The 60948-nt window shown below is 41.0% G+C and overlaps 2 protein-coding genes across 4 annotated transcripts; both read right to left on the reverse strand.

Annotated features, from left to right (window-relative positions):
• Positions 1-7567: 7567 nt before the first annotated feature.
• On the reverse strand, positions 7568-10092 carry LOC308411554 (suppressor of cytokine signaling 3-like). The gene is made up of 2 exons (XM_080905491.1): positions 9896-10092; positions 7568-9396 (listed from the first exon to the last, which is right to left on the reverse strand). Exon 2 carries the CDS (start codon positions 9262-9264, stop codon positions 8647-8649), a length of 618 nt encoding a protein of 205 aa, XP_080761617.1. The 5' UTR covers positions 9265-9396; positions 9896-10092; the 3' UTR covers positions 7568-8646.
• A 14945-nt stretch (positions 10093-25037) lies between these two features.
• Positions 25038-59638, reverse strand: cyth1a (cytohesin 1a). Of its 3 annotated transcripts, none has more exons than XM_080904493.1 (13): positions 59591-59638; positions 37462-37544; positions 35422-35486; positions 34098-34164; positions 33882-34000; positions 32877-32957; positions 32523-32635; positions 31284-31432; positions 31091-31202; positions 27459-27535; positions 27305-27373; positions 27006-27160; positions 25038-25808 (listed from the first exon to the last, which is right to left on the reverse strand). In XM_080904493.1, exons 4-13 carry the CDS (start codon positions 34155-34157, stop codon positions 25730-25732), a joined length of 1014 nt encoding a protein of 337 aa, XP_080760619.1. In that variant the 5' UTR covers positions 34158-34164; positions 35422-35486; positions 37462-37544; positions 59591-59638; the 3' UTR covers positions 25038-25729. The 3 variants fall into 3 exon arrangements, with proteins under 3 accessions (XP_080760619.1, XP_080760620.1, XP_080760621.1); XM_080904494.1 differs by lacking the exon at positions 59591-59638 and adding an exon at positions 50186-50435; XM_080904495.1 differs by lacking the exon at positions 59591-59638 and adding an exon at positions 45153-45410 and having other exon boundaries at positions 27459-27537; positions 31090-31202.
• Between the last annotated feature and the right edge of the window lie 1310 nt (positions 59639-60948).

Genomic DNA, 60948 nt, shown 5'->3' on the forward strand with positions numbered 1-60948 from the left:
CTACATGTCTTAACTAAGGATTCGGTGCTGTGGTGAGCGAGTATTCACAGCAGCGGTACAGTGTGAGCGAGATTGACTTAAAATGTCATGCAGTGGCCTTGGTTTTCATATAAAAGTTACATGCTGCTGCAATCTAATTAAGAGCACAACAATACATAATATAGAGCATACAAAGCATGCAAGCAAGTAATAAAAGTAGAGTGGGTGTGTGAATGTGTGTGTGTGTGTGTGTGCATAAAAATTTATCTGTGCATCTGTTACGTGCCTCTATAAAAAGTCAAGCTCATAGGAAATTACTGAGAAACGACAAGCCGGGCCGCATTTGTGTTGTGTGTCTGCCAGCTGTTATTTTCTGTTTGATATGGTACACCACAGACAGACAGACAACTGTAGGTGTGTTAGATTCTCCTTCGAGGTGTCATGTATGGTGTTGTCATTTAGAGAGCATTGTTGGTATTTGAGTTTGTGTGTTCACTACACAAGAACCATCAGAGGAAATCCCTGGAATAATAATAATGGAAGTACTGAGTACTTCTCTGGAAAAGGGCTTGGCAGCTCTTGCAAAACTATACAATTTCACTAGAAGAAGGAAGTTGCTGAGTGTTCTTCTCTATTTGGCATGTAAATCTGCTGACTTGGGTGGCAGAGTGGTATTTTGGGAGCACACAATGTTTTTATCAGTGCAATTATGAGAACTAAACCAAGACGTCACTTTTGTCTTTGAATATTAAAGAAGCGGCGCTGTCAGAGCCAGATGAGCGTGAGCAGCATGTGTACTCTGTTTTTACTTTTACAGAGTACAGACTGTACTGTACAGTGTAAGTGTTCATCTCTCATGCGATGACAGCTTGTGCTGCATTTACCAGCTATGTCTCAGTATGCGAACAAATTTCCTGACGCAACAAAGACACACCCAGTTTCAGTAAAAGGTGATATTATGTCATACAGCAAAAGTTGTCGTGCCACGTGTACATTATTTATAGAACAAATGACTATTGTTAAAGGGTTTCTCAGTAAGAAAAGACTAAAAGCTTAGAGTGTCGCGAGAGTAGTGTACAGTACCAAACTTTTAGGTGACCTCACCACATTTTTTCCATCTTACACACTCCATTAGGTGTTATTTGATTGCAGTTTGTGATGCTGTGTAAGTGTGCCTTGTGTTTTTCCATTCTGTAACTAATAAAGACTGTGTTTGCACAGTGTATGGAAGTGTCTTGTAAAGCACTGATATTCAACTTTGAGAGACACATCAGGCTTGTTACAGGGTGCTGCCTGGCCTGTCAGCACCCTCACTCGTAAAATTAAGGGGAAGGCTTTGTCTGCTGTTGGAACTCTTTCAGATGTAACCAAATCATTTTTCTTTTTAACTTCGGCTACTGGATGCTATAAAATAGGTCTGGTGTTGAGTTGTTGCGTGGTAACCATGGACAAGAAATATGTCATTTCATTCAGAGCCAGCTTACTGCTACAACAGAGCACAGATCTTTTCGTAGCAATGACTCAGAGGGTGTTTCCCAGCAGTGCAGGAGGACGTTTAAGGGATTTCTCTTCAGCTGACATTGTTTACATTCTGCACTCGCATGACAACATCAGCTAACTGTAACTTGGTACCTGGAAATAGAGAAAAGAAAGAAAAAGTATCGGTGATTTACCTGAACTGGAGGTGTTTCTGTAATTGATTGTGATCATTATTAAATGAAAGCAAAACCTCTTTTTATTCACACAGCATTCTCTCGGTCTCTCTCTGATTAGTTTTTATCACCCATAGAGTATCACATGAATTATGACCGGTGTGATTTGTCATCTTATTGCCCACCACTGACAGCTCCCTGTGCAGGTGTGTGGTAGCATGCACAGGCATGGCTTAATTCTGGCTGCTGTGTGACTCAAGTTGTCATTTTCACGACAAAAAAAGGACAAAGTCTGTGACTCGAATTAAATTACCAAGGAAATGTAAGAATTTCAGAGTGGCTTGTTGTACTTGTATGACTGGTTTCCAGTAAAACTGTAGACAGATTCTCACACTACCTGTGGAGCTATATTAGGAGTGACACGTTGTTGAGTCAAAGCGCTTCTCTATAACTCCATTTTAAGCATGACCACTACAATCGAAAGAACCACGTGTAGTGGTGGCTCCTCCCGGGAGGTGAACAAAAACAAAATCCCCCTAGACAACCACCTGAGCTTGACTTCATGCGTAAACTAACGCTAAGCTCAATCATCACCTTAAGTAAAATCACAAAATCTATTGGTTAAAACTGTGAAACCTGAAGTAAATCAATATAACTGCTTAGTCATGAATTTTGAATCTAAAAAGGCAATAATAAAGAGCCAGCAAGAGGTTACTGATGGCTATGAAAATGACAAACATGCCATCACTACATAACACTAGCAGAATAGCTTAATAAAGCTATAACTCAAAGGTTTATTACTGTAACTAAACCCTCGCTTATGTACTGATTACATAAAATCCAGGGCATGTGTTAAGAATGAAATGACTGCAGCCCTCAGAGAATGCTCGTATGCAAACCAACCAAAGTCAGTGAATGGTTTATAATCAAGGTCTAATTGTGAAGAATATTCTCGTGGGCTTCTTCAGAATTCCTTCCTAGAATCAAAGCAAAACAGGGAAACCTAAACCTTAACCTGCTGAAGCGACAGAGAGTTCCAGTTCTAGTAAAACCTGAATATACAAGTGCAGATTTACAGTATTTGGCAGTGCAGTAAAGCACATGAGAGTGGAGTGCTAACAGTAAGTCCAGAGGTTTGACGGAAGAAAAGAGCCAGCATACCAGGAGAAGAGACTCAGTGGAAGGGATTTGCGGGCTGCGATGAGTCATAGCTTCTCCCCGGTTGGTTTTGATACCTGGCATCTGGAGATCATTGGCAACAGCTCCATAGAAACGAGCAGTTATGGAATTGTAAACAGACTGAGAGAGTGGAGAGATGAGCGGGAAGCTAACTTTCACTGTTTCTCCACAGAGGCCTCCAGAGCTCCAGCTGAGCAGTCAGCTCGCTGTGTGTATGCGTGCTAAGGCCATGCAGGGAGGCAAAATGACAGCACAGATGCAGAATATAGTATTGAACCTCGAGCTGCACTCAGCAACCAGTGGGGGTATTGTTTTTATTTATTTGTTTCCTTTGTTTGTTTGTTTGTTTTTCATTTTTCTGCAAAATGTTCATTATTTTCTATTCTGTGTCAGCGAGACTGTGAAATCTGAACCTTTTTCTAGGTCTGCCTTGCTCAAGAGCAGAAGATAACTTTATCACAGGAAATGTACATTGTGTACTTTTTGATAGCAGTCTGAGTAGAACTCAGTGGCTTAACTTCTATAAACTCTCATTTGTTGCACAATCTGTACTTAGACAACTAGAGAACAATTCCCTGGGGAATAAGGTTTTTTTTATCACATTTATTTTCTTCCCCATGGGAACCCATAAATTATTTCAGTTCATGTCTCAACATCGCTTTGCTGGTCTCGAGTTCAGTGTGGATGTGTAAAAACACATGAAGTCATTTTTGCTTCAGGAAAACATTAAGCTCCACTACATGTCTGCTTGATGGTTCATCACTTCACTAGTTAGTTGGTTGAATAATATGAGACCATAATACTCTTAATAAAAATGTGTACGTTTAGCCAGTTGGGTTTCAGGGTCCAAGTATGCGTCCTGCTGTCCTGCTGCTTTGTTGTATCTAATTGGCGACAGTCATGCTTTTCCTGCCATGACGAATCAAACCGTGTGAGGAGAAAAGGGACTGCTAAGTTAAATAGCTTAGCAGCTGTGCAACGCACTGAATATTTCACCCCCCCCCCCCCCCCCCCCCACTCATCTCAGTGAGGGGAAACACAGGTGTTGTTACTTATTTTGGCTGATTTGACTTCTTCTTAGAACCAGATGAATAGGCTGGGTGTGATTAGCATATATTTAACTGCAACGTTCATTTTGGACATCTTTATATTTGTTAGTATGTGAGGTTTGGTGACACAGATGGTTGACATTGCCTTACATTGCATTTCAAGTATTAAATTAAAGAATTAAAGCCAGAATATGTGTGCAGGGCCTGTGCTACAAAGAGTATAACCCTAACCTACTAGCTACCCATTTTGATCATTTTTATCACACTGAGGAAATGATTATATCAGATTAAAGCTATTTTTTTAGCATCTCAGATTTAAAATGTGACAATATTTGGAATTCTATTAAGTAACAATAAAGTGTAAAGTAAGTTCAAAGTAAGCTTAATTTTCCATCCATTCACTTCTGCTTAAGATCTGTCATCCTTCTGTAGTATGGGATTAAAAAACCACAGCGCATGTATTCTGATTTATGCCATAAATGGCATTTTATATGTAACTATACACTACAACACAAATTTCAGTGAACACCAGGGGAATTTATTTAATTGATGTGGAAGTGTACACGTCACCTATAGCCCCCAGCTGAAGTACATACCTTCTTCAGACGATATGACATGTTGTCCCAGACAGTCCACAGTCGCTGATTTTTATCACTGGTTTAACAACAGAACACGTCATTCCTCTGTGATAACTCAGTCAGCATCAACATTGTGGACATTGTGTTCAGTGGAGTAGTTTTCTCAGGAACTAGTCTCATTTACCAGTGTACTACTTCAAATTAACATACTGTAAAGGTGGTGGCTGTGGCTCAGGAAACAGAACAGGTTTTCTACTAATTGGAAGGATGGTGGTTCGATCACTGGTTGTTCCAGTCTGTGTACCAAAGTATCCATGGACCTGATACTGAAACTCAAGTATTCACTGGAGTAGTGAATGGGAAAGCACTTCCACATAGCAAAAAAGTGCTTAGTTGACATGGTGTATAAGCGTTATATAAGAACCAGTCCATTTCCCACAATAGGGTAATACTAAAAAAGAATAATAAATAAGAACTATTTCCTGTTCAGTCGGATTATATTGTAATACATTTTATAAAAAGAGGATAAAACAGCTTGTTTAAGCAACACTAATGATGAATATGTTTCATTACATTATTTGTTAGTTTTAAGTTCCTCTTTATTGCACAAGATTTTTTTTTTTTTTTTAAAGAAATGTTGTCTTCCCACTATCTGTTTTTCTAGCGTTTTGTGTCAACTGTATAACAGGTTTGAATACAACTACAGACGACATACGGGTACTTCCTGTGAAAAAAAAAAAAGTTAATGTGGGAGCTGTAATGGTTTCAGATTGGTGCTTCAGACACAGCAGTTGCCTGGGGGTGTTGCCACTATGACAAATTTACGACTGTGTAAGAGCTTCAGAGCTCGTTCTCTAGAATCACATGACCATCACTACCAGAGAATTTCTCCCGAGCAGCACGCCAAGCCAGCGTGCTTTTAATAGGACTCTACAGAAGGTCAGGCTGGTTTCAGCTGCCATTCAAGACTGAAATATGCCACGGTCTTTTTAGACAGAAATACATTTTAATGTGTTAACTGCAGTTGTAATTATCAGACAATCAATGGCACATACCAACATGGACCACGGGTTTACTCTGGAAATTATTGTCTCATTTCTTTGTTGCTAAATATATTCGTGGTGATGGCAAAGGTTATGTTCCACACTCTGTATTAACTGTGCTAAAATGAATAAAACCAGAAAATTCAAATATAACATCTACAAACATTCCTTTTGACTGTTTTTGAATATTTGAAGGATTAAAGCCGGTTTCTGAATATTTTACACGTTCCCAGTCTAGTCATGCAGTTTTCTCCGAGATATTAAATTGCATTTCTAAGCAGTGGATGAACAGTGACATGATATCACATCAGTATTATTATTAAAAGTAGTAGTAGTATTAAGAGAAAAACTAAAACAGGGTTCTGTACATATACCACAGAGCACACATCACCTCAGTCACCCTTCATCTCTCTGACATCTCTGCACTCAGCTCCAGAGGCAGCGAGAAAACAGCAAAGTGCTGTTGAAGCAAGCAAAGTAGGAGCTGTAATTATGCTGCACATTGAGGTTATTGCACATTCCTGGTCATTTATCAAGTAGCTGGCTGCAATTGTGTATGTGTTCCTTGCTGTAGTCGCTCTTGATATTATGTAGCAGTATACACTGTAAGAGATGGTGTGGCCGTTTTTTCGTGTGGGTGGAAAAAAGCATCTTTTATCTTGCAATACATTCAAATATTTTTTTCATAAACATTTATCCAAGCGGGGATGCGATGGGCCTCAACCCTATCCTGGCTGCAAGGTTCCCCGGTGCAGGACCCGGGTCACAAAGAGAACACAAAGAGAGGGGTAGACGACAACTGATGAATCCGAATCATCTGATGGGGATATATTTAAGTCTCACTTCCTCAATGTTGATGTTCCTACTGACTTTGTATGTGTGTTTTTTCCCCCTTCTGATCTGATTAACTATGCATTAAAAAAATAGAGGTAGCAAAATACAGAACTGATCATAAATCATTGTTAATAATGCCAGGAAGGAAATAGATATGACTGTTGGTTACATAGCAGCAATGCTTGTGTTTAGGCCCATTTAAATCCTTTGTCAGCCGAGACAGCCTTCCTTTCCAAAGGAAAGATGGCCCCGGAGCTCAGGATGTGTTGCGCTCATAAATAACCAGCGCAAACAGAACTGCACAAGAAAGTCGATCTAATCTCTCGTGTTTGGGAGAATGGCTCACATCTTTCCTGTTTTGTTTTCAATCCTGCAGCCCTGTAGTACGGCTTGCTGACGCAAAACTGTTGTCTTAGAGCAGAAACGTTTCAGACACGCCGTGGTAAAACTTAAGAACTGACTGTTCTTAAGCGGGCTAGCGGCTTTCCACATTATTTCACGACTGACATCATATGAAACAGTGAATACGTCACCTCTCTGAATTTCTCTGTACTAAACTAAACCTCGCGTGTTGACTTATTTATACATTTGTGCGCAGGGTGTTGAGCATTTCTGAGAACCAGACAGAGAACACGAACACTCATCAGATCCATTCGTGTTATAAGCAGACTGCGGCATCATTATGTCTGTGCATGTGCGAGCGTGTTAAGTCACACCAACACCTACAAAGAATCCAGTGAGTCACGCAAGAATAAAGGACGCAGTCTGTACTTCTCTAGAAGACTAGATTGTTATACAGTTCTGGAGTATTTTGTGTGTGGCAGCTTCTCAGTTAGAGGAAGAAATACTCTTAGGAAATAACACTCAGAAATAACTTTTTTGTTTGAAGTTCAAACCAAGCATGCTGTCTTCTGGGGAAGCTAATCTTTTAAAAGAGAAAGTATAACGCCTTTTATATCTTTGTGTTTAATACATCAAAAAAGAAAAGAAAAAAATAGCGTCAGATATAGAGCTGTGGTTTCCCATCTCGGTTAAAGGTGGCGCTTGGTAAACTCTAAGTGGAAATCATGAGTAGAAATCTTGTGACCTGAATTATGTGGCAAGAAAACTAAACTACATGTGTATGTAACCCTAAGTTAAAGATCCAGGCGTGTCATGTCAGCTTTGTGTCCACCACAACTCCCCATCCACACACAGGTAAAGTAAAATAAAACAATGAGATGTCAGTTTTTAGAAAAAATATCACTCTTTATTATAAATTAGTGAAACGTTTGTACACATATAAATAAGTGCAAAGTTGTATCAGTCTGCTTGCTTCGTCAAACTTCTCAATTATCTTCAAGCATCCCCAGCAAGTGGTTGGGCTGGCAAAAATACATCTTTATGAAAGACGGCGCATACAAGCGCACACACACAAAAAAGATCAACCATTTCATTTTAGCTCATGGTTTTAAGGAAAATGATGTTGACATTCATTTGAATGCAGTAATGATCCTGCCTGTGCCACAAATACTAAGACACCGTTCAGCCAATAAAAGGGTGTCTTTGTATTTGCTTAACTTGGCAGTGGTGCTCCTTTCTCAAGTAAAATCTCTGAGGATTCAGTCTTGTTGACCTTCCAACAAACTGTGGTCTTGTTCTGGCAAAATTTGGCGTAAACATGTTCTATAAATCAAAAATATAAATGTCCACATTTTCCATTCTTTATACATCCCACACAAGCTGTTGCACAAATAAACCCAGAAAACCAATCAGTGTCCATTTATTTGTACTCTGGCTTTTTCCATTTATCGTCTGTGGATTTCCAGCGAACACTAGACCAGAAATCCCAGGATGCTAACACATCCAAGATTCTCATCCAGTAACAAAGCCAGTCCAGCTGTAATTGGTGGATCATTTTCTAAGGCTGATGTGTGAGCTAAACAGCCTCACAGTACACTGGTTAGCAGCAGCAGCGGTGGCAGAGGGAACCTATGTGTCACTGCACTGTAGACAGCTGGCTGTGAACCTCACTTCGGTTTTTACTAAGTTTCACGTCATCGGTGAGGCAGACGAAGATAGTGCCACCAGATCACAGCAGTGCTCTCGTTCTCTTGGCCCTCTTTGTGGATTGGTCCTCAATCCAGTGTCTTTTTAAATGTCTTTTTTGAGAACAACACACATCTTGTCAGTACACATGTGGTCCCCCTTCACAAGCTCAGTCCTGGGCTCGATTCTGTCGACTCTACTGCTTCATTACTCCTCAAATGCAGCTCCCGACTGTGTATAGGTGCTCTGAAACCAACCAGGTTTTTTCCATTACACTCTTAACACAGGGATCAGTCAAATGCCACTAGATAGGAGCGTCATACTCCTGGAGGAAGTCCTTCAAATTATGAGGAAGTTGGTCTCTTTTGGAAGAAATGTTCAAATGTCCATTGACGGTTTTCCTGCACAGGTGCTGCAAAGTGGACATGCAGCAGGAGAGAGGTCGGATGAGCTCCAGAGGGATCTTCTGCCCACTGCAGTAAATGTAGTAGATATTCCCACTTTGAATGTTCCCTTTATTCTGAGCCATGTAGAAATGAACCAGCTTGAGAACGCAGTCAAAGTGGGGAACAGACTGAACGTTCTTAGGGTCAGTTTGCAGGTAAAAAGAGTTTGAATCATATTGGATGCGAAGGTTCTTGGTGCCTGAGGCCGTTTTGACACTGAGGGTGAAAAGGTGTCGGTGGTCAGCGCTGTCACGGATCAGAAACGTGCCCACTTTCTCGGACGCCAGCATGGCATTGGCCTCCTTGCCGGTGATGGTGCTCCAGTAGAAGCCACTCTCCTGGAGCTTTTGAAAAGTGGACAGGACCATCTGATACTGAGTTTTCGAGGTGAAAGTTTTGTAATGGTAAGACAGCCGCATTTTGGAGTCCAAGGGGCTGCTACTCATCGCGGAGTCAAACTTGCTGTGAGTTACCATGGCGCTATGCCCGCTTTCTTGGCAGCTTGAGGAGCACCGGGTGCCGCACAGACAAAAGAAGAGGTGAGGTGGAGAGGGTTGTTTGAGTAGGCAAGAAGCGGTCTGTTTTCAGCCTTTGCCTGAATGAAACACCTGAAGTAAAGAAAGAAGAGGCTTGGGTTAAAACTCAGTTTTGATCACACAGACATTAAAATTCTGATTTAAACTTTAACTACAAATTCAACTTGAATACTCTTAAAACTCCCAGAGGCACTACTGGAAACTTTTTTTTCCTTCCATAACTGTATGTCATGTTTAAAACTTTGGGGCTACCCAGCCTTACTCTGCTCTCCCTGTTTGACTAATATCCTTCAGCTAACTTCCAGCCGTTTCGGGGAAACTTTGTGTATGAGTGTGTATGTGCGTATGTGTGTGTGTAATCTGCCCTCGGGATTGAGGCACCACGGTCAGTTCCAGTAAAGACAGCATAATATTCATTGCGCAATTTACATGCCACGGTCGGCTTCTCTAAACTGTTTGCCTCAGTTAGTTAAACACCCTTGACACCTTATTATATAACCCTTGGTTATATAATAAGGATTTTATGCTACAGAGAGAGAGTGCAAAAATGAGAAAAGAGACTGGTCCGTACCTGTGATGTTTCTCCAAAGTCGCTCTTTTAAGTTAAATCCAAAAGCTTGCTCAGATAGTGAGTTGTCCTGCCTCCTTTTGGGTGCTTGAGAAAAAACTTCAAAGTTTTTTTTTGTCTTGCCTTTTCTTTTTGGCAGGTTAGTAAAGAGCCTTCTCTGTGCGTAACAAGCTGAGTGCGCCTCTCAGAGAGCAGTGAACCTTTTTATACAGACGAGGCTGAGTCTTCAGACCCCGCCCCCTCACTTCCAGTAAAGCTGCTCTCCTGGCAGATTGACAGGAAGCGTGTGTTTATTTTTTTTAAAGGATTCCTGCTATGAGAAGCGCACTGCCCCCCTCCCCCCGCTGCTGTTCCTCCAAATGAAGTTAGTGAGGAGTTCCAAGCAGTCCTCCTGCACCTTTGTGTTTTTGTTCACACAAAACTTTTAACTTCATTGTAGATTTCGAGCCTCGATGCTTATTGACGCCGACCATAAATCTATATTTGGCTATGTAGTCATTTTTTTCCTATTAAAAGTTCCTCTTTTAGTGATTAGCGTGAGGTAATGATTCAGCTGCGACCCTTTATGCAATCGGTTTCTGAGAAATTCATAGTAACAGAGGGTTGAATGCTCATCGCTGCCTTCCCATAGAGGGCGACAGATTTTGGGAAACTTGATTTTATTTCTCAACCGGCAACAGCTGGTTTCCAAGGGCAGCGGATTATTGTTTACTTCTTGTCGTCAGATGGTTTAACAGTTTTCCCGTTTGCGTTTGTGCACTTTTAATGAGCGCCCTGAGATATTTGAGCGCTCTCTTATAAACCTTGATATGCTTTAATGTGACGCGGTGATCATTTGTAAGGTATTTATTATGTCTTGAAGCTACACCTGCATAGTTTGTATAATATTGGACATCAAATAGAGCAGTTTAAGTCCTATGTTAAGCTCTTTATACACGTATTAATACCAGTTTCCATTTTGCTTCTCTACAGAGACTGTGCTGCTGTTTTTCAGCTGAAAAAGTGCCTTTGCAATTGTTTATTTGCCCCCTTTTTGGTGGGTACACATGAATAAAAACGGGTGTAAAGGCAGATTATAAAATAAATGTTTAAAATATGTTTTTAGAGACACTTTGAATGGGTGTTATAAGCCAGTTTGTAGAACTGTTAAACAAGGACTTTTTTTTTAAATTCATCAGAAGTCAGTTGTTCAGTTGTGGAAATGCCTATCTTTGGTAAATTGTGACTGATAGAGTGCTCACACTGTCCACCTCATCTTGTTCCCTGTTGACTCAGCTATGACCATCAGCTTCAGCTGGTTGTTCTGCTGTAGATTAACCCCAGGCTGTTTTTTCATGTCAGGATCTGTATACAGCTTACTCATTAATGCTGAGATCTATTAGGCAGGGCCATGGAATCGTACAGGAATTTGACATTTCTCAACACAAACTGGAATCCATAGAAATAAAGAGAGAAAAACCCAATTTTTTTTCTGTTTTTTTTAACAAACTTCAGGACAAGAGGGGGAGCTTGAGGGAAATAGAGTGACGCCAGAGTGCCTGATGGCCTTTGTTAAAGACCAGCTGTGTCCACAGAGGTGAGTCAGGTGCTGTCTAATACAGGCAAGCAGGATGGGAGAGGATCACTAGGATAGCCCTGTAACAGCGTGCTTGTTTCCAGAAAAACTATGGTGTCATCAATGTAAAGTATTAATTTGGTATTCAAAGGCTCCCCAGGGTCCATACTAGGAATGACTGGAACAAAAATGAACTAGTAAGCTGACTGAAGCTGGGAAAAAGAACCTGCCTTCCCAGTGCTCAACAGGAACAATTATGCACACTATTATGGGATGCTGACTTGGCTGTTTAATGTGTGTACTGTAATTTTACAGGTCGATTACAATAAACTGAGGCTGTGCATACATTTGTCAGTCAAGGTGGCAGGCGAACCAAGTGACCTGTAGCTGAGGCAGCTTTCTTCCCTGTTGCTGTAGCACACTGTGGGACTCCGGTTAAACATCTGTGGCTGGAAGGTTTGGCAATGACACATTTGGTTTTTTAGGCTAAGTGTGTGTGTGCATGTGTGTGTGCCATTCCCTGGCGTATATTTATAGTAGTCTTAGCGAATGAAAATACTACACCAAAAATGAGCATTTGTTCATATTTAAAGGTTCGAATGCATGAGCTACTGACAAACAAATACATCGACAACAACCAAATTTTCTGTGTAGTTCTTCTTAGAATTAGTTCTAAGTGGATTAGACAAGGCATCACATGGCAGCGGATGCTAGCTTTTAGCTATAAACCACTGGTTAGGGAGAAAAAAGAGACAGCTGTTTAGGTTTTCCCAGACTGACTCGGAAATTTACCCTAGCTCGTGGTTCCCGTAAACCCACTGGGTATGAGGGCAAAATAGCAGACCTATCAACTGGAAAGGGCGGCGAAAAGCAAAAAAATATTATTCAACAAAATATTTTGGAGCTGCTTTTCTTTTTTTCTTTTTGTGTTTGCACAGCTGAATGCACTGATCCTGAATTCCAGTTGAGTCAACAATACTGGTAACAGCGTTTTTCTTTTGTTTTTTCCTTTTAAAATCCTATTATGCACAGAAGAGCCAGAATAAAATCGTTATTTCCTAATGCGCTAACTTACACAGACATTGTATTTCACGAAAGGAAGGACTGTAAAAGGAAATCTCAAAAGTTCCCGTAGAACTGCTAGACACTGATGAACTAAGGAAATCTGGTAGATTCCTGGTATGCCTGTCAGTCTAAAATGTGCTAGTCTTTATAATGAATGAACAATGGCACTTTGTGTCTCTACCTGCCTATTTCCCCTGTTTCTATTTGTCCACTTACCGCCATTTGGAACTAAATTACTGTAAAACTTCCTTTTTTTGATTGGGCAGGGCAACTTCTGTGTTATTACCAATCATTCAGTAATGATTTCCTGGTAACTTTTTCAGTGTCTTTCTTACAGTGTCGCTATCAATGTCGGTCTTTGTGCTTCTGTAAATTATGGGAAGTCTTATGCATGACCACCGCAGCTGAGAATGCCACAAAAACCCAGATGGCAACACTGTTTTTCACAAGCTACTCTTCTGCTTCTTCTTCTTCTTCTTCTTCTTCAAATTTATATGTCCTTGTATATGTTGATGAAAACATATCCATGTATTTTGTGTTTACTGTAACCATTGTGGAGTTGTCTTTCACGACATATGAGGTTAGTCCGGGAAACACTTGGGAATATTCTGTTCATGCGCACTACGAATACCATTCATCACTCTGATTGCGCAACTCTTCTGTTGCAGATGTGTTCCTGTATTTTGACAGAGACGAGTGCTTTCTTATTAATATTTACTCTTTCCTATTAATGAGAACTGACGACACTACATGAGAAGTAAAACGGTTTTTTTCAGGAAAAAGAAAGAAATTCAAAATAAAATTCCAAAACCGAAAACACACCCTCCATTCAAAGCTCACAGACAATCAGACTGTGCAGATTTTTTTCTCTTTTATTGAATATGCATACTGCCACATAGTTGACTGTATTTCTCTGTGCACGGGTGATTAAACGTGCAGGTTTTTTTTTTTATAAATGGTTGATTCCCACTTGATGATCTGTAAAGTTGTGAAAGCTGGCACTGACATTGGGTGTCACGTTTTGGCACAGGCAGCATTCCTCGCTTAGTATCACATGGTGTCTATTTATGAATGTCATAGCTGCCTTCTGGGAAGGGCTAAAAGCAGAACGTAGCGCTATTAATTTACTCTTCACACTAAAACTATCATTGCAATGTTTGACAGCACTACCATGGGAGATAAACACAACTCTTTAACCCTCCTCTCGTGTTAGGGTCGGCACCGACCCATTTTAAATTTCAAATGCATAAAAAAATCACATACATTTGTTTATTGTATCAAGGCTTTTTGACTTTGTCAGGAACCTCTATTTCTACAAAATAAAATAAAAAAAATTATTTTCACTAAATTATAAAATGCCCTAGTTGAAATTATGACCTTTGTGTTGTTAGGGTCGGTTTCGACCCAGGTATAATATTATGAGTATAAAGCAATAATTAAAGCCAAAACTGAAATCATAAGTGCACTGTCAGCTAAAACACTTACAGCAAGCGCCTCTCCTAATCATATGAGCTTTAGGGGATTCTTATTTTGCATGTTTTTTGCAGTATACCTGCACAAAAACAAAACAAAATAAACACGGGCATGTGAGGTGAATTCACTATTTGAGTGGCCATTTGACTTCCAGAGTGCACATTTACAATTTGCAGCATACAAAAAATGAGAAGAAGATTCACAGTGAGCTAAGTTCTGGATCATATTTTTGGTGAAAATGAAGGAGAGGACACAGAGCAGCATAGCGATTCAGATGGGCAGGTTTCTAAGGAGGAAGACAATGTGGACTATCATCCAGAAGACACAGACACATCTGATCAGAGGTTGAGGTCGCTGGTGCTGAAGCTACTCCTGCTGAAAGATTCAAGTCCAAAAATGGTAAGATCTTTTGGAGCTCAGTACCTCATGATGTACATGGCAGGGCAGCTGCTGCAAATGTCATCAAAATGACCCCTGGAATCACAAGGTTTGCTCTGACCAAAGTCAGTGACATCAAGAGATGTTTTGAGATATTTATGCCATTGTCACTAGAAAGAATCATCATTACTATGATAAACCTTGAAGGAAAAAAAGTCAATGGCGACATGATGAGGAATACCTGGATGCTTTCATTGTTCTTGCTGGAGTGTACAGATGCTGCAATGAGGCCACTGATCGTCTATGGGATGCATCGACAGGCAGAAACATTTTCTGGGCAACGATGTCACTTCACACATTTGATATCATTTTGATTCAAGAGTCCTCAGATTTGACAACAGAGAGACCAGACCGAGGTCTGACAAACTTGCTCCCATCAGGGATGTCTGGGAGAGATGGGTGCAGCTTCTTCCACTGATGTTCATCCCAGGGCCAGTGACAGTGGATGAATGTCTTGTCCACTTTTTGAGGAAAATGCCCCTTCCGGCAATATATACCCAGTAAGCAAGGGAAAAACGGCAGAAAAATCTGGGAAGCCTGTGCTGCAAAAACCAACTATGCCTGGAATGTACAGATTTTCACAGTCAAAGCTGCGAGTGGCACCCCTGAGAAGAAACAATGAAAATGTGTGGTCCTCCATATGACCACTGGACTGCAGGATCACAATATCAGCTGTGATATTTTATTTTATTTTATTTTTTACCAGATATGACCTTGGACAAGAACTTCACAAAGGAAACTGAGGTGAAGCTGTATCATTGGGAAGTGATAAAAAGCCCACAATTACCCACGGCTATAACCAAAACAAAGGAGGAGAGGACTTTTTCTTTTTTTCAGTTTATATTAAAGGTCTACTGCTGAAAAAAAACAAACTTTTTTTGTCTTTTCTTGATGTAAATGTCTATGGGTCGAAATTGACCCGTAACACCATCGATGTCATTTTAGTTATTAATCTTAAAATGAAAAAAATCAATAAAACAGATTTATTTAAGAGATGTGTCCTATACCCCTCAGTAATACTCAGGTAACACAGAAACCTTTTATTTATTAATATGATTCTCTTGAGGTTAATTTTACAATTTTTTTTTAATTGAAATCGAGGGGTATAGTGACAAAAAAAGACCCAGAGGCCCACACCAAAAGTATTAAAACCAACATTTTCATGGATAAGGAAGCCTAACAAGGTAACCAAGAGATGAGAAACAAATTGGATGATAACTTATTGTTTTTAGTATATTTTATAGCTGATTTAATTCACGGGTCAAAACCGACCCGCTAACATAAGAGATGATAACAGAAAGCTAACACGAGAGGAAGGTTAATCATGTTATGCACCCAGTGCATAGATTATTATCTCTGGACAAAGTGTTAATGTTAGGCTTATTAAATTGCTGGGAAAGCTTCATGAATAAATTATTTTCGATTAACGACTGCAAGCAAACGACCAGCAAACTTATCCAGTCCAAGCAGTGTTGCAATATTTACATTACAACACACTATGGTCCATTTCTGTATAAATGCCAATTATTCTTCTTCCTTCTAGATGAGGAAGTGGAAGTGGAATATACTTGCATTTGCATGTTCACTGTTGGCCTTGAGATCATTTTTCCAGACGCGGGTTTGTTTTCATATTTGCCATCATCATGAGACAAAGGGAGGAGTGCTGTTTTGATCAGTTCAATCTGAAATATGCAAATAGTCATTTTAGAAAATTTCCAGTAAGGATGGAGCTCCTACAAGATTCCTGACATCTTTAAATCATATAAGTCATACAAATCTTAGACCCCCTGGGATTAGTGGCTTTTTCTGACACTGACGTGCATAATAAGCGAAAATTGATTCAGGAAGAGTTGGCTCTGCGATTGTGTGATTCATTCACTCTGATTACTGTCAAAATTAAGGAGGAAAGGGAAAGAAAAGGAACAAATGGCATCAAGAGTTGTCGCCTAGATCCACATAATTTTCCACAGAAAGTGGCTTCGGGTTGGATGTTTTTTGTAGGTACAAGTGAAGCTTTCTCACAACTGATCCATACCAGTACATCCCATTCTTCACTTCAAACAATAACAGGCCAAACATGCCGAATCTAATGCAACTAAAATGCATTTATTGTTAAAGAATAGTTTCAATATTTTGGGAAATATCCTTATTTATTTCTGGCCAGGACTTAGTTTGCGTAGCAGGCCCTGAATATGCGGCTACATAATGAAATTCCTGGCTCTGTCCAAAAGTAACAAACTCTGTGTACCAATGCCTGTAAAGTTCACTAATGAACCCATTCTATTTTGTTTTCTTAATCCATCTAAAAACCAGAGTGTAACAAGAGCACTTTTCTTTTTAGTGGCCTAAAAGTATGGCACACAACCACACCATGAAATGAAAAATTTGGGTTTTTAGATATCAGTTTTTGTCATTATGTTAAGTCAGGCGGTGGCAACATATTGAGTCGTATAAATCATCCAGCTCTCAGCTCCGGGAGAATATCTGTGTTTTCCACTGATTTCATTCAGATAACTTAATGCATGAGTGATGCACAGCTAATACACAACCTGAAAAAAAACCAAAACAAAAACATCACATTGGGTTTCACAATCTGCACCTCCTTGATCACTGCATAAGTATGTTAGGGCATACAACCGTGCACAGACCATGAGCTGTCTCTGAAGAATGCACACGTGGCGCGTTCCTTGAAATGGCCGGTGTCCAGATGTGATGGGTTGCCTCAAAACATTCAGATCGGTGCAGATAATATGATTGATGTGACGCTGTCCGCCTATCTTGGCTCATCTGCCTCTGCCGCCACCATTCTTTTATCAGTATCGAATGCTTGGGGACAGAGGGAGCTAATGACATAATCGGGATCTTCAAAATGGACTTTGATTCCCACAAATCCCAGAAATAGCTGGCTGATGTCATTCAGGCAGCTGGTAATAAATCTGTCTGCGCCATAATAGCAGGTTTGCTGAGGGATACTGTTAACCGAGAACACCTTGTTTAAATGCACTCAACTGAGGGGACGTGCTGCCAAAACACGCATGATCGCCCTTGTGTTGCGAGGAACACACACACACGTGCATGCAGACATTTATTATATGCAGATGCTAGAATGATGTAGGGCTCATCCAAATGCACCAACATGCAAACACAGAAACGCAAACTTCCTCTATAACGCAGTAGTAGTAATTTGATCCCATGCTTTGCCAGTAAGCGCGATATTTCCGGAAGGATTTATTGTGTATATGTGCAACGCTCACACACAGGTTTTGCGGTTACTGTTGAGATAAAAGTGCTGATGGAGCCTTGTGATACGGACTAGGGACAGGACAGGGACATTTCAGTGGATCAGAGGGGGTTAACCTGGAAGATATTCTCAAACTGTAGATCAACCTCATCTCAAATGAGGATTTTGCATTTACTGACATCATTCTGGACAATCTAAAAGATCCGACTCAGATATGTGAGAATACGTCTCGGGATATATCAGTCACACGCGGGAAAGCTTTGATCGCAACTATTCTCTGTATCTGTAAACATTTCCGTATGTCTGTGAGACCTCATTGACCTTGCACGTGATCTCCGCGGATACAATGAAGTCATATCATGAGACTATAAATGGACTAAATGTCATTCGCTGGATTGAATGGAGCCTATTGTTCCTAGCGCAGGTGTGTTTCTGTCTGACTCTCTTTTAGTGTTAGAGGAACGTTCTTTCATCTTTTCCATCATAGAATCAGAATCAGAATCAGAATCAGAATCAGAATGGGTTTATTGCCAGATGTTGAGGTTTACAACATTAGGAATTTGCTGCGGTGCTTCAGTGCAAACAATAAGCAATAAGAAATTGTCTGCTAGTGTTTGTTTCCTTGTGTGTCATAAATCAACAGCTCAGGACAGATGCATTTCTTCTCCTTTTGCAGTTCTGTTTTCTCGATAATCCTGTTTTTTGCTGCCCTGCATCAGAGAAATGCAACTCCTACACTTTGAGGTTTGCGGCCTCCGAAAACAGCAGCTCAGTGTTTCCAAGAGGCCCTAACAGAGGGAGGCCCTGTCTGCATGGCCTTTCCTGCGTATTTCAGATATGTTTTGTGATTACATATTTTACAAAGAAGGACTTTTTACGCTGGCTCCGTGCCTAAAATACAGCAACATTTGACTCATTAGCAAAGACATTAATCACAAAAAAGAACAAGTGTTAACCGGCCCTGAGTTAGAGTTCAGAAAAGTGCTTTGCAACTGCCAGACCTTTCCCGTTCTCTTTCTGCAAGGCATTTCCTTTTGTCCTCTTCTAGTCGGGCACTCCCTATAGACAGGAAATTCTTCTGGACTTGTTCCAAACCACCGCCTCCTTTCCCCTCATTTTCCTGTTCTTAACTAAAAATCTTGGAAGGAAGGTACAGCCTGTTCCAAAACATACGCTTGCATGTAAACAAACAATCTGGCGGTTCCAGAAATTACTCCAGCTTATCCCAGTTTCCTGAAGTTCTAATCTCAGGTTCTTCGAAGTCCTGTGGCTGCAAATTATACAATACGCTTCAATCGACATGAGGTAATCTACAGGACATTTCATTTGGACGTGAGATTAAACCATGCGAAACTCGTAGGGAAGAAAAACAATGTGCTTCTCTTTCTCGGTGCACGCACATACTTACTCACACAAATATTCAGTTTCCCAGAATTAGATCCACCCACAGCTCAACGAATGTGCAGAAAAATTCATAAATTCCTGTTTTCCCACTGAAACAAACAACCTTCTGTCTTTTTTTCCTCCTCTCCATTACTCCATTGCTGTGTGTTAGCAAGTTCTACTCCTACTCAGCTGAGCACTCAAAGCACCACTCTTAGCACTGGTTAACATTTGCACTCTGATATATGCACCGGGGTCAACTCATAGTTCTGTGCGTCGCCCAAGGATACTCCAGAATGAGAGCCTCTGAGCGTCAGCATGTTAGATGCCCTGCTCTATGGGTACAGTCCAAATACATGCATGTTAGGTTAACTGGCGATTCTAAACTGGCTGCTGATGTGAATGTTTCCAGGTGGGTAACAAACTGCTTGGTGCATGGATAATAATAATAACAGCAATCCAATTTCAACCATGAGCCCATGCCACCATTGTTAACTCATACTGAGTAAAACATTATGCAGAGAGTTGCTAACGCTGCTTTGCTGCTCTCCTCTGCTCTCTGTTTTGCTCTGGAAGCATATATGAAAGTTTGCACTCAAAAAAGTCAATCACAAAATTAAAACCGACCCCTCCGTCACACAAGAATTGTTAGCCCACGCTAAGCCCACTGTCGTGTTGAGTCTCTGATGCGGCTTTGCTGCTCACCTCTGCTTTCTGTTTCAGTTTATGTGAAAATATGAAAGCTTTCAAGAAAAAAAAAAAGAAACGAAACAGTCACAACCATTAGTCCGTGCTTGAACACTAAAGGATGCTGAATGGCTGTGATACGCTGCAGAAAGCCCACTGATGCAAAGGCCAAGCCCTTTGACAAGAGTCTGCTCTATAAACCGTCAGGCGAGGAGAGCAGCAAACCCCAGCGCAGAGCTGAAATGGAAAAAAATGGCCCCAGCGCAGGTTTTGCGTTCACTTTAACGCTCTGTATAATTATATCCAGAGCTACCAGTTACAAAGGAAAGAATTCACATGTAGATGAACTCGTTACCAAAACAGAAGTCAGAGAAGTTTTTGTTATGACACGAACAGAAGGAGTGTAACCTCAATTACTCCACTATATCACAAATGTGTGTACAGACAAGTGGCTGTCTCATTTCTCAGCTACAATGCCGGTAACCGCAATCAGCATACTTTCCTTACAGGTACTAATCAGTTACGCATCCTTTAGTGATCTTTACAACTAAATCATAAATCTACCAGTAGACATTGTCACCTTGTTGATTGTTAAGAGGAACCTGTTTGTGAGCACTTTTTATTTCCTCCAAGCTCTCACAACTGGGTCACTATGTCAGCGATAAAGAGGACGTCCTCAAAATGTATGGGAAAAACTATATTGTTCAGGGAAAGTAAGCAACTGTTAGGAAAGAAGAGGGTTTTTAAGCGAACATGTCTGCTGTTTTGATTTTATCAGAAAGGTTTTTTGTCACGTATCTTAAATAAAAGCTGGAACACAGATCTCCTTCAGTTGGTGTTAATTAGACGTTTTCTGAGATTTTTTGTGCAGGAAACTTTTCAAACGTACACAATTGCATGCTTGAGATAAAAAACACACGCACAAACACTTTGAAAGGAGATGAAGTGAACTTTTTGTTCCATGCAAGCTATGTTTTCCTGCTGTTGACCATCACAGTTTTAAACAGGGCTCCCAACAGCTAGCTTATGCACAACTCACTGCACAGTAAATATGCTGTTTGCATAGTTATAGGGGTATGTCAGGCAGAGTGAGATGTAAGGGGAGAGACAGTTGAGGGTGTGTGTGTGTGTGTGTGTGTGTGGGGGGGGGGGGGGGGGGGGGGTTTGTGTGGGGGGGGAAGTCTTGTCTTTGTTGTCTCTTCCTTTTAACTCCCTTTCTCAGAAATCCTGCCCTGAGGTTATATTCATTGTCCTTTACCAGAGAGATTGCTAAAGTGATCTGAGCGGGATCTTTTCTTCCAGTAAACCACCGACACATGTGTCAGCACAGCACCTAAAGTGTACATGCACCTTGAACGCTGCACAATCCTGCATTTGAAAACATGCTTAATTGCCACCTGCAAAAGGCTCCAGCCTGTCTGTGTGTCGTGCTTTGTCTCTGTGTGTATTTGTGTTTGCTCAAGCATGATTCTTTTTTTTCTTTTTAGCCATTTGAGATCAGGTTCTTCCCATTGTAGAAGAGCAATGCTGCTTAACATGAATGATGACTTTTAGACTTACTAGATCAGCTTAAAAAATCCCAGACAAACAACACACTCCTGTTTTGGGTTGACTTGGTAATTTTATGCAAACCCGAGGCCCAAGAGAGCAGTCAGAGCAAATGCTGTGCAGCTGTGGATGGGTTTGGGTGAAAACATCCACAATGCTGTGTTGCATCTCTCTTTGCATGTCACAGTGTTTGTATGCGCATGCCTTTCTATGTGTAACATTCTTTGCTTGCATGAACCACTACGAGAGAAGGCCCATTTCATGCCAGCTGAGGTCAGGTCTGGACACCGTGGGGTGCACCCTTCTCCCACAGAGGTGGGCTGAGAGGCAGGGGGAGGATTCCAGTGCTTCTGGGAAATAGTCTGGGCCTAATTGGAGCCTTACTGGTCTCACATGTCTCCACTTACTTGAGAAGACGGAGGATCCTTCTCCCTGGCCTATAAGAGCTGCAGTAGGCCCAGACCTTCCCCCTCCTTCCTCAGCTTAACCACAGAGAAGTGAATCCACCAAGCAAGCCTAAAGTGACAGCACAGCCGAGTGGTGTGTGTTTCAGCGCACAAAGGTCGGCTATGTCATACTGAGCCATGCCATTTATACCGTGCCTTTGTTTTGTTTTTTTAAGAATATTTGGCTTTGAATAATATTTGTGAATACAGTTTGTTCCCGGGATCTTCTTTCAGTACAGCCCGTCCACTCCTTTCTCCACTCCTAATGAAGAAAATATCACCTTTCCCTTTGTCACGCACACTCCAACGTCGAGTGAGACATGCGAGAAGCGAAGAAGAGTGCAGAAATGTAAAAAAAACAAAAAAACAAAGACTTCCCTGCTTCTGCCGCCGCTTCGCAACCACCACACGTTCAGTTTTTCACTTTTTTTTGTTCTTTCAGTGGCAGCGTGCCTCTCATTTCCCATCAGTCACGATCACCTCCTCGCTCTTGCTCTGCAATTCTCAAAAATCACCCTGTTTCACAGCACGGGTGCAAAATATTACTTGAATGCGGCTATGCAAAGATGATCAGGGGCCATTTACCAACCACTTTGATTATACAGTAATGCACTTAATAACAGAATGCATTGATGCAACGCAGGAATTCAGGGCTACAAATCTCTTGTCTTTGTCTTCAGTGCACATCTGGAACAAATTGTTGCATAATTTGTACCCGTGTTTTCACAAAACACTGCAGGCAATGGCCCAGAGGAAAATATCAAACAAATAAGCAGAGTTTTATTTAGCCTTGATTTTAGACATCGCTTGTTTGAAAGGAAAAAAAAAGCAACAAGGTTTTAATCTTCCACAGATCACAGAACTTCTGTTTTTTGAGGGTTTTTTGTGTTTTCAGTTCAGATAAACACGTTTCAACTTTAAAACATTTCGACTATCTACATTAATTAAAGCCCGAGAAGAAACAATATGTAACTTTATCAATCCATGTACTCAGAAACAGCTCGTATGCGGGAGGACAATTTAGCATTTCCTGCAAATATTTAGATGGGATTGATTTGTTTAACTTGTGTTTTTGCAGCTGAAATGTTTACCCAAACTACTTTGAAGGGTCTTGTGTGAAATTACACATGGACTGCTGAACATGATGGAAAGAATAGGGAAGAAATATGCAGACCATTCATCAAAGATGGTGTTTTTTCCCCCCACAGAAGCAGCAGGATTGTGACTTTTTTTTGCTTCCTATCATTTACTGCTTTACAAAGTCATTAATAATAAGAAACAATCACTTTTCAGCCAGTTCTTTCCCATGACACTATGACACACGGCATCAAAATGGAACACAAATCCAGCTGCATCTTAGCCTTTGTGACCCCAGATGTTCTCCCTTTGCACTGCATCCCAACAGTTACATCCTGCTGGTTCCTGCATGCCTGCTCCATTGAGAAAGTCATTTCTATTGATTTGCCTTTCCAGGCATCATTTAATATGATACATATTCACTTGTGAATATCGACCTTTCCCTGCTGTCCTGACATTTCTGCCATAAATACTTTGAAATCAAGCCCGTGAAAAGATATGAAATGTTATAAGGGTAAATAAGGCCTGGTTTTAAACAGTAACAGAAGGGGAGGGTGGATTTTATAAGGGCAAATGTTCTTTGGGACTTGTGTGTTCGTTCAGGACACAGAGGGCATGATTCAAATTCAAGGCTGCCCTCAAGTGGAAGTTATAGTCACAGCCATATATGTGGCTGACTGGCAACATTTAAACCATAATTTGATTTAGCCATCGATTTGGGGAAAGTGCATTAATTAGCAGCATAAAAGTGCACAATAGACCATTTGCAACGGAAAAAATAGCGCGCCTGTCTTTGCAGCACAATGGCCAGTGATCCTTATCACATACTGCCACCTGGTGGTGTCATGTTAAAACTATGATATGCTTCAGTGCTCTATTTAAACGAAACAGAATACAACAGTCAGCATTGTGACAATTCGGTCTTTATTACAGCTTGGTTAAATGGCATTGATAGAAACCTTAACTCAGTCATTCTAACAGAGTGCCAAAGGAAAATGGCAAAACAAATAAACAAAATTAGAAACACAATACCCACTATACATTTAAATATGTACAACTTTGATAAATAAACCAATACTGTCTAGAATTATGATTGTTTTGCATTTTTGCTTAATCCTCTAGGAGTAGTGCGCTGGGAAGAGCAGAGAGGAGAGGAGGAGACCAGGAAACAGGACGGCTGGGGGTGGGATTAGGGACAGCAGGCACAGATGAGATGAGAGACAACTGTGGAGCAGTCGAGACGATGGCTTGGTGTACAAATCAGACCCTATTTGTTTAACTGTACCCTCAAAACTAGCTTTTGCTTTTTTGGTGCCTCGCTAATCAGCCATTCTGCCCTCTCTCCATATATATATATATATATATATATATATATATATATATATATATATATATATATATATATATATATATATATATATATATATATATATATATATATATATATATATATATATATATATATATATATATATATATATTTATATTTTGGTTCACCACAGTACATTCTTCAGTATTGTTTCACCTGGCACACTGGATCCTGAGACAGGGACTAAGACAAGGATCGGACTGTTTCTATAATACAAACTTTTATTTCTGCTCCTTTAAAGCAATATTCATAAACTACAGTGTGTCTTAAACATAACGATGAATGAGGCTGTGCTGAAAATGTTGTTTAATTATAACAGTAAAAGCAAACCTCTAAAGAAGCGTGACAGGTGGGATGAGTGGAACAAAGGAAGAAAAATATATATCTAAATTACTTTTGCTAACCAGCAGCATTTCTCATCACATTTCATCTAGGGCACCAGGCACTGTGCAGCAGTAAAGTAAGTTTTCTGACATTTCAATGACTTTTGCATGATACGGGAATATAATGATTTGGTTTTAGAGTCGAAATGAGACAACGAGGGGGGAAAAATGGGCCGACTTTTTGCTTCTCCCCCCCCCAAATCCTCAGACCTCAAAAGCCCAAAGCGATAGACAGGCCCATAATCCCCGGGATGCATCCCCTCCCAGACAAGCAGACGCCTTCTCTGCAGTTTCACATACAAACACAGCTCAGCCCGGGCCTCCGTCGTGCCTTTGAATGCATCTCTTGAGTTGTTTACATGATCCAAGTCAACCCACCCTGTAAAGTCTCTGAACATGGTAGCAATCTCCTGAGTGGCAACTTTTTTTTCTCCTTTTTAAAAAAAAAAAAAAAGTTTGTTTTCTTTTTTCTATTAAAAAAAGAAAAAAAAATCACTAACAGTTGGCAAATTATAACCCTCCCTCCCTCTCATAGCAGCCCTTTTACAGCTTCTATCTGAACATTTTATTCTACAAAAGCAAACAACAAAAGGCTCGAGAGGACTTGACAGTAAAAGCTGTAAAAATAGACACGTATTACCAAAACATATTAAAGCACGTCAGAAAAGATCTTTGCTTTTCTTCCACACAGTGAGGAATATTCTGGTTGGGGTGCCACACTCGGTCAGACCTGCTGAGTTAAAACAATGTGTGCGACGGGGGAGGACTCCATGAAAGTATGCTTGTTGTGATGTTGCGTATGTATGCAGTGTATATGAGAACTGTGTTGTTTTAACGTGTCTTCAAAAGGGACTCTGAGTTGCACAGTAACACTCCCTTCCGGTCTCATAGACAGAGCACATATAAAAGCTGAGAGAGAAAGCAACACATTCAGACAGGAGGTTAGAGGAGGCGCTCAGCCCAGACTCTTATCTAAAAACCCAGCATGCTTTCCTGTTTTTTGTTTTCTGGCCTGCAGAGTCCAAAAGTCAGACCTGTTGTGTATCCTAGAGAAAAGCCTTGGGGAGGTCAGAGGCAGACCTTGGTCATGACCTCTGCAATGGCCCAGGAAGGGCCAACAGACCCCGCGCCCCTTATTCTGTCAAATGCAACGTCCGGAGAGCCGAGTGCCCCTAATGTCTCTTCATGGATGACACCTTCTTCTTCCTGGCTGCCAGCATCTCGTAAAAGGGGTCCCTGCTGATGGCAGCTCTGTGGGTGCAGAAGCAGAGAAAAATGTCAGCAAAATTTCATAAAATGTGCAAACTGACGCACTCATAAAACACTAATGTTAGACACGGCTCAGCTGTGCAAGAAGGTCAAATTTTTCTCTTTTTTGTCTGGAAAAAAAACATTCTTAGGATGAGTCTAATTAAAGTCATTTGGAAGGCAAAATTCTTCTTCTGTTTAATTCATTCATTTAGGAGCTAGTCAGCATAATCAGACTCAATATACTGTTCTGTACTTTTGAAAGAGCGAGGACAAGAAATCAAAATCTGTTTAGAAAAATATGTGCCTCTGAAAACAAAATATTTTGGGAGAATTAAAAGAAATGTGAAAAACGGACAAAGATTTTACACAAATATGTTCAGATTTAGCAGCTTTAAAAGTCGTTTCATTGCTTTGCATGGCTTTCACAGATATCAGCAGAAAATAATCCACCCAGTAGCGGTTTTTGATATGGGCGACACGGGCGGTTGCCCGGGGCGGCATCACGGGCATCGGAAAAAAATTTTTTTTTAAATTTGCAAAATTTAAACCAAGAGGAGGAGAAACGAAAGATACAGGTAAGCAGATGTGTCATTGGATAATGGCGGGTTATGTATCCTGAAACAATCTGAATAATACTTTTTTAATCCCTAAGGAAATAATGTGGGTTACAGTTGCTCCAAGAAGAATTGGTAAAAATAGTAACAAACAATACATTATGTTACAGATTTTAATTACAGCCAAACAGGCTAGGACCGCCACTGAATCCACCAATAGTGTTTTTGTACATTTCAGGGCACCTTACAACTGAAAGGTAAAAACTGATTTGTTCTCACTCTGTGGTTGGGTCACTCTTCCACTCTTTAACACCTCTGGGTGTTAAACCCTTATTTCTATTTTCTGAAGAGAGCAGTTTCTGTCACATTTAAGGACTGCAGACTCCAGAACAAATGAGTTTCAATCAGAAGTTAGTGAGGGTGTTTTCTGCCTATACAGCTTACTAGGACTACTCTTGGAAAAACCCTAAACCTTTATTTATATAAACTGAGCTGTCAAAATGTATCATTCAGGAGATCAAATGTTGACTTTAATGGGAGAAAGAGTCAAAAACTCATGTTTTGACATGTGGTGACATTCACTGCCATCACTGAAATTAAGCTACCTCAAAAGAGGTAAAGTAATTAAAAACATATAAATTACTTGATGCTTTTCATCCAATCTTCTTTCTCCTCAGCTGTGGGGGCTGAGATGCGGTAGAAGGTGTGGTTGCCCTCCACGACCCGTCCGTCAGCCTCAGTTTTGCATGCCTTTATCACCTGGTCCTTGCTGTCAGGTATGAAAAGCTCAAAGCAGTTCTACAGAAGTGATGATGATTTAAGTTAGAAATGACAATGCCACAAAAATAACTATTTTAAAAATAACTGTTGATTAAAAATGCTATTTTGAGTCTCTAACTGTGGGTAATCCACAGATGAACCACTAGAGGGAGCTGTACGTACAGGCTTCTTGTCCTCCACCTCCTTGATACTCAGGTTCTCCAGTGGGATGATTCCTCTTGGCTCTTTGTCCTGCACAAATATAAAATGAGAGCACTGCACGAAGGAGCAACAACAGCAAAGGAGGGTACTCTAACAGAAAAACAACTGTACTCACTGTGGTGTACTCGAAGTAGTACAGACAGTTGTCTGTGAGAATGAACCACCTCCTCTTCCAAGTTTTAACTCGTCCCCCTGTTGAGCACACAGCAAGCATCAGAAATGCTCAGCAAGAGAAAGCGATATGGAAAGAGAAACGAGCACCAAAGCACCGTATCAAGCAGCAGACAGGCAGACAGATGTATGAGCAGACAGACAGATGACGGCTCCAGAGGACTCCCTTTACCTAAGGAACCCCACAATCCACCCTAATCCACGTCCATGCCATGTGCTCCCCATCACCACACCACTTGTAGCTATAATAACTATTTTATCATTTTGCTTGTATTTGTTGATTTATGGGCCTGATTGCTATTTTCCAGTCTGATATACTGTTCATATGATAAAGAAACTCCTTATAGGTGATAAATGCATATAAAAACTACCCAGAGTTTACATCTGGGGATTGAGTTGAAAGCTGTTTGCTACTTTTCAATCATATTTTGACATGACTGAAAAAACTGGCATCTCCTCTCTTGGCTCAACACCATTTTACTCAGAGGGCTAAAGAGCCAGAATCAATAGGGAGCATACAGATTATATGCTCTGCATTCACTAAGCTTGATGAACCACGTATGTTACTGGGCAACAGTTAAAAAGCTGCAAAATCCATATATAAGGGCTGAACATAGAAAGTGAGGAGGGACTGTGGATTAAGTTCTCTTCTTCATTTTAAAGTGCAGCAGGGGCTCATTACTTGACTCTGCTCTTGTTGATCTCTAGCTGAACTCTTACCCCCTTTGTCACCCTGCTTCCTGTGAGGGGAAACATGATCACAGTACCAGATGGCAGCCACACTCTGGGAGGATAGGATGCCAACGAAGAGAGAGGCAGGAAGCTCAGTGCCTGAAGTTATGCTTAGTCTCTCCACAGGCATTTCAATCTTAAATATCCTGTTTGGGCTTAGTTAAGCAATTTTGCATCTATATAGAAACAGTATTTAGTTATTGGGGAGGGGTCCTTCTAACGATGACAGTCATAAGCCTACTAAGCCAAGTCTAGACTAGGTTTTCCCACCACCAATGTTAGTAAAAAGCTGCATTTTGAAACCCATTTACCAAAAGCAAGGGTTTGAAGATGTTTCTATTGACATGTAGAACACACTTGTATTATCATATAGCAGCAGACACGCTGTATATGATATCCCATCATATTACAGACATCATGACAGGCACAACACTTCAGTCTACGTTTAGTAGCTACAGAAACTGTCGACACGCCTGAACTGGCACACGGAAATGGAGATATAGGGCTCTTCGCCGCACCTTGACTCGTCAGCATGTTGCAACAGCAAAAAAAAAAGAAAAAAAAAAGGAAAAGAAAAAAAGACAAAAGCAGACCGACAGAGCACAGACGCGATGGCAGAATCACACAGCTGACGGGCTTAAAAGTTGATTGGGTTGGCTAAAAGTAGCGATTGGTCTGATGGCCGTGTCAGTTCCTGTCACTCTGAGAAAAATAAAGAGTTCACTGCCTCCTGTGCAAGAATGTCTGGGACGAGGCGGGACGTCCCAGCAGATTGTTGCAGAGAGGTGTGTGGACGGTGCAAGGCCCGAGTGGGGCTGAGTGGAGTGAGTCACCCATGCAAGATGGGACTGTGAGAGGCTGGACGAGAGGAGGTTAAGAGGTGGTTGTTTATTTGAGGATGATTTTTCTCATTTGGTCAATTAGCAATTGATGATTAACAAACCCCGAGTTGAATTTAGTTACCCCCTTTTTTGTAATTTAAAGAAAACATGCACCACTAACACCAATATATAAATTTATCATTAAAACAACGTCTGGCTCCTTTCAGCACACTCCTCTGTCCATGCCATCTTCCCACAGCTTGGTCCAGTCCAGGCCAGCACCACACCAACCTGAGCCACAACGTTAACCTTCAGATCCACGTGTAGGAATTATACAAGGAGATAAGGAAAGCTGCATTGATGAAAAGGTGCAGTATTCCCTTTCCATTCAATCAGAGAGCAAACAACAGCTTCCAATGTGTACACTGGTTCATGATCAATTTTTCAAAGCTAAGTCCTTTGTTGCGCTCGCTGTATGGAAAAAAGGTATAATGCAGCTTCTAAAAAACGGGAGATCAAAGAGAGTGACCACCACAGTGCAAAGAGAGGAAAAAAAAAAAAGGCCAAATTGCTCAGTAGTGTGGTCACAAAGCAGTAGCTCCCCGAGTCGAGTCCACAGGGTGACAAATGCACCTGGCGACTGCCCGACAAAGATAAAAGAGCATGGACAAAACCACCAGCTCCATGAGAGACTGAACAGACAAACAAACATCTGAAGTTCAAATGAGTCAATGGGGAGACAAAAAAAAAAAAAAAAAATCTACACACAAAATAACTCTGTATGAATGTAATAAACGAGGAAGAGAACGAAAGCATGGCAGGCCACCGAAAGCACCTGAGAGCTGAGAGACGGACTAGCGTTGGGGAAGAGCAGGTGTACATACCTCCTGAGGAAAGACAACAGCCAAAATCATGGGAACAAACAAACAAACGAAGAGGAAAAGAAAACAAAAATAATCAAATTAAATGATAAAGAAATATACCACCACAGTCCTTTTAATCTGGTCGCAGTGAGGCTTCAATGCACTGCTTCACAGCTTTCGCCATCAGCAAACTTTCCCATCTGCTGATATCAAGCCAATCCACAAGAGGGCGATCTAGTCTATGTGGACTTAAGAAAGCTACTGTGAAGCACTACATGAAATATATCCCTCACTGGGTTCTCACCTTATTATATCAGGTAATTTTTTGACCTTCCACCCTGATTATTTTACTCAAATCTGCCATTTAGGAGTAATTGGAAAGAGATGATTTCTGACTCCCTTAGTACAGTCTGTTGTAAAGATTCACAGTGACTGAAGGTCTTCACTCTATACATTCATGCATTCTTTTGTGAATTTATACAACAGAGAGAGATATGTCAGAGGAAACAGAAGATGAAGAATTGGCATCCAGGAGTGATTTGAATGTGACCACTGAAAGGTTCGTTACCATCCTGTAAACATTTCTAATGATACAGGTTATGCCTTTGCTTATGTCAAACTATACAGTTGATTTACACATGAGGGACAAAAAGGCCATAGAAATGTCACTAACATTTTCAGATTGTCCCAATCTACACATCTCAAATATCAAATTCAGTTATAAAATGCACAGAAAATGAGAACAGCTTCCTGAAAATGTCTGAACTTCAGAGTGTGTGTGTGTGTGTGTGTGTGTGTGTGTGTGTTGACTTGATTTACAAGTTTTGAAACGCAGTATTTGTGTGCATGTCAGGCGTGTCCATATGCATCATCGTAAATAATTCAAAGATCTCCACATGTGGTGGTCTGATCTCAAGACCACATTTATAATACATTAAAGCGGGGAGACGTGTCTCTAGCCATTCGCGTGTGTTCACAGTAACCTTTAACACACACCCACACGCACGCACTCAGAGGCGATTTACCTCGGGGGAGACACTGGTTATCGGGTTATGCAAAAATATGTGCAGCTTTAATGACACAACAAAGTCATCTATGGGAGCAGTCATGAGGGTGAAAATAGCCTCTCTATGTTCTCGTGTAGCTGTGTACACACTCACCCAGTTTTAGCAGCCAGCCCTCTCTGTCCGGGTTGAAGAAAGTGTGTGTGAGGTCATTGCCGTCGTCTTCTGGTATTTTGAAAGGCTCGTTCTTGATGCTCTCATACAAATTCTAAAACAAAGAGTAAAGAATGTGTGAGATTAAGGAAAGAAGGGTGATTTCAGGGAACAAAGTTTGGGAAGGGCTACCCACCCTGAGCAGATCTTCAGGCAAGTCACCTCCATCGTTTATGCCTCTGTTCATGGAGATAAACCGTTCCACGGTCGGCTTGTCCTTTACATTTGGATTGTGGAGGCTGGTGTTTAGCATGATGATGGCGAATGACAGAATGTAGCATGTGTCTGTAAGAAAAAAAACCCAAACAAAACAAAAGTGGGATCGCACTATGAGAGGGGGTGAGGTTCGAAAGGCAGTGAAAGGTTGCCGTTTACCATAAAAATGGTGTGGGTGTTTAATGTTGCGTTTAAATATGAATGTAAATTAGTCGAGCTGAAAGGACTGCACTTAGGGGACTGCAGTCAAACTGGGAGGAAAAAGGCAGATGTAGCTTCATTAGGGCGCAGAGTGGGCAGGAGAGGAGGACTGCATGTGGGCAACCAAGTATGCATGTGCTGTCTAATGTATGAGTGTGTATACATGCATAAGCTAAAAGACATTGAGGCGAAGCACATGGCTGAAACAGCAGCACTTTATAAAAACCTGTTAAGGCAGTCCCGTGCATTATTTACATCCACCAGCATCCATACTGGATGGAGTTGTCTGTCTGCTAGTGTCATTATTTCCCAAAAGCCAGACACTTCCTGACACAGTTCACCACAACAGACTTTGTGTCTGCTAAATGATCCAGCTTTTACATGACTTCCATTGACCTGTCACTGGATTGCAGCTCAACATGAAAAGGTATGAGTTTAAAGAGATACTACTGATTAATTGGGGTTGCTGTGGCTCAGGAGTAGTGCAAATCGTCTACTTATTGAAAGATGGATGGTTGGATCCCAGGCTGCTCTAGTCCACACGTCAAAGCATCCTTGTGCATGATGCTGAACCTCAAATTGCTCCTGTTTATCATACTGTGAATGTTAAATAGAAAGCCCTTATATGCAGAAATAAGTGAAAGTATGAATGAATGAGACACATTGCATAAAGTGCTTTGAGTGCTCAAGAAGAGTAGAAAGGTACTACATAAGAGCCAGTCCATTTAATCAGGGTAACATAGAAGACATTTGAGGAAATTTACATTCACCAACTCCGTTGGCAGATAATGATCTATTCAACAGGCCAAGTTTAACATCTAAATCTGTATTAAGATATTTTATTAGGAGAAAGTATGAAGTGAAGTCATTTTCTTCTGTTTCACTGCTCTAACATTTATGGTTATTTCTGTTTTTATGACAGCACTAAAAGCTGGGCTAGAAGACACGACGGCTATACCTGTAGACTGGAAAACACCAGGGTTGCAATGGCAGTAGCGCTGAGCAAAGGTTTCCATCATGCGGTCGATCTTCTGGGCTTCTCCCGGCAACCGAAAGCTCCATAGGAACTGTCTGTCAAGGGACACAACTCTGCAGTGAGCAACAGACTTCCTTCAAGTGTCAAAGAATTTATTTATTTATTTCCTTTTCTTTTCCTCCTCGAGACTGAAACTGGCAGCTGCATCCTTACAAACTGCAAATGAGGCTGTTCGTGAAAACTGATGTTAGTGCAGGTGATTTACATAAACCTGCAAGGAAGCAACAGTATGAGGAGTCAGCCGGGTGGCTAACAGATGTTAGGAGGATATCTTACCTTAACGCCTGAACCAGGTTGAGGTCTGTGAACTCATGAAGCTCCACAAAGGCTTGGAGTACTTTGATATTGAAATCATCTCTAAGGTAGATAAAAAAGGGTAAATTGTCCTGTCAGTGAAAATGTCCATATTATATTCTGCTAATAAGTCTTAAAATAATAAAATGGTAGTATGCGTTTGATAAAATTTAGCATTAAATGGGGGGGGGGGGGGTGTTAATCTGATAAGCAAGAGGTTGTGACGATACAATGGATGCTCCCAGCAAACCCCACATAACGGACCACACACACTTCCCAGCCCTCTTCACTTATCTAAACTAGAGCATGACATCATCCCCGACCTTTATGCCCTTCACAGAAAACAATCTGCCCTCTGGGATCACAGCAAGGCTTTAAGGAGCTCAGAGTCATATCCACTCAACACCATCTCAAGTGGACAAATGACCAATCGTGTCTTAAGACTAGCATGCTGCCACAGCCCCTCCTTACAGAACCAGATAGCTTGATAACAACCAAAAAGCATACGTCAACAGCACTCCAGTCCCCGCTATGGCCTTACAGACCACACCCTGCCTGTAACACTGCCATCCTTACAGTCCCCGAGCAGTGCATACCGTACATTAAGCCCATCAATATTTCCTGTATTATGTGTTCACTCTAACACGGATGATCTCTTCACTCGAGTGAAATCTTTAATTGCTTTCAAACACACACATTCCAAAATTGTGAGTCTATTGACCAAGTTACTTGTGAGTAAGATAATCAAGCACAGATGTTGGCTTTAGAGTAACGATCATTGTCTTGAGAGGAAGGTCTAAATGTGGAACCAATAACCTGTGTTTGGGAAAGGATGGGCGTGAGCTTGACCAAGAGGAAATACAGCAATAAGGAAACTATGTGTTCTCTATTTGATACTTTTATCAACCACGTGTATGGTTGCTGACTAATGGGCCAGCATGAATGGAAGACAGTTAGAGAGAGAGTGGATAAAATCTTCTTTCTGACCTCTCTCCGAGATAATCTCCGATGGCTGTTTTGTTGAGGCCCTCTCCTTTGTAGAGGAACTGAGCAATGTCGTCGCTGGTATTCTTCAGTAAGTCATTCTCAATCAGAAACTGGATCCCCTGAGAAAGAAAGTGAACCCCAGGTTATATCCTGATTACGAAAACCACAACAAACAAATCATATTTCTAATTGAGCCACGGTATCTTTTTTACCTACCTTTTTGGGGTCCATGTTAAACTTCTTACGGCCCATGGCCACCTGTTTATTCCTCTGCATATTTTTCCTTTAAAAGAGAGAGTTTGTGTTGTTATTTATACTAACATGAACATAATGCAGAATAGTTATACTATGATAACCTGGTGACACAATGACAATGATGGACATAACAGATATTACTTCATTATCAGTTATTTGGTAATTATTTACTGATCAATCAACAGTCTTGTATGCAAAAACAACAATCAACTGATCTGAGGAGAATCAGGCAGAGCTTAAATGAGTAAATCATGACTACAAAATAAATTAGATTTAAATTGCATTGTAATATGTTAATAAGGACCTAGAGCTGCACATATCAAATGTTAAGGAAATCTCTACGTTTTGTATGTTTGAAAGAATAAAATACATATATTGAATTTATACATCAGTTAATATCGGTATCTGTCAGGCTCTATCACCTATATTAGAAAATGGTGAAAAATGCTTGATCAATAAATAATAATCAACTAAAGCAGTATTTTTCAGATCTAGTATATATGAAGCAGTGACAAGAATTTGAAGCTCAGAGTTTTAGATAAACTGAAACACACTCAATTTACTGCTCAATTCACCTATCTCAGTGTCTGTCTCTTTTTTAAAAAAGGTCTGTCAGGAGCTTTCCCATACTCCGTCTCAACTGTGATGACAAGGTGTTGGTCAGACACAGTTGTTAAAGGTTAGCATGGATATGGGAATGTGTGGTTTCTCAGGCTTTGAGTAATTTCAGGGTCAAAGTGCAATCCTAGAGTCCGCAGTCACCATGGTTACATTTCCATCTCTCCCCACCGATTCAGTCACACTAGCATTCCTTTGGCTTTTGTCAGCAAAAGTCCAGCACTCATGTGAAGAGCAATAACACACACTAACTACTATGTACCATCTCCAATCAATGGATCACAGAAATATCTGATCATAAGCACCCCTAATGGGGTTTTAGGTACCACTGAGAGCGTTTCAGAGATTTCCAGCAGCTGATGGAATCCCTATCCACTAGAGTAGACCAAACCCAAGCACTCCCTCCCCTGAGACCACCTATTGTCTGCTTCTGCCCGAACACCCACTGCATTATTCAATGAGGCCTCCCATCATGAGGGTGTGCCTGATGAAACATTTAAACGGCTTTAAAAGCATAGCCAATTTGGTGAGATGGGAGGCCCAACTTAGCCATCAAACATGAATAATTGACAGCTTCATTTGCTAAGTTAATAGAAAGCAAGCAACTTAGACACAACAGAGAAAGAAATGTGTTTGCAGGGGAGGAAAGTCACTCCAGTTCTCTTACCTCTCCTCAGTGGAACCCAGGTTCTCAATTTCACTAGTAACTTCTGCTATCTCATTCTTCAGCCGCTGCAAAGGAAAAAAATATATATATTAGCCTTGTTGGGAGTCAGGAACAGGTTAAACATATGTCCATCAACTTCCCTCGAAGAGGCGTGGAAAGGGATAACCGATGCAAATAACATGCAAAGCATTTGTATTTACAACCCCCCCCTGTCTGTAAGTCAGGTGGCCTTTTGTTGCATAAATACTCACATCAGAGCAAACAGTTTAACAAAGAGAGAAAAGTCACTTTTTGGCCTCTTCAGATAATGCTGCACATGCAACACTGTGTATGCTCCTTAAACTATAAAGTGATAGCAGCTCCTATTTCACAGAAAGTCTGCTAGGATGTGTCTGAGCCAAACAATCCTCTCAATCTGAATTTCACTGGGCAGAAAACATTAGGGGATAACCTCAATACAAATGGAGTAAGTAAGCATGGAAAAGGATTATATTTTGTGTGGTATTTTACCGATTAATGGTGTCAGAGGCAGATTTAGTTGCCAGACCTGCTGGTGCCAGACTGGCACAGTAAAGGCAGAGGATGCAGAGGATGAGATCAGCTTGATCAAAGCATGGGAGAACAGACAGTAGCATAAGAGAAGTCAAATATAGATCTCGTTTGCCTACTAACAGTAATCATCAAGCCTCTTCCTTTACCATGCGTGACAATGCAATATTTCTTGTACACAATGCCAACTTACCAACTGTGAAACCACAAAGACAACATCTGTCCATTCAAGGCCTGCGCAATCACAACGCATTCCTCAGATGCTTATCTGCACAAACAAAGGCTGTGCTCATACAGAAAGTAGAGTGGGTGTGGTGCTGAGGCCTTCACATGCGGGGCCAGCAGAGGAGAGTGTGGGAGCCAGTGAGGAGGAGAGGGGTCAGTGTGCAGAGCACCGAGAAAGAGACGAGGACAGGATAGAGGCAGCGGCGGCAGCCATAGAGGGGGAAGGGCAGTGATGGTGGCCTAAGCTCATAAAAGAAAGGGTGACAGATCACACCTCAAACATCCACTGGGGTCAGCAGAAGCCAATTTGCCCACTGGGAATTCAGGACACCATCATAATTCATTTCAGGGCATGACAGTCTCTCACCTTTGTTGCGAGCTATTTGCTTATTATCGCTGCTTACTGAGTGAGAGGACTGACCTACAGATAGAGCTAGATTCACGAGCTATGCCCTGGTCTCAAGTTTGAAGCCAACAAACATCATCGTGGGCCATGGACAGGAATCAAATAAACCACTTTATGGAAATTCAGCAGAGCTGCTTTGAATCCTGGCTCTGCTTGTAAATCAGGAGGGATATGCTACTAGCTTCCTGCAAACGTGCAGTCATAAGAACATAATCACCTTTTATCTGTGTGTGGAGCCGTTTTTGTCAGATTGAGATTAAGATAACTTTATTTATCCCCAAGAAGGGAAGCTTACCCACTCAACCTAGTCACACAACATACAGTCTTTAAGCTGTGGTCACAAACACTGTTGCACTGTTAGCACAGATCAACAAACAATCAGGATAAAAATAAATAAATAAAAAGAATAAAAAGGACAAGTCTAAAAACGAACAACGCCAGAAAATAATGAAACTAAAATAAACCCTGTTCAGGTTTGATGATCTAATAACTGAGGGAATGAAGGATCCATTTGTTCTACACTCGGGGTATAAGGTAGTGACGAGCAGAAAACAACTTCCTGAACTCAGATGACAGCACATGGTCAGGATGGTTGATGTTTTTTGCCTTCCTTGTCACCTGATTTCCCCAGAGTGAACGCAAATCTCTCTGTTTGAATACCAAGGTTTTCAAGCATGAGTTAAGAATGCTGCTGAAGGAGTTTCTATCCTTGAAAGATAAAACACTAAACTGGCAGATAAAAGAAAATGTTAAAATGTTAACACTTTCAATAAATGAACAATAAAAACGACATCCAATTTCCTTACTAACATTAAAAGAGTCTCTTTTGACGCTGCCTACATATCCTCCTCTAGGATTACCTGAATGTCCTCCAGCAGTTCTTGCTTACGCCGGCGGATATTCTCCAGCTCCTGCTGCTCCTCTGGAGTGAGGTCGTCCGGCACTAGAGACACAAGAGAAAGAAGATGAAGGGTTAGAATAACCAGTGAAATACTGTCCCAGTGTGTGAGGGCTGGTAATGATCCACTAGGGTTAAAGTAACAGCAAAGTCATGATCCAAGTGTGTACATAAGGCTGTACGCAGACAGAGGCATACCATGCAGACGTGCCTGCACAGACACAATACAAGTGCCCTGAATGTGCATCAGTCCTCCACAAGGAAAAGAAACAATACAATAATGGCAAGTTGTCAGCATGCATAGATGACCATGTGCACGTCCACTATGTAGCACAATCCCTGCCATTTTCTATAAATAAATGTCCCTGAAGCATTTCTTCAACATTCCAAAAAGTGATTACACACATAGCAAGGAATGTGGAAGATGGTACGAGGAACAATGAAAACCAGCGGTGATTTATGAGAAGACATTTTCAACTGCAGGGGCTACCGTAAGTCGTAAGACAATACAGTGAAAGTCCTTCTTTGTTAAAGTGTTAGTGATGGCTCAAATAAGCCTTTGCATTACAAACACTAAAGAGTTCAAAACGCCTACACCAACAGAGTGACCTAATCAGCAGCGGTCACATGCGGATCAGACAGGAAATCAGCTATTGTGGAACTACAATTTTTTTTAAAAAATGTCTGGTCAGCCAATCAGCACTGAGCATCAGTGCATAAGAAGCACAAATGTGACAGGTATCAAAGTGCTGACAGTCCTCCTGTCACTCACACCTTAGTTATTATTAGCCTGTTTGATGGACAACGTGCCTGCTTGTCCACTTGAGCGAAAACTAGATGCGTGGACACAGAGCACTGTAAGCACAGCAGCACTCCAAACAGTGCGTTTCATTTGCTTTACATTTGAACAAGAAAGTTTACATTTTCTCTTTAAAAAACAGTGACAGTTTCTTAATAAAGCAATCAGGCTATTCTGTCAGCAGCCCTATTAAGACCAAGCATAACTTTAAAAATATGCTAATAATGACTTAGCTGCATCTTGTGTGTTTGTGTAATTTATATATTTAACATAGTCAATTTCTAAAAACAAGTATTGATTAACTGGTTTACTTGATAAACAAAATGTATGCTATACCATGTAAAATAACAAAAACTAATGGTATGGAGTAAGGGAAGTAGTCACAAAGTGTAGTAGTAGTAGTAAATGTCATTAATCTGCATTGTTTGTAAGGTGGATTCCCGATGGGAAACAACACATAATGACATTTCAATATAAAACAAATAAGACATTGATGTTGACGTTGCTATTCAAATTGTTTCAGTGGCTTCTCTCATAATTAAAATTTTTTCCAAGAAAAAGGTGTGTGCCCAAAACTGTCTGCTCTGCTGTAAAGTGTTGCTTGATAATCAGCTGCCTTTAAATACTTGCATTAAAAAGACAGAAGATACATTATTTGGCATGCGAGGCCATTTCTCCAGTTCCTGCAGTGGCTCAGCACAAGATCTGTTCTGTAACCTCCTCGTTTCATTTCCTCAGCAGAGTTTAAAGGTTAAAGGGGGTCAAAGGTTGGATGACTCTATGGATCTCAGTGAGTCTTCAGCAGTTAACAAAGTAACAGATATAAAGAGACGAAAGCTGAGGACAGAGGACTCAACATAACTGTAGAGGTAAAATTCTTGATTCAATGAGACTGGGTAACACACAGTGTACCACATGTAGAGCTGGGCGATAAGAGATTTTTTCATATCACGATATGTTTTTTTCATTTCAGGCGATAACGATATCTATCATGATATAAGCCAAATAACTATATTTGTAAGATTTAAATGTGCCGTTGCTCATAAGTAAAATGTGAAATAATCAGCAGCTTGTTTTTATTTAAATATTTATTTCCCATAATAAGTTCAACAGGGTAGATGTACTTAAGGAACATGAGACTTTTTCAGATAAATAAAGGCAAATATTGCAAACTACACAAAAGGCAGCCACTAAAGCGTTTAAGTTTCAAAATAGAACAAACAAAACAGACTAAATTGTCAATTCCACTTAGAAACAAAATATTAATTCTAAAAATAAATCTTAGTTTGTTTTACAGAAGAACAGACAAAACTGACTAACTTTTGTCAATATCAAATAAACTGAGAACTAAAAGGAAATTCTCAATCTCTCCTTGTTGTATAGCTGAGCTTTTCAAACAGTTTTAACAGTTACTTTAGTCTGACAAAAGCCGAATGACGAATTAGCACTTCCAGTCAGAGACTGAGGCTACGTCCACACGTACACGGGTATTTTTGAAAACGGAGATTTTCCGTTTTCGTTTTAAAAAAATAATCCCGTCCACACATAAAGGCAGAAATGAAGGAAAATGCTGCTATGAACATGCCAAAGCAGCAGGTGGCGCTAGATTCCTAACCGTGCCGAAATGTTGGCCAATCAGAAGTCTAGAAGCCTCGGTGGGGAAAAAGTAAACAAAGCTGGGGCATAGAAGCAGAACCGAGTCGTATGTGTGGAGGGACAGTAACTGTGTGTATATGTAAGCATTTAAACACTGCAGAGAGTAGAATTAACAGTAACAGTATTGTAGAAATTCATTTCACCGAAACAATAACGTGGCGCACAGTGTGACGCATGCACCAGTTTATTGTATTTCCAGACTTGCTTTCGGCACAATTTACAGTGCACGCTACTCTGTTTTTTGTCAGACTTGAAATAGCCGAAATACCTTCCCACTATGGAACTTCTATGGCTCTTCCGTTCGACAATCTCTCCGGCATTGGAACCATCATCTGTTTTCTCTTCGGTCACGCTCGGTTGATTTTTCTAGTCGGCACACTCATGTCCTCCATTATGCACGTGCGGCTTGGCACTTGTGCTGTACCTAACAAGTCACGCGACGTGACGCTGCGGCTGTGATTGGTTCGGCTCTGCGCTACTTAATTTGGATTGGCTGACCTTTTTTTTTTTTTTTTTTTTTGAGGACAAGAGCGGCGAGGTCTATCGCGATAGCTTAATTTCTCTATCGAGTAAAAGTTATATCGCGATACATATCGTTATCGTTCTATCGCCCAGCTCTAACCACATGTAAAAGTGTTAGTGGAATGATGATGGTTTTATATTAAAAAAAAAGAAAAAAAAGAGAAGCAAGCAATCGAAGGATACAACTGACATTCAGAAATTATCCTAAGCACGTCACTCATAAATGACGAGACACAAACATACAAAAAGCAAAAAAAGAAGAAAAAAAAAATCCAACTTTAAATATATAACCAGCAGAAAGAAATCTGTATAACTGAGGATGCTTATTTTAATAAAAGAAGCAAGTAAACCTAAAGACATTGGGGTAAATAACTATGGCATTTCCCAGAATTTCTGATAATATTTAACACAGGGATGATAGACGATGAAAGTTAAAAAACAGGGACTGCTTTAGAGCAGACTGAAGGAGCACCAAAACAATGCCATGCTGTCTTCCTGTTTTGCTTTCAGACAGCTGGGGGAAAATGGGAGTCCACATGAAGCTGACCTTTCACACATCAAACCTCGACACCTTAAGTAATTCTGGCATACCGGACATATACATACCGAGCATTCTGCTATTTAAAGTCACAGTGGGGTCTGAATAAATTTTGTTTATAAGCGGGGGCTGACAGGATGATACTGAGCAAAGACAAACCCAAATATATATGTGCATTTTTTTAAAAATCTGGTCACAATTCCTCCTCGCAGATGCACAAGAAGGCACCACCTAACACACAAACAAAGTGGTGATAGGTCTGAGAATATATGGCCCTCCTTGCATTTAATGACCTTATCTCCTGATTGCCTGGATGAGTTAGTGTCACAATGATGAAATCCAGAGCAGGGGCTTGTGTTCAACAGCCTAAAAAAAATAACAACAGGGAGGATGATCTCAAAGACGAAAATTCAATTGTCTTTCTAGAAACACGATGTCAAGTAGGGGGCCTGGCAGACCCTAAAAAAAATGAACAGGACACAGCACAGGACAGCAGGTCCCAATATGAAACAGCCACATTGCTCCAGGCCTTAGAGGAGGACTGACATTAGAGAAGAGCTGCATACAGGACTGTAATTTCACTCCAAGGAGAAAACTGAAAAAATTAGCAAACTAATAATTTTAAGGAAGGAAACTGTTTATACACTTTCCTCTTTTGAGAGCACATAAAAATAGTTTGTGCAAAATCCATATGACAGATGCACGATGGCACCCAGATCCTGCAATCAAAACGTACACTGCATCCCGACATGTCATCTGAATCCGCATAATCACGGAGCAACGTGGTTGAAACCATCGATGCTTTCCTTGCTCCACCCAAAATAACCATAACCACAGCACAGCAGGGAAAGGCCCTAAACATGCTTGCTTCAGAGGTGGGCACCAAGTGGGTGTAATTTCCCAGAAACCAGCAGATGAAGAGGGAGTTCATCAACGTAAGAAAATGCTTGGAGCACTGCTTGGCTCGCATTCAGCAAACCTCTGCACTGACACAGCCGATGAAATGTGGCTGTCATCAGAAATAGGCAGGACGTTAAAAAGAGAGTCAGAGAGGGTAGAGGAAGAATGAAGGGACTATTTGTTTTTGGAACAATGAAAAATGGTCTTATTAAAAGATACTTTGTGATAACCACCTACTATCCATATTTTATTGTTGGCATTACAATATTATAGAAAAGGGATAAATTAGGCATTTCCTTCCACGCACACCACGCCTCCTCATCTGTCTGAATTCTTACTCTCTCACATGCAAAAAGGGCAGGGTCGAACCTGTGATGACCACAGGCTCCACAGACTGTTTCACAAGTAAAACACATGACGCCCACATCTCACTGCTTTCGGAATTGCAATGCGTGAAAAATAAGTCATCTAGGGGAATTACATGCAAACGCACATGGGGGCGTGTTTGCACATAGTGCCGTCATGCAGAGAGACCAGGGACAAGTAACATGGACTTGCACACCCACATATAAACTAATGATCAGCACTCTTGCAACTTGCTTTTTGTTTCATTTTACAGCACTAACACCATCTGACTGTCATTTCCAGCACATCATTACGAAACTGTCACTCCCAAAGTGTGTTCACCTCTATTCAGAGGTCAGTATTACAAAGTACTAAATTTATTTTATTTTAAACCAAAGATAATGCGTTCCATTTATATACCTTGCTGAAAAAGATGACAGTGTGAAGCAATTGGTTAATGGTACTGACATAAGTGCTCTTTTGCTAAATCTGGCATATTACAATCAGAGCTCTGTCCTGCAGTGGCCTGGCCCTCATTACTCCTGGGTGCAGTTCAACCCAAATGCATGACTTGAAACACTCAATGCACTCTGCAAGAATAATCATGGCACTTACTCCTGAACTGGTACATCCCACTTCTTGTCAAATACATTCTGTACTTTAGGTAAAGTGCTTAAGAAGTTTTTTTTTTAGTTTCCCCAAAGCTTCATTTGAGCCCTAAATCAGGTATAAGAATAATACCTTGTCTCGGTGCACCCTTACTTTTTTAATCTAAGAGTGCAGACTTCCTAGATGGGTGAAGCATTTTTTTTTAGTGAAGGCTGGGTCAGCAGAGCGCACCAGGGAGGTGGCATCAAGAGAGATACCAATTATAGATCACTCTCCCAGGGCAGCAGAAGCCACTAATACTCATCCTGATTGCCATCCTGGCAAAAGAAGCAGACGTCTCATTTCCACCCAGATCACTGAAGAACTCTCCTTGGAAAATACGGAAATTAGAATTCCGAGTGCTCGTAAGATCTTTTAGCTCCCCCTCCCTGCTGATGTGACCCAATTTAGGGAGCTCCTCCAAGCACACAAGGACCAAGAGAAAAAAATTATTAACTAGGTAATTTCCTTACTCAGGCTGCTCCAGCAACACAGATACTAGACATACGTACGTATTGCATGTAAGGAAGAAACTAATGCTGAGTGATCTTTATAGTAAAATGACAGTTTAGTAGACATGTGTATTGGTGTTTTACAGCAGCAGATGAAGACGTCAGGAATATATTTACACCTACAATTTGCTGAGTGAGGGAATATGCGAAGACACACAGATCACTGTTTTTATTTTGATGAAGTGCACACAGTGATGGAAGTAAACAAATGACACTGTCAGCAGCAATCATTCTTTGCACAAGGTTTTGTTGTTGTTTGTGTCTGCAGGTTTTCTCCTTCATGCACCATCCTTCTGGTCTGACCAACTCCTATCTAGGCTTTGCACTCCCTTCTTATTCCAGCCGATCTCATTTGAACTGAGAACATCAGTTTTCTCGAGTCAACATCTACCTGCTCCTCTCCCCCCATTCCATCAGGTTTCTGTTGCTGCTGTTCAACATTTGACCTTATGTTTACACTGACAATCCTCCCTTTAAAACCTGGCCACTGGCCTCAAGAGCCACGTAGGCTCCAATCAATTGACCCCTAGCCAATACCAATAAGAGCACAAATGGTCAAAAGAAGCAGTCCACTTCTTGATAAGGTTTAATTAATTCAGCACAGGACACACACAATCGATTATGGTGCTGATTTTCAGTCTAATAAATAACTAAGCTTTCTGATTCTTGCTGTGGTCTGCTTAAACAGAAAGTGATTTAAAATGTGACTATCTCATCCACATATCTCAGACTGAATCTCATTACTTTAGCAAATCCCACGGGTACCCTCTCTCATTTATATCTAAACACACACACACACACACACACACACACACACACACACACACACACACACACACACACAGGAATAGACATTCTATAACAAAGCAGATCAAAGGCAACAAAGCTAAGGCTGTTTTGAATGTGGTCACCAAAAGGAGAAAAAAAATCATTCATCTCTGACCTCCTCCTCTAGAGCACACAAAGAAACAGAATCCACACACCGGACTGAAAAGGACCACCAGTTATGGATTAATAAGAAGAAAAAGGCCCAAATCCATTCATTCTGACCTGTTGGTATGAAATGTGAAGGGGGACTGGCAGAGGAGAGACAACAGGAGAAGAAGCCCTGTGTTTAGCCAGGGAAGCGTGGGACAGCAAATGGCAGAAGAACACAGAAACTGTGAGAAGAGAGGTGGGATGATCACAGCTCTCTCTTTGTGTCGACAAGTAGCTTTATTCCTTAACAAGGCCCAAACACATGGGCTGATGATAAGGAATCGCCTTTACTTTTACCAGCTTGATCCTTGTCAATTTTGTTGAATGGACCTATCCCATGTGCGCCATACAGACCCCTGATGATGTGGTGTTTCAAGTCCAACTTCTACATACATCCGTCATCAAAAGGGCTTCATTCATACCAACAAACTCACCACTGCTGACATCACTCTGTTACCCAGTTTTGGGGCTCCAGCTCTGGTATACAGTCAACACAACAGGCCAGCCAGGAGATTTAAAACACATAAATATTCATATATATGAATCATCTCCCAGCAGTTTATTTATAAAGCATGCATTTTTTCCAGCTTCATTGATTTTACCCTCAAAACTGTCAAAGGGCAACTGCAGGCACAGACTCAATGAAACCTGACCAAAGTCCCACATGACAGCAACATGACAGCAAGCAACAGAAAACAGCCTTGCAATTAATTAATCAGCTAAACACAGAAGCATCATCAAGATTTGGTGCTAACCTGAACAAGAAAATCTCCCAAGTGTTACTTTTCTGGGTTTCTGAAGAACTCCACTTCTTCACTCCACCTTGTTGTACACAAACAGGCTCACCAGCCCTGGCTCCTGTCAGATTCTACCGCTTAATTCTGGCGATTCAAAACATCCACACGTCAAGTAACAGAAGGAAGAGTCCTGCTCCTCCTGACAGGGAGAGAGACACTGCCTGATTTCCTCAGCACAACTATCAGCTGCCAGCCGGCTCAAGGCACACAGCCACTGATACAGTCCATTTGGGAAGGAGCCTTACTCACTAGCTCACCACCTCCTCGCCCTCCCTCTTTCTCTCTCTCTCTCTCCACATGCTTTCCTGTCTCCACGACAAACATGGTGGCTCCACCCGGTGGTCATTCCTTTAGCTGCTGCCCCTTCTCCCAAAAATATGCTGCATACACACCTGTAGGCATACGTTCAACCCATGCTTATAACTCAACATGCTGAGTCCTAGTTAGAGGATGAAATACTTTTCAGGTAGTAATCCAATTACTCCCCCCCCCCTCCATTTCAGATTTTTTAAGTGTGGAAATTTGCCCTATTTGTATCAGGAATAATGAAATTAAAAAGCCCAGAACCATAAGACTGAAAAAGAAAAAAAAAAAAATCCAGCCTTTCTTATGTTCGTAATGATGATTAATAGTTAAATTACCAAATAACTACATGATGATTGGTTCCTCCTCTGCCGTCATCTCCCACAGAGACAGCGATGATATATTCTACTATGAGCTGGTGTTGTGAGTAAGCAATTCAAGCCAGTTCTTCATTCTCCTGACCAGTCATGCAGCCAAAATTACCACCTCCAAACTCCACTTTAACAACGGACTCTGTGCTGGAGGCGAGTATGTGTTTATTGTTAAGTCTAGGCCATGAGTATTATCCTGAGTCTAATGATCTTTTAAGAGAATGGTTCTCAGCACTGCTCCTCACTGTGTGTGTTTTTACAGTATGAGTGTACACTTGCCCCGGGTACGTCTGCAGCACAGAGCAGACATGAGCGCTTGTCTGATGTCTGTATAAAGACGAATGAGTCATCCTGGAGCCCTCTGCCGTGCTGAGTGCACTCTGCAGCCTCGAAGTGACTGAGCTTCTTCTGATAGCTGTCAGGATGGGATCCATGTGCTGGTGAAGTTACACCCATTTTTCACATAATCCCATCTTAGACAAGAATGGAATAGCAACAGTAAATTCACTTGTAGCATGCCTCAGGATTACAATGATCTATGTTGGAGAGTCAAAGGTGTTATTCTCCTAATGAATGTTCCAATAAAACATAATGCAATACAAATGTAAAGTGATTTGAGAAAGCAATAAGACTGACAGATCCCTTTCTTCTGCTTGTGCCATCAGTGCCAATCTCATTATTATTATTATTATTAAATTCCTAAAAACATCAGTATTGATTTTAAATAAAATTCTAAATTTGAGGGGCTTCAGATGTCACCTACTGGTCACTGAAGTCCTGTGGTGAAGCCAATGGAAACTTGACAAAAGTCTGCCCTGAAGCATATGCTGCTTTATCAACATTCTTGACATTAATGGGGAAATAATTTAATACATACACACCATATTGTACTAATATACTTGAAAATAGTGACTGTGCCCATAAATACACGAGGAAAGGGCTTAATTAGGTCACAGACAAGTGATCTGAGGAAACATCATCTCATGGACTTCTCTGCATCTGGGGTTTGTTTTGCAATCAGAGGACACCCTGACGTTTATTAGAAGGAATGCCACTTTAAGGAGGAGCACTAGTTTCACTTTTCAGTGGATTTTTCCCCTCTCATGTAGTCCAACTTGGTTGTCTTCCAGAGCTCTCAACAGGTGAAAGTGCAAAGCATTTTGTGTTTGTGTGAGTTTTTGTGTTAAGAGAAGATGTTTTACACCCTTTAAAAAGGCACATTAAAAAGTCAATGCCATCGCAAAAGAAGACTGGTCAAACAGAAACGACCCCGTCACTCCCCTGACAGCCCAGACATAGTTCACAGTGGGTTGGCTAGCTTTGTTGACGCTGCTGTGCAGGAATGTAGAGACCCAAGGATGTGAGGGGGTGGGAACTGAGCCTGAAGAATGTATAGCAAGGCCTGCCACCCTACACACTGTGTCAGCGTCAGATTCAGTGTAAAGCAAACATGCAGAGTGCCCAACAGCAGCATAGCAGCTGCATGCACATACATAGGCATAATCCACGGTAGCAAACACAAAAGATGAGCTTTTTTTTACATAATCCCTGCTCTGTTTTATTGACATTAACTTGTTTTTAGAAGCAACCGAGGAGGCAACTCTGTGTTTTCCCTCAAAAGCGGAAGTGCTATTTCTTCCCACAATACATGCCTTTGTCCTCTGATGCCGTTAGCCTTGATTCTAATCAGGGCTTTCCCACTAACAACATCCTGCCTTCCCAGTATAACACACACGTTCTGAAAAACATGTGGTGGAAAAGCTGGAAGAGCCAAAAATCTTTATCTTTTAGCACCTTTATTTTTGCCTCAGTGTTGCTTTTTCTGCTGTAGAAGAGTGAAAAAATGGACCCATCACACAAATTGTAGGATGCCTCTTCCTGCCAAGCATATCATCAAACCCTTAGTTTCCTGTTTGGGAGCTGCTCTAACAGATCGGCGGAGGAGTGAAAACTGCGGCGAAACCCTCCCATCCTGTTGGGAAGGGAATAAAATAGGCATTGGTTCATTGTGCTCTGAACAGTGGAGAAACACCAGGAGTAGACCAAGTATGCACAGCTCAAATCCTGAGCTGCTGCACAGCTGCTTGATTGGCAAATCAGCATACTCCTTTAAAAAGGCATCTATCAAGAAGTTCCTCCCAGCCGCCATTTTGGATTCTTTCACATTACCAGCAGAAGTCAGACTTTTTTTTCCTCCCCTTCCCGTAATAAGACAGCAACTCCAGGCATGTCTCTACCTGTTGCAGACGAAGCTGAGTGTCACTAAAAGTCAGTAACTTTGAGAGAGGCGAGGAATAACAAACTGCTAAGCTTTGAGATTGCAGTGTGATTTCCACTCCTAGAGAAAGAATAAAGGAAAAAAAAAGAGAACTTGACACATTTCTTTCTGAGAAACCGAGAAGGAAGTGAAAACAGCAGTTCAAGTCTTGCTACACCCTTATCTGCACTCTCAGCATCATGACAAGATGTCACGAAATGTGGACAAGAACACAATACTTTTCTTGATTAATCTGCGAAATTTTTAAAAGGAGCTCAATTTATGATTAATAAATGTAAACTACGATAGCTGAAATGCTTGGCCAGAAAGACTTGGACTTCATTTATCTGGGATTATAATAATGACCTGACCGCAAGACATGACAGACTTCCCCAACTAATCATAGCTCGCCATCGTGACGTTACGAAATCATGATGTGCGTCACATGATGTCACATGAAGACCAAGCCCAGTACCAAATAGAAAGTCAGTTGTAGCTGACCATAATAACAATGCAGGTAAATGACAATCCAAAACAAACTCCCCCCCCCCCCCCCCCCCCTTGCCTTGACTAATTAGAAAGAAAAAAAAATGTTTGTTCAGCACAGACTCTCATGAAACCATTGCAATATTAATGTGACAGGTCATAGTTTTAAATCTGCACACCCTTCATTTTCTCTCCTCTTTCAGTTGCGAGATCACTATCAACATCAGCGAAAACAGCCAACCAAGTGCTGCTGAGCTACCAAACAGACTTTCAACAACACCTCACTAGTGCTCTCTGCTCTAAACACATTTTCCATTTCAGCACCAACAACACAGAGTGAACGATGGTCTGAGTGGAAAGGAGCGCTGCAACTGATGCAGAAAGAGAGCTAAAATATGATTATGGCGAGATGATGACGATTATCAAACCACGGGGGCATTAGTGCCAGGGAGGGTACACTGTACCAGAGGCCCCATTAGAGCTCTCAGCGCCACTCATTAGGGAACCATTAGTGACAACTACTTTAATTTCCCAGACCACCCACCGCTAAGTGGCAGAGACAAATGGACTCAAAAGGAATCGAATGGACCTCTCGCTCACCTCGCTGCCTCCAAAAAACAATGCAGCTGTGTGTGCCAGCCAGGTTCAGCCAAGGCTATGGAAGGAAAAGAGAGAGGGGGGCAAAGTGTGCAAGTTCCCAAGAACAATAAAGGAGCAGCAGCATATAACAGGATCAGCCACTGTTCTCTAACAGGATTATTAGTGACGCAAGGCAAAGTTCCTGATTAATGCTGCCAGGCTAACCAAGTCAAAGAGAAAAGATGAAAGAATGATGCTCAGCAACAAAGGCTTTCTGTCTCACACCAAAGGCTGCACACTGGCTCATTATGACTGCACATCATCAAACTGATGTAAAGGAATTACAGCCACAAATGTAATTTGCAACAGTTAGCAAGGCTTCTCTGGCATAATTTCAACTAAAGGTGGCCCATCCAAAAGCTGGAATGATGAAGTATGACTCATGTAAAGCTTGCTGGAGGAGTGCGCGGTCTGCTCTCACACCTGTTGCTGAGTATTCAGTGAAAAATGACACCGACGATATTTACTCTGACCGTGTTAGAGTCTGCATTAAGTCTACAGAGTGTTACTACTAAAGTGCTTGATAATGTTGACACCAGCACTGCTCAAAACTAAATGTGAAAATACAGCCAGCTCTTTGATTTAGTGTACAAATATGTGGTAATGTGCTGAATTTTGTAGACAAGGATCAGTCAATATGATATGGATAAACAAAAATAGACTTTAAAAAAAAACCCAAATGATTGTGTATACATATTTTTTATTTGCTATATAAGGCTCAGAAAAGTGCCGCGCTTACACAAGCAGCAAAGCAACAATAGGAGAATAAACAATGTCAACAAGGCCAAGGACAGTTACAGTCCACTGAGATTTTCCATTTTCATACCGTCAAGTTATTATCTCTGATATATATATGTATATTTTAAAGGCCATGTGGTGCCATTTAAATTACTTTCACACGAAGTAAAACGTCTCTCCCTGAGTAGCTCACTCACCTACGCCGTCTTCCGACTTTAACACCATGATGTCTGTGCCTCAAGGTTTCGAGTCCGAAAAGTTTCTAGAAGATTTCCGAGAGTCAAACCTTTCGCCGAATACAATTAACGACAGCTTTATTGGCTTTTCAACTCTCAATTGGCGAGTTAAAAGTTACTCCGAGGATTGACTTCTAGCCTAAAACAAGACTGTTTCGGTCCACGACTCAAGGGAGTGGTTTGAAGTGACGGACTTTGACCAACCAGCTTTTGCTCCTGAGAGCGAGAAAGTAGCAAGAGGAGCAGGCTTGGCACAGAGGAGCGCTTCCGGTTGTGCCTTTCAAATTAAAACACGTTTTAAAGAATGTTTACAAAAAACTTTATTTGGATTACACAGTTACAAATTTTTGTTGTTTCGACTCTTTCTGTGATTTGGTATTCATAAAGGCACCATTAGCCAAACCAGTTATCTTCAGGACAGTACAAAACTTAATATAAATTCAAGAAAACACTACTCTTAAATTACAAGAACTTTATATTGATTTGAATATTGAGGTGTATAATGAGACTGACTCAAGACATTGTGGCACCCAAACAAGCATTCAACTGGCTAAATCCCCGTCATCCTCACATCCAAATAATTTCAAAGAATAACTGTCAGTTATTAGTTTGGAATTGCCCTGCAGCATTGCCACATAAACTTGGAGAGGTATACCAATTTACAGAGCTCAAAACTCCTGTTTGCATATGTGTTGGTGCTGGTATAATCAGACCATAACTTTCAGCACATAACTTTCTTCTTTTTTTTTTTTTCAAATTAGGCTTATCCTGCAGGATCCTACAGGTTTATGTTTTATACAACAGTTTTGATTTGTGTCTTTACGATGCCAGTGAGTAGATGAGAAAAAATAAACAAATATATAAATATATACATGTGCATATAAATATATAATGTACATATTACATTTTTAAATGATTCAGTTCTTCAGCATAAACGACTTCCCGTTTGGATTACTGCATTGGTCTTTTTACTTGTTTTAACAAATTAGCTTTGCATAGTCTTCAGACTTAGTTTTAACCTTTAGGGCCCTACATGGTCAAGCTCCCCAGTATATATCTGACCTGCTGAAACCACATTCATCTTTCCAAGCTCTAAGGTCATCAGCTCAGAGACTGCTGGTGGCCCCACGCGCTGGATTTAAAACTCATGGAGATCGGGCCTTTCTAACCCTGAAGACTAGATTTCAACTAATTTGTTGTTTTATGTTGTATTTTACTGTTTTACATTGTTATTTGCTGTATTTCCATTCTTTTTCATTTTCTTTCTCTTTATTGTGAAGCACTGTGTGATTTTTATGTGTGAAAAGTGCTATATAAATAAATTTTACTTACTTACAAAAAGTAAGGTAGGTGTCAGTAGTTCATATACTGGACTTTGTAATTGTAAGTGAGACTCTTATTTTGAAAGGAATTCGTTGCCTATCTCCGTCTCCTGATTATGCAAACTGATTAGAGCGCAGCGAACGTGCCCTATGACGCGTCTGCCCCACTGTGTTGCCACCCTGTTGCCTTCGGCTCTCTCCCACACACGCACACACACACATGTGTTGGGGTTTGAGTGGGGGCAGGGAGTGAGTTAGACTCACCGAGGCAGAGCAGTTTACTGCTGCTAATCTTGCTCTTTTTAAGGCTTTTGATTCACCACATCCGCCGAGAGTAGACGTGTGTGTGCAGTCAAACGTTTACCTCAGAAACAAATGTTAAACCGTTCTTTAGAAAATAGCAACAACACCTGCACAGACAAACACTTGTGAACACCTGTTGGATATTCAAACTCGCTGCACAGCCTATTCTCACATGATATTATTGCAATAAATAAACAAATAAATCAAAATGTTTCAGTCTAGTGCTTTAATGGCAATGGATTTATTTCCCACATTATCCTGTATAATCTTTTTTGTTGTTGTTGTTGTTGTTGTTGTTGTTGTTGTTGTTGTTGTTGTTGTTGTTGTTGTTGTTGTTATTGGGGATGATTGAGTGATTCTGAAAAACAGCTGATTTTCATTGCACTCTTATGATTACACCACAACAATGCAGGGGCCTACCAGTAACGATGAAACAGGTTTGGCTACATCTTGGTGATACTCACCAGAATGTTTGTGCCTAATGCAGCTTTACAGTTTTGATGTCATGACCTTCACCTTTCCCCCCCCTGTGATCAAAGGCTGATCAAAGGTTTGTTGAAAGGTCGTTTTTTCCTAGTAGAGAGATATTTCTTGGCGGCATTTTTTAAGGAAACTATGAGGGATTTACAGCCCCCTGTTGAAAGTGAGTAAATTAGTCTTCTGTTTGTGTAACACCTGCACAGCCATACTGCTGTCAGATAGCAGAGGATTGAGCCTGTCCTTGCCTGTTGATGAATACCTGAGAGCCAAGAGGAATGCTCCACTCACAGCCAATGACAGAGGCCAGGTAAGGGGAGAAAACAGCTCATCTGTTTTGTTTATCTGACGTACGGTAGAAAAATGTGTATGAGCTGTCCAGCTGCATTTTAAAAAGATTCTGAGCACCGACCCAGGAATCAGGACACAGCTACTAAGAAGACTACGGTAAAGTGCTACAGTCTGCACTGAATCTTCATTTAGGGGGGATCTCAACTTCATTCTGTGACCCATGAATGCTTCAGCTGTGTCGCGCAAACTCAACAGCTGACAATGCAGCCTGTGTGTAGCGACCCCCGTACACACAAAGTTTCAACTCATTGTTAGAAGTGCATCCATTCCCCCAAGCAATGCTGTAAATCTGTGCTCAAGGACCCAGAACAAGAGCACACAGGCAGCTGCCTGACCTTTAAATGAAAAGATTATGAGATGACATAGACACATGAAGATTACAGTTATCCACAGCTTCCTGAACGAGCTAAAGTAGAACGGATCAGCAGATAAATGGAGGATTTATGCAAACTTTAAATCAAGACCAAAAAAAGAATAAAGACTGTGCTAAAAGGTGCAGCAGATTTTGAGTTTCAAAGGAAAAGAGAAATTCCTCAAATAGACAAAGGTCTGCTCGTCTTAGAATCTGTAGGACGTTAGTTCTTTTTTTCAGTTTTAAAATTAAAATACCATTACCGCAAAACCTTTAACTATGACCTATAAAAGTCTCAACTATGAGGTCAGCCACAACCAAATGGGGAAACTAGGTTTACCTGTGTAACGCAATATTATTTTCCAGTAAATGCAATAAGATTTATATGAATTGGTGTTGATGATATGACACATTTACTGAGGATATCTTTTTATTACAATTTTATTCATATATTATTTAGAGCATGTATGTATGAAGACCACAAGACAATATTAATTTGTCTTCATGTCAGTAAGTTTGTGTGAAGTTGTTGGCTTTGTCCAAGAAACTGCATGGTGTCTGTAACAGTGCTGCTACAGCAAAGGTAAACATTTACTTTAACACTGCTTAATTATTTATAACTTCTAGATATCCCACGCATGCGTTATTGCTGCAGGCATAAGATTACATTTTATGCAGCATTTTGCAAGATGTACATGCAGGACACATTATATATAAATCAGGCTGTGTTGGATTTGTAGCAAAGCTTTTTCTGACAGCTTTCTGGTATCACCCTCTAAGTCTACATAAGGTGACTGTAGCTCTCTAGCCTCTAGGAATGTTCTGACCTCACACAAGTCTGGCTCGTATTGTGAAATAGCTGTTGTTCAGTCTTACGGTGCTATGTTAAGAATGTGGATTTCAGGTGTGATTGCAAGTGCGAGTCTCAAAAAAGCTTGTGGTTTTAAAAGGTGCCCTCAGCTGAGTGTAATGAACACATGATTGAATGTTTTGACTTCGATCATTAGCACTCATTACTGATGTGCAGGTCACTACCAGGTTTTTAGTATTCAGCGACACCATATAAAGTTTCGTAAGTAGTGATTTCAAAATATGAATCAAGGTTGCAGGATGTGAAAGAAAACGATTGTCAAGATAATTCCAACAGAGGGGCGAATTTTATTTTATGTCTGACCGAGCTCCAAAACACTCCACTTCACAAAAACTACAATTTGCGACTCCCTGGAAGAGGCCCAAAACCAAAGTCCTAGTTTATAAGGCAGGCTTGCCATAAAAATATAGCCTCCTAATCCAAGAAACACTGATGCAATACGTTTTCAAACATCAAAAAAAGTCTTCAAAAACACAGAAGTTGGAAAGCAAAATAATGTTTTGCTTTTTGTGTTTCTGTGTGTGTATATATGTGTAAAATCGGTTGTGGGTGTGCCGGGGCTATTATAAGTGAAACCACAGAGTCAAAACAATATCCTGGCAGCTCCTGAACTAAAAATACATCTTTATTTTAGGCTTTAAATTGCCTGAATTAGATGGAAAATTGCTGTGTGAGAGAAAATAATCCCCATCATTAAGACAAAAGGTACCAAGAGTGACTCCTGCTGATCATTTGTATTAATTACAGCTGCAGGAGGGGAGAAAGAAACCCACAAAGGAAAATTTTAGAGAAATTTATCTTTACTATCAAACAGCAATGATTTCAACCAAAAGCATTTCAAAATTAACTACACTGCGTCATATTGAAGTTGGGTCACTGTACAGAGTCATGTTGCTTTTTTCTAACTTACAAAACATGCAAACAGGAGGTTTATTGAGAAACAGGAGGTTAATATCCACAGACGAGCTCGAAACAAGGCATGAAAAATGGTTCTGCCACCACGACAATTACAAACCTGCACGGCAAATATTCTTTGGTATTAGACATGGCTCTGCTGATCTGCTGCTCGACGCATGAGTCACTGCACAAGTTGACTTTGAAACCACTGCTTTCCTTTTACAGGTGCAATCACAGGTAATGAGACCTTTGGTTCTATGCACTCTGTAATTTTCTGGGTTAGACGGAATTCAGGACTGAACGATTAATTACTGACATGAGTCATGTGCAAAAAAAAAAAAAAAAAAAAAGCAGAATACATCTAACTCTGGTGCTATTTTTCTGATGTTTGCATGTCAGAAAGAACTCTGTGGGCGGCCAATCAATTTGCAATTAAAATAGAGAACTCTACACAGCTTACAGCAGGACCCACCTACACGCAGTAATACTGCTGCCAGAAACTGTTTCAGGAGGAGCATGCAAAATTTCCAGAGCTTCTGATAAAACATGACAGTTGAGAACCTGTTTGCATAAGAAAACGTACTCATCTCATGCTAGTCGTGCAGCGTTCTGCACCGCACAAAGTTTTGACATTTACATGGTGACCCCAACAAGAGATGGCACACGGTGACAAAGCGACTGCTTATCTTTGCTGAAAAATTCACGAGTTTGACTAATAAGCACTCCAGAGAAATAACTAAATATACATTTTGCTCTTTATAAACAGGATTCTATCTGAGTCATAAAAACTAAAAGATCGAGGGCAGCAGGTGCATGCTGCTAAGCAGTTAGCGTTAAAGGTGAAAACTGACGGTCATGTCAGATATAGCCAAAATAGCACAATTATGAACATCAATTCTTTACTGTCCTATCCGTTGCTTGTTCTTTCCTAGAGCATTTATCAAGACATAAAAAATATCTTGAGACATATCCTCCCATAACACCAAAAGGAACCCACTTAGTTAGGTTTTGTGAGTCTCTCTATGTTTTCATACACTCTTCCCTGAAGGAACTTCCTGTCAGACTTCTCACTGTCAAACTCATTCAGCATAAACACTCACAGGACACTTTATTGGGTACTCTGTGCAACCCATGCTTTTGCTTCCAGAAATGCCTTATTTCTTTTTCACACAGATTTAACAAACACTGGAAACACTCCTCACAGATATTAATCCATATAGATATGATAGCATCACGCGGTTGCTGCAAATTTGTCGGCTGAGAATATCCTGTCCACCACATCCTCCGGGTGCTCTATTAGACTGAGATCTGGTGACTGTGGATGCCATTTGAGTGCAGTGAACTGTACATGATGTGAATTTTGTGACATTGCGCGTTATCCTATTGGAAGCAGCCATCAGAAGGTGGGTACACTGGGGTCATAAAGGGATGGACATGGATGGACAGCATTACTTGTGTTTCTAGGCTGTGGTATTTAAAAGATGCTCAACTGGTACTAAGTCCTCCAACGCGTACCAAGAACATTTTGCACCATTACACTGCTGCCTGCCTGAAACAGGGCCTATATGCACCGAGTGGCTGCCATGTGATTGGCTGATTAGATATTTGTGTTAACAAACAGCTGAATAGGTGTACCTAATGAAGTGGCTGATGACAGCATTTATAGCTCTAGCTCAAAAAGAGCTCAACCTGTAGTGGTTCTGGATGTTGTTCATTGTACCTTTTTTTTCCGTCAAAAAAACTATTGATTTTATCTGACTTGTGAAATATCTCATTATTTTAATAATCAATAATAAACTGATATAAAAGCTGTTAAAATAGATAACAGTACAGTGTAAGGCTCCCAAACCAAAAAAGGCTGGTAACTGCTGCCATCACTACAGTCTCATATATAACAAGCTGATAGGGCAAATATTCTCAAACACACGCTGTTGCTGACGGCCTTGTTGTGCTTTCGCACAGATCAGTGTGTCCTCAGCTGTCCCTGGAGCCCACGAGAGTAATTTCCGCGTCAGAGAGCCTCGGCAAATCCGGGGCACACCTGGCTCTCTGCACAGATGACTGATGGAGCTGTGCTGATATCACTCGGAGAAAATTTCTATCATGTCTTCTATAAACAACACAGTACTTGGGATCGCTGTCATTCTGTGGGCTATGATGATTATTTAAGCATGCCGACTCACAGTGACTGTCACTGTGAGCGTTTGGTTAACAATAACAATTACATTGTGAAAGGTGCAAAACAGTGTGCGTGTGACTCAGTAATTTAGATGCAAAAGGGAACTGAAGAAAATAAATGATAAAATAAAAGTCTGTATTTACTTTGGAGTCTGATATTACTACATGAGAACAGACTAAGAAGGAAGTAATTTCTTTTTACTTCTTCAAAAGACAAGACTAGTTTAATTTCAATATACATTCTCCTCTTAAATAAAAGCATTAAGTATTATTAACATGTCTTATTAGAAAAATCTGATGTAAACAGTTATTGTGGGCAGAATACACTCATTAACCACTTTCTTAGATACACCTGTTAGATACACAGCCATTTGTCGAGTGGCAGTTCTCTGGGTCAAAATGCCTTGCTGATGTCAGAGGTCAGAGGAGAATGGACTGATTCAAGCCACAACAACAGAAGACCACACCAGGTGATATTCCTTTCAGTTAAAAAAAAAGAAAACTGTGGCTACAATTTGCATGGGCAGCATGTTTGGAAAACAGAAGACTGGAAAAATGTTGCTTGGTCTAATGAGTCTCCATTTTCACTGCAACCTTTGAATGGTGCGGTCAGGAGTTAGAGTAAACAACATGAAAACATGGATCCATCCTGCCTTCTTTCAGGCAGGTAGTAGTAGCTCCATCAACCGGGGTTTAATGGTCCGGGAAATATTTTCTTGGCACACTTTGGACCACTTGGTACCAACAAAGCATCATCTAAACACCATCTACCTGAGTGTTGTTGCTGCTGACCGTGTCCATCCCTTTATGACCGCAGTGTACCATTTTCTGATGGCGGCTTCGTGTCACAAAACTCAAATCATCTTAAACATGACATTGAGTTCACTGTATTCAAATGAACTCCACAATCACCAGATCTCATTCCAATACAGCACCTTTGGGATGCAGTGGAATGGCAGATGCGCATCATGGATGTGCAGCTGATAAATCTACATCAACTTTGTGATGCCGTGATTTCAATGTGGACCAAAACTCTGAGGAATGTTCCAAGCAACTTGTTGAACTGTGAAGGTAAAAGGAGTGTAACCCAGTACTAGAAAGGTTTAACTGACAATGTGACCAGTGAGTCAGTAGATAAATTATAGTTTCCGTCAAGCAGTTTTTAAGAGCTTTATATGTTGTGTGTGCAAGAGAGTAAAGCCACCAGATAAAAGTACACCATTTCCTACTGAGATGTCATAACAGCGAAATGTGATGCAATTTGTACGCAAGTACAGAAATCAAATAATTCCCCAACTTATTTCAGGAGTGGTTTACAGTGATAGCTTAGATGACACAACGTGAACTTGCCTAACAACAGTTGGATGAGCCACACATGAGTCATTCGTGATTCACCATTAAAAGCAGAAATACCAACACTAACAGTATCAGCCAATGTCATTACATCACAAGTGGCCCAAACTCTTAACGGTTGCCATCACAACACAAACTTCGTTTTATTGCCGTTTAATCAAAAAACGTGACACAAGGCAGGCAGTTGGCAGCTTTGGTAATACGCTGCCCACAAATTGCAGGGAAGGCTGAATGTACAAATGCAAGCCAGTGTTTTATCTAAGTGACTAGAAACACCCAACATGCCATTCAGTTCTGTTGGCCTGACAAAAAATAAAATAAAATGAGCAAAAGTCTGCTGTCATCACATTTAGTACCAGAACAATCCAGATTACTTCCTCGTTGAATATCCAAATCGACAGGCAGAGCCCTGGTGCTGATGTGGATATTTTGAAATGACTGAGGCAGCAACGCTTCCACATGCTTCGCACAAAGTCAGCTGATTCACTGCCACCCAACAAAGCTTTTTAAGTCATGTCAACACGCAGTTTAAACACCCCCAATGGGAACCTGCACACCATCCTGCAGTGCAATGTCATCGCGGCGCTTAGCAACCAATCCAAAACAACAAACACGCACACATCAGCTCCATCGCTGTCCAGATGGTGAGTAGCAAACTTCTAAAGAAACCAACATCTTAATCTGTGTCTCTCTGTGTGTAATTAAACCGAGAAACACAGAAAATTCATTTTACCCAGCTTTAGGAGGCGATCACCAGTAAGCACAACACTGCCAGTCCTCTTTGTTAAAGGACGGAAACACAAGTCTTTGGCAGAGCTGAGAAAGTCTGGCTCGCAAGCTGAGATTTCACATGTTGTCGGCCAACATAAGGATTTTATGTACATGTGTGAAAAAGGAATGTGAAGTCATCAAGAAGGAGGCAGCCCTGCTGCAGATTCGATCAGCTGAGTGAGTAATAACATTAGCTCACGCTCTATTAGAGTGCGTGCACGCACAGGGCAGAGGTTTAAGCTGTGCTAAATGAGAGCCTCCCTGAGCCTCGAGAAGCTCCTTCTATTTCTGTCCGACTGTTTGTTTTCATCTCTGGTTTAGTCATGTGTTCGTGCCAGTGGTCACAGAAGCACACATGACCACGCTCACAGGTTGAAAACACATTCAAAAAACAAATGCTCGTGATAGTTTCAACACTGTAGGTTTATAGTAATGATGCCAAAAGCCAGCAAAATGAAAAATGATCTTCCTGAAAACAACTTTTACTTTACCTGGAGCTTCCTCGAGTGGCTTCACAGCAGGGCACAAGAAGGTCTGAAAACTGGACACACATAGTTCACCGACTGTCCCCATAGCTCCGGCGTGTTAATCTCCGTATCTGAGTGTATGTCTCAGACTGCAGCTGTGTATCGTCCTGAGTTCCTCCCTCCTTATGACTGTGATGTGAAAGAAAAGTTGTGAAGATCCCAGTCTCCCCAGTGCACCTGTCACTCCTTGCTCCCAGCTGTTCCCTCCATGGAAGGATTCCAACTGTAAGATCCTGCACTGTGTCACTTTGCTTCACCTAATCCCCCCCCACCCCAAGTTGGATGACGCTCCTCGGCCAATGTCTTACACTAACCTACTTTCTCTTCCCCTTTGTTGAGAATGTGCAACTTGCTATCGGATGCTAAAATCACTTCTGCTTTCTCCCCCGTTCCCCTTTTCCGTTGGTATCTGAACCTCGCTCTTATCATCCTCTGCTCCCTCTCTCTCCCTTTCTCTTTCTCTCCCACTAGCTACCTCACATACTAATTCTTGACAGGCTGCACACAAAATATATTAACGTATCTGCGACTGCTGCAGCAACCGCGTACGACTGGTCCAATCTGAAAAGTCGCTTGAAGAAGGGATGGAGTTCTGTTGTTTTCATGGAAATTATGGCAAAAATAAATAAATAGATGAAAGTCAGCAGTATGCTTTTTTTTTGTCCACTCCAGATTTTTATTTCCATCTCCACCCTCTGCTGCTTTTAGCTTTTAGTCACTCTTGGTTTTTGGCTTGAAAAGCATTTAAAAAAGAGACAAGATTTCATTGTTGCTTGGCAACAGGATAGAAGAAATAACTAGCTCCTGGGCCAAACACTGTGAGCCATTTGTTTTGATTAGATTATTCTCACACTCGGTGAGGGTTATTCGCAGTGACACGATCGCATTTTGGGGCTGTATAACGCACATGGGTTTCACAACAACAACAACAGCAACGAAAATGTGCTCGTCAACGATCTGTTTCAGATTCTCGCTTCCTCTCGTGGAACAAAATGCAAACGATTAGCTTCCCTCTTGAACTCGTGTCACCTGCCACTCTGCATTACCCCACTTGTCAGTCACTCCTTAATTACTCCTTCTCTGCGAGTCATTCATTAATCCTTCAACTCCGCCCTCTCTGTCAATCATGTTTCCATTGAAAAGCAATATAGGGGTGACTCGATAAGGAATGCAATAAAGTAAGACGTGCTTCGTGGTTATGGAAATCATTATGATCTAACAAGCACTGCCTAGTTCATTATCTGAGGGCACAGTGCTTCAACTTGACCTCTGTATGAACTGCAAAGTCAGTTCTGGGTACTTTAAATGCTGCAGCTGCACAT

Source organism: Rhamphochromis sp. 'chilingali' (assembly GCF_963969265.1).
Source record: "Rhamphochromis sp. 'chilingali' genome assembly, chromosome: 15".
Taxonomy (NCBI): domain Eukaryota; kingdom Metazoa; phylum Chordata; class Actinopteri; order Cichliformes; family Cichlidae; genus Rhamphochromis; species Rhamphochromis sp. 'chilingali'.

Excerpts from the sequence above, each read along its gene's own strand:
- LOC308411554 (XM_080905491.1), bottom strand. The coding sequence starts at position 9,264 with ATGGTAACTCACAGCAAGTTTGACTCCGCGATGAGTAGCAGCCCCTTG.
- cyth1a (XM_080904494.1), bottom strand. The coding sequence starts at position 50,213 with ATGGTGTTAAAGTCGGAAGACGGCGTAG. Across the intron at positions 31,433-32,522 it reads TGGTGTTTTCCAGTCTACAG|ACACATGCTACATTCTGTCA; the intron begins GTATAGCCGTCG and ends TTTTTCTTACAG. Across the intron at positions 27,536-31,090 it reads GGGCTGGCTGCTAAAACTGG|GGGGACGAGTTAAAACTTGG; the intron begins GTGAGTGTGTAC and ends TGTGCTCAACAG.